The sequence below is a fragment of the Somniosus microcephalus genome, chromosome 23 (genome assembly GCF_052327205.1).
Source record: "Somniosus microcephalus isolate GS21.2 chromosome 23, FLI_Smic_1.0, whole genome shotgun sequence".
Classification (NCBI taxonomy): Eukaryota; Metazoa; Chordata; class Chondrichthyes; order Squaliformes; family Somniosidae; genus Somniosus; species Somniosus microcephalus.
This window is the reverse complement of record NC_141009.1, coordinates 63,524,261-63,594,942: the sequence shown is the minus strand read 5'-3', so window position 1 is coordinate 63,594,942 and position 70,682 is coordinate 63,524,261. Positions and strand designations below refer to the sequence as shown.

The 70,682-nt window shown below is 55.0% G+C and overlaps 1 protein-coding gene across 1 annotated transcript; it reads right to left on the bottom strand.

Annotated features, from left to right (window-relative positions):
• Positions 1–28,231: 28,231 nt before the first annotated feature.
• Positions 28,232–58,160, bottom strand: LOC147101907 (UDP-N-acetylhexosamine pyrophosphorylase-like protein 1). Its single transcript, XM_085965929.1, has 9 exons — positions 57,784–58,160; positions 54,131–54,335; positions 49,336–49,511; positions 40,148–40,320; positions 39,718–39,911; positions 33,710–33,850; positions 31,465–31,653; positions 30,326–30,392; positions 28,232–28,433 (listed from the first exon to the last, which is right to left on the bottom strand). The coding sequence occupies exons 1-9, from the start codon at positions 58,052–58,054 to the stop codon at positions 28,338–28,340; spliced, it is 1,512 nt and encodes a 503-aa protein (XP_085822055.1). The 5' UTR covers positions 58,055–58,160; the 3' UTR covers positions 28,232–28,337.
• Positions 58,161–70,682: the final 12,522 nt, after the last annotated feature.

Below are 70,682 nucleotides of genomic sequence, written 5' to 3'. Positions count from 1 at the left end.
CAGGGAAGGGAGATCCCAGGCCCAGGAGAGAGAGATCCCAGGCCCAGGGGAGGAGACCCCAGCCCCAGGGGAGGAGGTCCCAGGGCAGGGGAGGAGGTCCCAGGCCCTAGGGAGGGGGATCCCAGGCCCAGGGCAGGGGAGGAGGCCCCAGACCCAGGGGAGAGAGATGCCAGGCCCAGGGGAAGGGAGGAGATCCCAGGCCCAGGGGAGGGGAGGAGATCCCAGGCCCAGGGGGAGGAGGTCCCAGGCCCAGGGGGAGGATCCCAGCCCCAGGAGGAGGAGATCCCAGCCCCAGGGGAGGAGGTCCCAGCCCCAGGGGAGGAGATCCCAGCCCCAGGGGAGGAGATCCCAGCCCCAGGGCGGGGGAGGAGATCCCAGCTACAGGGGAGGAGATCCCAGCCCCAGGGCAGGGGAGGAGGTCCCAGGCCCAGGGGAGCAGAGGAGATCCCAGGCCCAGGGGAGGAGATCCCAGGCCCAGGGCAGGGGAGGAGGTCCCAGACCCAGGGGAGACAGATCCCAGGCCCAGGAGAAGTGAGGAGATCCCAGGCCCAGGGGAGGGGAGGAGATTCCAAGCCCAGGGGGAGGAGGTCCCAGGCCCAGGGAGAGGATCCCAGCCCCAGGGGGAGGAGATCCCAGCTCCAGTGGGAGGAGATCCCAGCTCCAGGGGATGAGGTCCCAGGCCCAGGGGAGGAGATCACAGGGGGAGGAGATCCCAGGCCCAGGAGAGGAGATGCCAGGGGGAGGAGATCCCAGCCCCAAGGCAGGGGAGGAGATTCCAGGTCTAGGGGGATGAGATCCCAGCCCCAGAGGGGGAGATCCCAGGCCCAGGGGAGGGAGATCCCAGGCCCAGGGGAGGAGGTCCCAGGCCCAGGGGAGGGAGATCCCAGGCCCAGGGGAGGGAGATCCCAGCCCCAGGGGAGGAGGTCCCAGGCCCAGGGGAGGGAGATCCCAGGCCCAGGGGAGGGAGATCCCAGGCCCAGGGGAGAGTGATCCCAGGCACAGGGGAGGAGGTCCCAGGGCAGGGGAGGAGGTCCCAGGCCCAGGGGAGGGAGATACCAGGCCCAGGGGAGGAGATACCAGCCCCAGGGTGTGGGAGGAGATCCCAGCTCCAGGGGAGGAGATCCCAGCCCCAGGGGAGGAGATCCCAGCTCCAGGGGAGGAGATTCCAGCCCCAGGGCAGGGGAGGAGATCCCAGGCCTAGGGGAGGACAGGAGATCCCAGGCCCAGGGGAGGAGATCCCAGGCCCAGGGCAGGGGAGGAGGTCCCAGACCCAGGGGAGAGAGATCCCAGGCCCAGGAGAAGGGAGGAGATCCCAGGCCCAGGGGAGGGGAGGAGATCCCAGGCTCAGGGGAGGGGAGGAGATCCCAGGCCCAGGGGAGGAGGTCCCAGGCCCAGGGGAGAGAGATCCCAGGCCCAGGGGAGGAGATCCCAGACCCAGGGGAGTAGATCCCAGCCCCAGGGGAGAGAGATCCCAGGCCCAGGGGAGGAGGTCCCAGGCCCAGGGGAGGGAGATTAAAGCCTAAGGTGAAGAGATCCCAGCCCCAGGGGAGTGTTGTGTCGGTACCTTTCTACCTAGACACAATTTAGGACTCAGAACTCAGAGATTCAAACATGAAGTGCTTTATTGGAAGGAAAGGAAGTTCTGGCAAGTTCCGAACAAAGAGAGCTAAACTTAACAGAGAACACCCAACCATTTATCTCCTGTGACAGTGCCACTACAGGTGGGAGGAGAACACACAATACATAACAGGGAGGAGGTCCCAGGCCCAGGGGAGGGAGATCCCAGCCCCAGGGGAGGAGGTCCCAGGCCCAGGGAAGGGAGATCCCAGGCCCAGGAGAGAGAGATCCCAGGCCCAGGGGAGGAGATCCCAGCCCCAGGGGAGGAGATCCCAGCCCCAGGGGAGGAGGTCCCAGGCCCTGGGGAGGGAGATCCCAGGCCCATGGGAGGAGATCCCAGCCCCAGGGCGTGGGAGGAGATCCCAGCTCCCGGGGAGGAGATCTCAGCCCCAGGGGAGGAGATCCCAGCCCCAGGGGAGGAGATCCCAGCCCCAGGGGAGGAGAGGAGATCCCAGGCCCAGGGGAGGAGATCCCAGGCCCAGGGCAGGGGAGGAGGTCCCAGACCCAGGGGAGAGAGATCCCAGGCCCAGGGGAAGGGAGGAGATCCCAGGCACAGAGGAGGGGAGGAGATCTCAGGCTCAGGGGAGGGGAGGAGATCCCAGGCCCAGGGGAAGGGAGGAGATCCCAGGCCCAGGGGAGGGGAGGAGATCCCAGGCTCAGGGGAGGGGAGGAGATCCCAGCCCCAGGGCAGGGGAGGAGGTCCCACGCCCAGGGGAGGAGAGGAGATCCCAGGCCCAGGGGAGGAGATCCCAGGCACAGGGGAGGGGAGGACATCCCAGGCCCAGGGGGAGGAGGTCCCAGGCCCAGGGGGAGGATCCCAGCCACAGGGGGAGGAGATCCCAGCCTCAGGGGAGGAGATCCCAGGCCCAGGAGAGAGAGATCCCAGTCCCAGGGGTGGAGATCCCAGGCCCAGGGGGAGGAGGTCCCAGGCCCAGGGGGAGGATCACAGCCCCGGGGGAGGAGATCCCAGGCCGAGGGGAGAGAGATCCCAGGCCCAGGGGAGAGAGATCCCAGGCCCAGGGGAGAGAGATCCCAGGCCCAGGGGAGAGAGATCCCAGGCCCAGGGGAGAGAGATCCCAGGCCCAGGGGAGAGAGATCCCAGGCCCAGGGGAGAGAGATCCCAGGCCCAGGGGAGGAGACCCCAGGCCCAGGGGAGTGGATCCCAGGCCCAGGGGAGGAGAGGAGATCCCAGACCCAGTTGAGAGAGATCCCAGGCCCAGGGGATGAGGTCCCAGGCCCAGGGGAGAGAGAGATCCCAAGCCCAGGGGGAGCGATCCCAGGCCGAGGGGAGAGAGATCCCAGGCCGAGGGGAGGAGATCCCAGACCCAGGGGAGGAGGTCCCAGGCCCAGGGGAGGGAGATCCCAGCCCCCGGGGAGGAGGTCCCAGCCTCAGGGGAGCAGGTCCCAAGCCCAGGGGAGGGAGATCCCAGCTCCAGGGGATGAGGTCCCAGGCCCAGGGGAGGAGATCACAGGGGGAGGAGATCCCAGGCCCAGGGGAGGAGATGCCAGGGGGAGGAGATCCCAGCCCCAAGGCAGGGGAGGAGATTCCAGGTCTAGGGGGACGAGATCCCAGCCCCAGAGGGGGAGATCCCAGGTCCAGGGGAGGGAGATCCAAGCCCCAGGGGGGGAGGTCCCAGGCCCAGGGGAGGAGATCCCAGCCCCAGGGGAGGAGGTCCCAGGCCCAGGTGAGGAGATCCCAGCCCCAGGGGAGGGAGATCCCAGCCCCAGGGGTGGGAGATCCCAGCCCCAGGGGAGGGAGATCCCAGCCGCAGGGGAGGGAGAACCCAGGCCCAGGGGAGGGAGATCCCAGGCCCAGGGAAGGGAGATCCCAGGCCCAGGAGAGAGAGATCCCAGGCCCAGGGGAGGAGATCCCAGCGCCAGGGGAGGAGGTCCCAGGGCAGGGGAGGAGGTCCCAGGCCCTAGGGAGGGAGATCCCAGGCCCAGGGCAGGGGAGGAGGCCCCAGACCCAGGGGAGAGAGATGCCAGGCCCAGGGGAAGGGAGGAGATCCCAGGCCCAGGGGAGGGGAGGAGATCCCAGGCTCAGGGGAGGGGAGGAGATCCCAGGCCCAGGGGGAGGAGGTCCCAGGCCCACGGGGAGGATCCCAGCCCCAGGAGGAGGAGATCCCAGCCCCAGGGGAGGAGGTCCCAGCCCCAGGGGAGGAGATCCCAGCCCCAGGGGAGGAGATCCCAGCCCCAGGGCGGGGGAGGAGATCCCAGCTCCAGGGGAGGAGTTCCCAGCCCCAGGGCAGAGGAGGAGGTCCCAGGCCCAGGGGAGCAGAGGAGATCCCAGGCCCAGGGGAGGAGATCCCAGGCCCAGGGCAGGGGAGGAGGTCCCAGACCCAGGGGAGACAGATCCCAGGCCCAGGAGAAGTGAGGAGATCCCAGGCCCAGGGGAGGGGAGGAGATTCCAAGCCCAGGGGGAGGAGGTCCCAGGCCCAGGGAGAGGATCCCAGCCCCAGGGGGAGGAGATCCCAGCTCCAGTGGGAGGAGATCCCAGCTCCAGGGGATGAGGTCCCAGGCCCGGGGAGGAGATCACAGGGGGAGGAGATCCCAGGCCCAGGGGAGGAGATGCCAGGGGGAGGAGATCCCAGCCCCAAGGCAGGGGAGGAGATTCCAGGTCTAGGGGAGGAGAGGAGATCCCAGACCCAGTTGAGAGAGATCCCAGGCCCAGGGGATGAGATCCCAGGCCCAGGGGAGAGAGAGATCCCAAGCCCAGTGGAGAGAGATCCCAGGCCGAGGGGAGAGAGATCCCAGGCCGAGGGGAGGAGATCCCAGACCCAGGGGAGGAGGTCCCAGGCCCAGGGGAGGGAGATCCCAGCCCCCGGGGAGGAGGTCCCAGCCCCAGGGGAGCAGGTCCCAAGCCCAGGGGAGGGAGATCCCAGCTCCAGGGGATGAGGTCCCAGGCCCAGGGGAGGAGATCACAGGGGGAGGAGATCCCAGGCCCAGGGGAGGAGATGCCAGGGGGAGGTGATCCCAGCCCCAAGGCAGGGGAGGAGATTCCAGGTCTAGGGGGACGAGATCCCAGCCCCAGAGGGGGAGATCCCAGGTCCAGGGGAGGGAGATCCCAGGCCCAGGGAAGGGAGATCCCAGGCCCAGGAGAGAGAGATCCCAGGCCCAGGGGAGGAGACCCCAGCCCCAGGGGAGGAGGTCCCAGGGCAGGGGAGGAGGTCCCAGGCCCTAGGGAGGGGGATCCCAGGCCCAGGGCAGGGGAGGAGGCCCCAGACCCAGGGGAGAGAGATGCCAGGCCCAGGGGAAGGGAGGAGATCCCAGGCCCAGGGGAGGGGAGGAGATCCCAGGCCCAGGGGGAGGAGGTCCCAGGCCCAGGGGGAGGATCCCAGCCCCAGGAGGAGGAGATCCCAGCCCCAGGGGAGGAGGTCCCAGCCCCAGGGGAGGAGATCCCAGCCCCAGGGGAGGAGATCCCAGCCCCAGGGCGGGGGAGGAGATCCCAGCTACAGGGGAGGAGATCCCAGCCCCAGGGCAGGGGAGGAGGTCCCAGGCCCAGGGGAGCAGAGGAGATCCCAGGCCCAGGGGAGGAGATCCCAGGCCCAGGGCAGGGGAGGAGGTCCCAGACCCAGGGGAGACAGATCCCAGGCCCAGGAGAAGTGAGGAGATCCCAGGCCCAGGGGAGGGGAGGAGATTCCAAGCCCAGGGGGAGGAGGTCCCAGGCCCAGGGAGAGGATCCCAGCCCCAGGGGGAGGAGATCCCAGCTCCAGTGGGAGGAGATCCCAGCTCCAGGGGATGAGGTCCCAGGCCCAGGGGAGGAGATCACAGGGGGAGGAGATCCCAGGCCCAGGGGAGGAGATGCCAGGGGGAGGAGATCCCAGCCCCAAGGCAGGGGAGGAGATTCCAGGTCTAGGGGGATGAGATCCCAGCCCCAGAGGGGGAGATCCCAGGCCCAGGGGAGGGAGATCCCAGGCCCAGGGGAGGAGGTCCCAGGCCCAGGGGAGGGAGATCCCAGGCCCAGGGGAGGGAGATCCCAGCCCCAGGGGAGGAGGTCCCAGGCCCAGGTGAGGAGATCCCAGCCCCAGGGGAGGGAGATCCCAGCCCCAGGGGAGGGAGATCCCAGGCCCAGGGGAGGGAGATCCCAGGCCCAGGGGAGGGAGATCCCAGGCCCAGGGGAGAGTGATCCCAGGCACAGGGGAGGAGGTCCCAGGGCAGGGGAGGAGGTCCCAGGCCCAGGGGAGGGAGATACCAGGCCCAGGGGAGGAGATACCAGCCCCAGGGTGTGGGAGGAGATCCCAGCTCCAGGGGAGGAGATCCCAGCCCCAGGGGAGGAGATCCCAGCTCCAGGGGAGGAGATTCCAGCCCCAGGGCAGGGGAGGAGATCCCAGGCCTAGGGGAGGACAGGAGATCCCAGGCCCAGGGGAGGAGATCCCAGGCCCAGGGCAGGGGAGGAGGTCCCAGACCCAGGGGAGTGAGATCCCAGGCCCAGGAGAAGGGAGGAGATCCCAGGCCCAGGGGAGGGGAGGAGATCCCAGGCTCAGGGGAGGGGAGGAGATCCCAGGCCCAGGGGAGGAGGTCCCAGGCCCAGGGGAGAGAGATCCCAGGCCCAGGGGAGGAGATCCCAGACCCAGGGGAGTAGATCCCAGCCCCAGGGGAGAGAGATCCCAGGCCCAGGGGAGGAGGTCCCAGGCCCAGGGGAGGGAGATTAAAGCCTAAGGTGAAGAGATCCCAGCCCCAGGGGAGTGTTGTGTCGGTACCTTTCTACCTAGACACAATTTAGGACTCAGAACTCAGAGATTCAAACATGAAGTGCTTTATTGGAAGGAAAGGAAGTTCTGGCAAGTTCCGAACAAAGAGAGCTAAACTTAACAGAGAACACCCAACCATTTATCTCCTGTGACAGTGCCACTACAGGTGGGAGGAGAACACACAATACATAACAGGGAGGAGGTCCCAGGCCCAGGGGAGGGAGATCCCAGCCCCAGGGGAGGAGGTCCCAGGCCCAGGGAAGGGAGATCCCAGGCCCAGGAGAGAGAGATCCCAGGCCCAGGGGAGGAGATCCCAGCCCCAGGGGAGGAGATCCCAGCCCCAGGGGAGGAGGTCCCAGGCCCTGGGGAGGGAGATCCCAGGCCCATGGGAGGAGATCCCAGCCCCAGGGCGTGGGAGGAGATCCCAGCTCCCGGGGAGGAGATCTCAGCCCCAGGGGAGGAGATCCCAGCCCCAGGGGAGGAGATCCCAGCCCCAGGGGAGGAGAGGAGATCCCAGGCCCAGGGGAGGAGATCCCAGGCCCAGGGCAGGGGAGGAGGTCCCAGACCCAGGGGAGAGAGATCCCAGGCCCAGGGGAAGGGAGGAGATCCCAGGCACAGAGGAGGGGAGGAGATCTCAGGCTCAGGGGAGGGGAGGAGATCCCAGGCCCAGGGGAAGGGAGGAGATCCCAGGCCCAGGGGAGGGGAGGAGATCCCAGGCTCAGGGGAGGGGAGGAGATCCCAGCCCCAGGGCAGGGGAGGAGGTCCCACGCCCAGGGGAGGAGAGGAGATCCCAGGCCCAGGGGAGGAGATCCCAGGCACAGGGGAGGGGAGGACATCCCAGGCCCAGGGGGAGGAGGTCCCAGGCCCAGGGGGAGGATCCCAGCCACAGGGGGAGGAGATCCCAGCCTCAGGGGAGGAGGTCCCAGCCCCAGGGGAGGAGATCCCAGCCCCAGGGCAGGGGAGGAGATCCCAGCTCCAGGGGAGGAGATCCCAGCCCCAGGGCAGGGGAGGGGAGGAGTGTGGTAAACCACTGTAGTTCACTGTGTTCACTGTTGTTGTTGTTGTTGTTGTCGTTCACTCTTGTTTCACTGTTGTGCCTGACTATGCCTCAGCTGACTCCGCCCCTGGGCTACCGAGTATAAGAGCGGCCGCATGGCAGCTCCTGGCATTCGGTCGTCCACTAGAGGCATAGTCCTGATCTGTCTGAAGTGCAATTCAGTAGTTAATAAAAGCCTGTTGTTCTGAACTCTGCCTAGCCTTTTATTAGAATTGATAGCGCATCAATTTTATTAACTACTGAGAAAAAAAAAACGATGCTGCAGATTCTTAAGATCAAGTGCCTGGAACTCGACCCGCAAGAACCGGACTCGACTGCTAAGTTCTCGCACTGGCTGCACTGTTTTGAGTCCTTTCTGACTGCATCCGGCGAGACCGTCGCCGCCGATGCCGACAAGCTCAGGGTGCTGAACTCTAAAGTAAACCACCGAGCTTTTGCCCTTATCCGGGACGCTACGAGCTACCAGGGGGCTATCGACATCTTGAAGGAGCAATACGCACGCCCGGTCAACTATGTTTACGCAAGACATCTCCTGGGGTCTCGCAAACAACAGCCCGGGGAACCCACAGAAGCATACATACGGGCGCTGAAGGAACTCGGCCGAGCCTGCGAATGCAAGCAAGTAACAGCCACGGAACATACGGAGGAGCTCATCCGGGACGCCCTCGTGGCGGGCCTCAGGTCCACTCACACACGGCAGCGACTGCTGGAAAGTAGCGAGCTCGACCTGAAGAAGGCGATTTCACTCACCCTCTCGTTGGACGTAGCCCACCGGAACATGGAGGCCTACTCCCCGGACCGCGCGGCCGCCTCATGGATGCCGCAGCCGCCGCCACCTTGGGACGCGGCGTCGCCACGGGCCCTGGCCTCAACTGCTGCAGCGATGTCCCGCCCGAGCCAGAAATGTTATTTCTGTGGCCAAACCAAACACCCCAGGGCGCGCTGCCCGGCGAAAAACGCGGTCTGCTCTGCCTGCGGTAAGAAGGGACACTACGCTGGCGTCTGCAGAAGCCAGAAGACCCCTACCTCCAGCAGCGCCGCGTGCGATTCGTGGGAGCGGCCATCTTGCCTCCCTCCAGCCTCGTGGGGATCGGGATCGTCATGGGCGCCGCCATTTTGTCCTTCCTCTCCGACGCCGCCATCTTGTCTGCCATTCTGCCAACGGGCCCCCGACTAACCCACCGCCGCCTCACCGGGGTTCTACAGCGACGCTACCGACTCCACAGCGGCCTCCATCACGCTGGATCAATCCAGACCCCATCAGCTAGCCAGGTCCACGATGGACATCCAGGTAAATGGCCGCGCCACAACTTGCCTTTTTGATTCCGGGAGCACGGAGAGCTTCATACACCCTGATACAGTACGGCGCTATTCTCTCTCGGTCCGGCCAACGCGCCATCGGATCTCCATGGCCTCGAAATCCCACTCAGCAGACGTCGGCGGCTACTGCGTAGTGACCCTCTCGGTGAAGGGCTCCGTATATAAAAATGTAAAGCTCTTCGTCCTGCCACATCTCTGCGCTGCCGTTCTACTGGGGTTGGACTTTCATTGTCACTTTAAGAGTGTCACCTTGACATACGGTGGACCTTTTCCCCCACTCACTGTCTGCAACCAGCAGTTTTTAAATTGCCCGCCACGCCCCACCTGTAGTCTCTCCACCCTCAAAATCACACCCCCCCCCCCTGTTCGCCAACCTCACCCGCGACTGCAAGCCTATCGCCACAAAGAGCAGGCGATACAGCACCGGGGACAGATCCTTCATAAGATCTGAGGTGACGCGGCTCCTGAAAGAGGGGATTATTGAGGATAGTACCAGCCCCTGGCGAGCCCAGGTGGTAGTCGTTAAGACTGGCAACAAGCAGCGCCTAGTCATCGACTACAGCCAGACTATCAACAAGTACACCCAGTTGGACGCATACCCCCTCCCCCGCATAGCCGACATGGTTAATAAGATAGCGCAATACCGCGTTTTCTCGACCATTGACCTCAAGGCAGCATACCACCAAATCCCTATCCGCCCTGAGGACCGCCAGTACACAGCTTTCGAGGCAAACGGCCGCCTTTTTCACTTCCTCAGGGTTCCTTTTGGCGTCACCAACGGTGTCTCCGTCTTCCAGAGGGAGATGGACCGGATGGTCGACGAGAATGCGTTACAGGCCACGTTTCCCTACCTAGACAACGTGACCATCTGCGGCCATGACCTGCAGGACCATGACGCCAATCTTGATAAGTTCCTCCACACGGCCCAACTCCTAAACCTCACGTACAACAAGGAAAAGTGCATATTCCGCACAGCCCGCCTCGCTATCCTTGGTTGCGTGGTGAAACACGGAGTCATCAGTCCTGACCCTGACCGGATGCGCCCGTTGATGGAACTTCCCCTGCCCCACTGTCTCAAGGCCCTCAAAAGGTGCCTGGGCTTCTTTTCCTATTACGCCCAGTGGGTCCCTCATTATGCGGACAAAGCCCGTCCACTTATCAAGTCCACTTCCTTCCCCCTGACGGCGGAGGCCCGCTCAGCCTTTCACCGTATAAAAGATGACATTGCCAAGGCCACCATGCACTCGGTAGACGAGTCCATCCCCTTCCAGGTGGAGAGCGATGCATCCGACTTCGCCCTGGCCGCTACCCTTAACCAGGCGGGAAGACCCGTGGCCTTCTTTTCACGAACCCTCCAGGGCTCCGAACTCAGACACTCCTCTGTGGAAAAAGAGGCCCAGGCCATTGTGGAGGCGGTGCGCCACTGGCGGCACTACCTGGCTGGAAAACGATTTACCCTGCTTACTGACCAGCGTTCAGTTGCTTTCATGTTCAACAACAAGCAGAGGGGTAAAATCAAAAATGACAAGATTTTGAGGTGGAGAATCGAACTTTCCACCTACAATTACGACATCTTGTACCGGCCAGGGAAACTCAACGAACCCTCAGACGCTCTATCGCGAGGCACATGCGCCACCACGCAGATCGATAGACTACGGGGCCTCCACAACGACCTCTGCCACCCGGGGGTCACCAGGTTCTTCCATTTCATTAAGGGCCGCAACCTGCCTTACTCCATCGAGGAGGTCAGGACCATGACCAGGAGCTGCCCAGTCTGTGCAGAGTGCAAGCCGCGCTTCTATAGGCCTGACGGAGCAAACCTGATCAAGGCCACCCGCCCTTTTGAGCGCCTGAGTATCGACTTTAAAGGGCCCCTCCCCTCCTCTGACCGCAATGTGTACTTCCTCAACATAGTTGATGAGTACTCCCGTTTCCCTTTTGCCATCCCCTGCCCGGACACGACCACCGCTACGGTCATTAAATGCCTGCACAACCTCTTTGCTCTGTTCGGTTTTCCCAGCTATATTCATAGCGACCGGGGCTCGTCCTTCATGAGCGACGAACTCCGTCAGTACCTGCTCATGAGAGGTATTGCCTCAAGCCGGACCACCAGCTACAACCCCCGGGGGAACGGACAGGTTGAAAGAGAGAACGCGACGGTCTGGAAGGCGGCCCTCCTAGCCTTAAAATCTAGGGGCCTTCCGACCTCCCGTTGGCAGGATGTCCTACCCGATGCGCTCCACTCCATCCGGTCACTGCTGTGTACAGCCACCAACGCAACCCCCCATGAGCGAATGTTTGTTTTTCCCCGGAGGTCCACATCCGGTAACTCACTACCACACTGGCTGACGTCCCCAGGGCCCGTCCTGCTGAGGAAGCATGTAAGGTCCCACAAAACGGCTCCCCTGGTAGAGAAGGTTCACCTCCTCCATGCCAACCCCCAGTACGCCTACGTGGCATACCCGGACGGGCGGGAGGACACAGTCTCCATTAGAGATCTGGCACCCTCGGGGTCCACTGACCCGCCACCATTGCCCCCCACCACGACCCCCTCCGACACGGCCCAAAATTCAGTAGACCCAATTCTCACCCCTGTCCATTCCACCCCAGTAGACGGCATGCCGCGCCCCCAGGACCAGCCGGAGCCCACTCGCCCACCCAACACCAAAGGGGACGATACGCCGGTGCTGGACCCCGCTCAAGACGCGTCGTGGGAAGCTGTACCATCGCAACCGTCGCCACGAAGATCTCGACGGCAAACGAGGCCGCCCGACAGACTCGCCTACTCGAACTTTTGATACACTTCACCCCGCCGGACTTAATTTTAAACGAGGGGTGAATGTGGTAAACCACTGTAGTTCACTGTGTTCACTGTTGTTGTTGTTGTCGTTCACTCTTGTTTCACTGTTGTGCCGGACTATGCCTCAGCTGACTCCGCCCCTGGGCTACCGAGTATAAGAGCGGCCGCACGGCAGCTCCTGGCATTCGGTCGTCCACTAGAGGCATAGTCCTGATCTGTCTGAAGTGCAATTCAGCAGTTAATAAAAGCCTGTTGTTCTGAACTCTGCCTAGCCTTTTATTAGAATTGATAGCGCATCAAGGAGGTCTCAGGCCCAGGGAAGCAGAGGAGATCCCAGGCCCAGGGGAGGAGATCCCAGGCCCAGGGCAGGGGAGGAGGTCCCAGACCCAGGGGAGACAGATCCCAGGCCCAGGAGAAGTGAGGAGATCCCAGGCCCAGGGGAGGAGAGGAGATTCCAGGCCCAGGGGGAGGAGGTCCCAGGCCCAGGGAGAGGATCCCAGCCCCAGGGGGAGGAGATCCCAGCTCCAGGGGAAGGAGATCCCAGCTCCAGGGGAGGAGGTCCCAGGCCTAGGGGAGGAGATCCCAGGGGGAGGAGATCCCAGGCCCAGGGGAGGAGATGCCAGGGGGAGGAGATCCCAGCCCCAAGACAGGGGAGGAGATTCCAAGTCTAGGGGGACGAGATCCCAGCCCCAGAGGGGGAGATCCCAGGCACAGGGGAGCAGATCGCAGGCCCAGGGGAGGAGATCCCAGGCCCAGGGGAGGAGAGGAGATTCCAGGCCCAGGGGGAGGAGGTCCCAGGCCCAGGGAGAGGATCCCAGCCCCAGGGGGAGGAGATCCCAGCTCCAGGGGAAGGAGATCCCAGCTCCAGGGGAGGAGGTCCCAGGCCTAGGGGAGGAGATCCCAGGCCCAGGGGAGGAGATGCCAGGGGGAGGAGATCCCAGCCCCAAGACAGGGGAGGAGATTCCAAGTCTAGGGGGACGAGATCCCAGCCCCAGAGGGGGAGATCCCAGGCACAGGGGAGCAGATCGCAGGCCCAGGGGAGGAGATCCCAGGCCCAGGGGAGGAGATCCCAGCTCCAGGGAAGGAGATCCCAGACCCAGGGCAGCAGATCCCAGGCCCAGGGCAGGAGATCCCAGGCCCAGGGGAGGAGATCCCGGCTCCAGGGGAGGAGATCCCAGGCCCAGGTGAGAACCCAGCCCCAGGGGAGGGAGGTCCCAGGCCAAGGGGAGGGAGATCCCAGGCCCAGGGGTGGGAGATCCCAGGCCCAGGGGTGGGAGATCCCAGGCCCAGGGGAGAGAGATCCCAGGCCCAGGGGAGGGGAGGAGATCCCAGGCTCAGGGGAGGGGAGGAGATCCCAGGCTCAGGGGAGGGGAGGAGATCCCAGGCTCAGGGGAGGGGAGGAGATCCCAGGCTCAGGGGAGGGGAGGAGATCCCAGGCTCAGGGGAGGGGAGGAGATCCCAGGCCCAGGGGAGGAGGTCTCAGGCCCTGGGGAGAGAGTGCCCAGACCCAGGGAAGGAGATCCCAGCCCCAGGGGAGGAGGTCCCAGGCCCAGGGGAGGGAGATTAAAGCCTAAGGGGAGGAGGTCCCAGCCACAGGGGAGGAGGTCCCAGGGCCAGGGAAGGGAGATCCCAGCCCCAGGGGAGGAGGTCCCAGGCCCAGGTGAGGAGATCGCAGCCCCAGGGGAGTGTTATGTCGGTACCTTTCTACCTAGACACAATTTAGGACTCAGAACTCAGAGATTCAAACATGAAGTGCTTTATTGGAAGGAAAGGAAGTTCTGGCAAGTTCCGAACAAAGAGAGCTAAACTTAACAGAGAACACCCAACCATTTATCTCCTCTGACAGCGCCACCACAGGTGGTAGGAAAAAACACAATACATAGCAGGGAGGAGGTCCCAGGCCCAGGGGAGGGAGATCCCAGCCCCAGGGGAGGAGGTCCCAGGCCCAGGGGAGGGAGATCCCAGGCCCAGGGGAGAGAGATCCCAGGCCCAGGGGAGGAGATCCCAGCCCCACGGGAGGAGGTCCCAGGGCAGGGGAGGAGGTCCCAGGCCCAGGGGAGGGAGATCCCAGGCCCAGGGGAGGAGATCCCAGCCCCAGGGCGTGGGAGGAGATCCCAACTCCAGGGGAGGAGATCCCATCCCCAGGGGAGGAGATCCCAGCCCCAGGGCGGGGGAGGAGATCCCAGCTCCAGGGGAGGAGATCCCAGCCCCAGGGCAGGGGAGGAGGTCCCAGGCCCAGGGGAGGAGAGGAGATCCCAGGCCCAGGGGAGGAGATCCCAGCCCCAGGGCAGGGGAGGAGGTCCCAGGCCCAGGGGAGGGGAGGAGATCCCAGGCCCAGGGGGAGGAGGTCCCAGGCCCAGGGGGAGGATCCCAGCCCCAGGGGGAGGAGATCCCAGCTCCAGGGGGAGGAGATCCCAGCTCCTGGAGAGGAGGTCCCAGGCCCAGGGGAGGAGATCCCAGGGGGAGGAGATCCCAGGCCCAGGGGAGGAGATGCCAGGGGGAGGAGATCCCAGCCCCAAGGCAGGGTAGGAGATTCCAGGTCTAGGGGGACGAGATCCCAGCCCCAGAGGGGGAGATCACAGGCCCAGGGGAGGAGATCCCAGCTCCAGGGCAGGAGATCCCAGGAGGAGGAGATCCCGGCTCCAGGGGAGGAGATCCCAGGCCCAGGCGAGATCCCAACCCCAGGGGAGTAGGTCCCAGGTGCAGGGGAGGGAGATCCCAGCCCCAGGAGAGGAGGTCCCAGGCCCAGGTGAGGAGATCCCAGCCCCAGGGGAGGAGGTCCCAGGCCCAGGGGAGGGAGATCCCAGGCCCAGGGGAGGGAGATCCCAGGCCCAGGGGAGAGAGATCCCAGCTCCAGGGGAGGAGGTCCCAGGGCAAGGGAGGAGGTCCCAGGCCCAGGGGAGGGAGATCCCAGCCCCAGGGGAGAGAGATCCCAGGCCCAGGGGAGGAGGTCCCAGGCCCAGGGGAGGGAGATTAAAGCCTAAGGGGAGGAGGTCCCAGCCCCAGAGGAGGAGGTCCCAGGGCCAGGGAAGGGAGAACCCAGATCCCAGGGGAGGAGGTTCCAGGCCCAGGTGACGAGATCCCAGCCCCAGGGGAGTGTTGTGTCGGTACCTTTCTACCTAGACACAATTTAGGACTCAGAACTCAGAGATTCAAACATGAAGTGCTTTATTGGAAGGAAAGGAAGTTCTGGCAAGTTCCGAACAAAGAGAGCTAAACTTAACAGAGAACACCCAACCATTTATCTCCTGTGACAGCGCCACCGCAGGTGGGAGGAGAACACACAATACATAACAGGGAGGAGGTCCCAGGCCCAGGGGAGGGAGATCCCAGCCCCAGGGGAGGAGGTCCCAGGCCCAGGGAAGGGAGATCCCAGGCCCAGGAGAGAGAGATCCCAGGCCCAGGGGAGGAGATCCCAGCCCCAGGGGAGGAGGTCCCAGGGCAGGGGAGGAGGTCCCAGGCCCTGGGGAGGGAGATCCCAGGCCCATGGGAGGAGATCCCAGCCCCAGGGTGTGGGAGGAGATCCCAGCTCCAGGGGAGGAGATCTCAGCCCCAGGGGAGGAGATCCCAGCCCCAGGGGAGGAGATCCCAGCTCCAGGGGAGGACAGGAGATCTCAGGCCCAGGGGAGGAGATCCCAGGCCCAGGGCAGGGGAGGAGGTCCCAGACCCAGGGGAGAGAGATCCCAGGCCCAGGGGAAGGGAGGAGATCCCAGGCACAGAGCAGGGGAGGAGATCTCAAGGTCAGGGGAGGGGAGGAGATCCCAGGCCCAGGGGAAGGGAGGAGATCCCAGGCCCAGGTGAGGAGAGGAGATCCCAGGCCCAGGGGAGGAGATCCCAGGCCCAGGGGAGGAGGTCCCAGACCCAGGGGAGAGAGATCCCAGGCTCAGGGGAATTGAGGTGATCCCAGGCACAGGGGAGGGGAGGACATCCCAGGCCCAGGGGGAGGAGGTCCCAGGCCCAGGGGGAGGATCCCAGCCACAGGGGGAGGAGATCCCAGCCCCAGTGGAGGAGATCCCAGCCCCAGGGGAGGAGATCCCAGCCCCAGGGCGGAGATCCCAGCTCCAGGGGAGGAGATCCCAGCCCCAGGGCAGGGGAGGAGGTCCCAGGCCCAGGGGAGCAGAGGAGATCCCAGGCCCAGGGGAGGAGATCCCAGGCCCAGGGCAGGGGAGGAGGTCACAGACCCAGGGGAGACAGATCCCAGGCCCAGGAGAAGTGAGGAGATCCCAGGCCCAGGGGAGGGGAGGAGATTCCAGGCCCAGGGGGAGGAGGTCCCAGGCCCAGGGGAAGGATCCCAGCCCCAGGGGGAGGAGATCCCAGCTCCAGGGGAAGGAGATCCCAGCTCCAGGGGAAGGAGATCCCAGCTCCAGGGGATGAGGTCCCAGGCCCAGGGGAGGAGATCCCAGGCCCAGGGGAGGAGATGCCAGGGGGAGGAGATCCCAGCCCCAAGACAGGGGAGGAGATTCCAGGTCTTGGGGGACAAGATCCCAGCCCCAGAGGGGGAGATCCCAGGCACAGGGGAGGAGATCGCAGGCCCAGGGGAGGAGATCCCAGGCCCAGGGGAGGAGATCCCAGCTCCAGGGGAAGAGATCCCAGCTCCGGGGGAGGAGACCCCAGGCCCAGGGCAGCAGATCCCAGGCCCAGGGCAGCAGATCCCAGGCCCAGGGCAGGAGATCCCAGGCCCAGGGCAGGAGATCCCGGCTCCAGGGGAGGAGATCCCAGGCCCAGGCGAGAACCCAGACCCAGGGGAGGAGGTCCCAGGTGCAGGGGAGGGAGATCCCAGCCCCAGGGGAGGAGGTCCCAGGCCCAGGGGAGGAGGTCCCAGGCCCAGGGGAGGGAGATCCCATGCCCACTGGAGGAGATCCAGGCCCAGGGGATGAGATCCTAGCCCCAGGGGGAGGAGATCCCAGGCCCAGGGGGAGGAGATCCCAGGCCCAGGGCAGGGGAGGAGGTCCCAGACCCAGGGGAGGAGATCCCAGCCCCAGGGCAGGGAGATCCCAGCCTCAGGGGGAGGAGGTCCCAGCTCCAGGGCAGGGGAGGAGATCCCAGGCCCAGGGAGGAGATCCCAGCACCAGGGCAGGGGAGGAGCTCCTAGGTCTAGGGGGACGAGATCCCAGCCCCAGGGCAGGAGAGGAGATCCCAGCCCCAGGGCAGGGGAGGAGATCCCAGGTCTAGGGGGATGAGATCCCAGCCCCAGGGCAGGGGAGGTGATCCCAGCCTCAGGGGGAGGAGGTCCCAGTCTCAGGGCAGGGGAGGAGATCCCAGCTTCAGGGGGTGGAGATCCGAGCCCCAGTGGGAGGAGATCCCAGCCTCAGGGGGAGGGAGATCCCAGCCTCAGGGGGAGGGAGATCCAGGCCTCAGTGGGAGGGAGATCCCCTTTCCAGAGAGAGATCAGATCACAACCCCGGGGTGGGGGTGGGGGGGGTGTGGAGATCACAGCCTCAGGGTTAGAGATTCCCTTTCCAGGGATAGAAGATCCTAGACTTAGGGTGAGGAATACCCCCTTTCTCAGAGCAGTAGATCCCATCCTCAGGGGGAGATCCCCTTTCCAAGGACATCAGATCCCAGTCTCAAGGTGAGGGAGATCCCCTTTCCAGGGACAGTAGGTCCCAACCTTAGGATAAGGGGGCTCCCCTTTCTAGGGGCAATAAATCCAAATCCAAGGTTCAGATAAATCCCATTTATAGTCAGCAGATCCCAGTCGAGATGTGGTAGATCCTATTTCTAGGGGTAGTAGATCCCATTGGGGTGAGGTAGATTCCACTCAGGTGAGGTAGCTCCCATTTCTAGGGGTAGTTGATCGCATTTCTGGGGAGTAGATTCCACTGGGGTAGATTGCATTGAGGGTAGTGGGTGCCACCCTGAAGGTGAAGTAGATCCTATTTCTGAAATAATGTAGATCCCATCCTGCAGGTGAGATAGATCCTGGCATCGATTCATTGTCATCAGCTGTACACTGGACATGATACAGAGGGCAGCTTGTGTTGCAGCAGTCACCTTGAAGTTCCAGATGTCCACGTTCGATGCGGCTTACCAGGTTTATTCATCACCAACATGGAAGGAACTTTGCTTGAGTAATGCCCGCAGGTGAGGCTGATTGCTCCTCCAGCTCTCACAAGCCAAGGCCAAGAGACCCTTAAAAGAGCATAAGAACTTCAGAGCTCATTGTCTAAATTTAATTTAAATGAATCTGCTTTACAAAGGATGAACAAGCAAATGACTAACAGTGATACGGTACATATAGTTAGGAGTAGAAATGTTTAAATGAAGCAATAGGTTACAATCCAAAGCAAAGCTATTCTTGAATACTGTTATCTGCAGTGTTTCTTTTCTAGTATTTCTTGCATCTGTGAGATCTTACGTAATCTATTCCACTCAATGATTCCAACATTTGAGCAGCTAGAGTTCCTTAAATAACCCCAAAAATAATCACCGGGACTTGCTGCATTTGAATAACCATCAGCTACATTCAAAAACAATTGGCTCTCGCACAAAAGTGAACAAACAATGTGTTTGTGACTATTCCTTCGAACTTTGCAGAGACAAAAAACTTGAAACATTTGTATTGCGTTAAGCTTGGTGCAAGATTCTATCTGCAGCTGGCTTTTAAACTCCTTGTATTGTGACTGGATTGAAAGGGACAGCCACCAAGCCAAAACTAAACAAACGAATATTTCACTTTTGTCACAGGGTAATAATGACACCTGAGGTGAAGGTCATTCTATTCCATTCTGTAGGACAAAGTCATGTGTATTTCTGGGAAAGGAAGAGTCTCAGCTGGGGTTTCTCATTACCCAAGGAGTTGATATTCCAGGAATCCTTTCACCTGTGTGCTGGAGTGATTGCTGAGGCAGTTTGAGGATGGTGCCCACAGAAAGGTATGTACCACCAACGTCCAGGACCACCTGCCTTAAAGAGGATTGGGCACACAAATTTTCCTCCTCCTCCAACCCAGCTCTCAAAACAAAGACCGGTGCTCGATCATGTCGTTGAATAATGGAGGTTCTCATCAAAGTGCCTCTCCGGGAGATCTATGGTTGGGTCCCTCACCCACGAACCATGTCCCCACTCTGGAGGGGCCAATCAAACCAGCCTTCCATTGAGAGCTCGCCCCTCCGGAATAGTTCTCAATATGCAGCCCATGTATCCCTTTCCCTTGGAAGCCAGGGTTTCATTACCACACTTAGACAGAAGCTTTGCTGCTTGCCAGCCCGTGTCATCACTGGCAGGTGGACCCTACCCATCAACCAGCTCATTTCCCCCAGGGGTAGGCCCTTGTTAGGAATGGATGGTTGGGTATTAGGGGCCCGATTTAATTTTCATTCTTGGGATGTGGCAGTCATTGGCAAGGCCGGCATTTATTGCCCATCCCAAGTTGTCCTTGAGACGGTGGTGGTGAGCTGCCTTCTTGAACCGCTGCAGTCCGTGAGGTGAGGTACTCCCACGGTGCTGGTAGGTAAGGGGTTCAAGGATTCTGACCCAATGATGATGAAGAAATGGCGATATATTTCCAAGTGTGGCTTGGAGGGGAATTTGGAGCTGATGGTGTTCCCATGTACGCTGTCCCTGTGACTGTAAAATTTAATTGAGAACAGCAACAATACCTATTGAGTCACACTCTGTCTGGTGTGTTTAAGCAGAGCAGAGTTTGAGTTAGGGCATTCAGTTTCCTGGTTAAAGGCCCTGCAAATTTAGACTCCCAGCTCAACACACCCTACACAATGATGGTTTCCTATATAGAAAAACACACCAGTGTTGGAGAGAGTAGGAGATACCTGGCCGTGACTTCTACCACCAGTTGTGGGCTACATGTGATAACAGTGCACCTCCCACAGTTTCTAAAGGTCCTTTAGACACGACCATTACCTGCCAGTGAATCAAAGTCTGGCCTTGGTGCTGGGTCAGGTCATCTCTGTCAGAGAAGCTGTTAAGGTGCTAACTGACCCCAGTGCCCCTGGACAGAAAAAGCAATGTGGAGGTAAAATCGGCTTGTCCTCATCAATGACCAGTGGCCCCCGATGGCCAATAGCTCCCGGCTCTCACTGGCCAGGGTCGAACAGCAAGAATGGTCACGGGGTCAGGTACCAAAGGGCAGTCACAGGACTGTACCCCAGCCAGGAGAGCTCAGTGCAAGCACACAATCAACAATTCACACTGCAATTAATGCAGGTTGTCATTCAGTCCTAGAAATAGTCGACCTGCCCTGTCACTTGGAACCAAAGCTTCACTGTGGCTACTCTATAAAACTAGACTCAGACAAGCTAAAACTCAGTAACTGTTCGCTATTACTCAGCACTTCACTGGAGCGTTAGTGTTTATGGGGCTGTATTTTAGTGCTCCGTGACATGAACTCCGAGCTTGCAAAAAACCTTATACTCAGGTGAGGGCACAGCCATATGTAGCGTTAACCTCCCCCAACACTGCCCCCCTACACTGTCCCATCAAACACTCCCAGGGCAGGTACAGCACGGGTTAGATACAGAGTAAAGCTCCCTCTACACTGTCCCATCAAACACTCCCAGGGCAGGTACAACACGGGTTAGATACAGAGTAAAGCTCCCTCTACACTGTCCCATCAAACACTCCCAGGGCAGATAAAGCACGGGTTAGATACAGCGTAAAGCTCCCTCTACACTGTCCCATCAAACACTCCCAGGGCAGGTACAGCACGGGTTAGATACAGAGTAAAGCTCCCTCTACACTGTCCCCATCAAACACTCCCAGGGCAGGTACAGCACGGGTTAGATACAGAGTAAAGCTCCCTCTGCACTGTCCCATCAAACACTCCCAGGGCAGGTACAGCACGGGTTAGATACAGAGTAAAGCTCCCTCTACACTGTCCCATCAAACACTCCCAGGGCAGGTACAGCACGGGGTTAGATACAGAGTAAAGCTCCCTCTACACTGTCCCATCAAACACTCGCAGGGCAAGTACAGCACGGGTTAGATACAGAGTAAAGCTCCCTCTACACTGTCTCATCAAACATTCCCAGGGCAGGTACAGCACGGGTTAGATACAGAGTAAAGCTCCCTCTACACTGTCCCATCAAACACTCCCAGGGCAGGTACAGCATGGGTTAGATACAGAGTAAAGCTCCCTCTACACTGTCCCATCAAACACTCGCAGGGCAGGTACAGCACGGGTTAGATACAGAGTAAAGCTCCCTCTACACTGTCTCATCAAACATTCCCAGGGCAGGTACAGCATGGGTTAGATACAGAGTAAAGCTCCCTCTACACTGTCCCATCAAACACTCCCAGGGCAGGTACAACATGGGTTAGATACAGAGTAAAGCTCCCTCTACACTGTCCCATCAAACACTCCCAGAGCAGGTACAGCATGGGTTAGATACAGAGTAAAGCTCCCTCTACACTGTCCCATCAAACACTCCCAGGGCAGGTACAGCACGAGTTAGAGACAGAGTAAAGCTCCCTCTACACTGTCCCATCAAACACTCCCAGGGCAGGTACAGCATGGGTTAGATACAGAGTAAAGCTCCCTCTACACTGTCCCATTAAACACTCCCAGAGCAGGTACAGCATGGGTTAGATACAGAGTAAAGCTCCCTCTACACTGTCCCATTAAACACTCCCAGAGCAGGTACAGCACGGGTTAGATACAGAGTAAAGCTCCCTCTACACTGTCCCATCAAACACTCCCAGGGCAGGTACAGCACGGGTTTAGATACAGTGTAAAGCTCCCTCTACACTGTCCCATCACAGTGCTACACCCCTCAGTTCCTCACTGTTTAGCCCCAATTCCTCTCTCTGGTGACAGGAGATAGTTAAGGTTAGAAAACTACTTCATAATGTCAGAGAAAGGAGTTTCCAAAGGTGCGAGAGGTAAGAGGAGACTGTCCCTGAAATGAGCAGTTGTGTAAATGGCAGGTCTGAGATGGCTGGCCGCGCCCAAAAGGCACTTTTTATTCAATAATTGAGGTTATGTGATTTATAAAGTACACAGGTCTCACTGCTGGGATTAGGCACATGTACAACAAAAGGCTGGATCGCCCCACCCTCAGATCACCCATCACCGGAGTCACGGAATACTGACCATTCCAATTATTGCAACGACCAGGGCCAGAGCAGGAAGAAGGCGCGTGGTCTGAAATCTTAAACAATATTTAAAATTCAGAGAAAAAAAAATAGTACTGGAGAAATTAATGGGACTGAAAGCTGATAAATTCCCTGGACCTGATGGCCTACATCCTAGGGTTTTGAAAGAGGTGGCTATAGAGATAGTGGATGCATTGGTTGTCATCTTCCAAAATTCCATAGATTGTAGAGCAGTTCCCGCAGATTGGAAGGTAGCAAATGTAACCCCACTATTTAAGAAAGGAGAGAGAAAACAGGGAACTACAGACCAGTTAGCCTGATATCAGTAGTAGGGAAAATGCTAGAATCTATTATTAAGGACGTGGTAACAGAGCTTTACAAAATAATAATAGGATTGGACAGCGTCAACACGGATTTATGAAAGGGAAATCGTATTTGACGAATTTGTTAAGAGTTTTTTGAGGTTGTAACTAGCAGGATAAGGGGGAACCAGTGGATGTGGGGTATTTGGATTTTCAGAAGGCATTCGATAAGGTGCCACACAAGAGGTTATTAAACAAAATTAGGGCTCATGGGATTGGGGGTAATTACTAGCATGGATTGAGGATTGTTTAACGGACAGAAAACAGAGAGTAGGAATAAACAGGTCATTTTCGGGTTGGCAGGCTGTAACTAGTGGGGTACCGCAAGGATCAGTGCTTGGGCCTCAGCTATTCACAATCTATATCAATGATTTGGATGAGGCGACCACATGTAATATATCCAAGTTTGCTGATGATACAAAGCTGGGTGAGAATGTAAGTTGTGAGGAGGATGCAAGGCGGCTTCAAGGGGATATAGACAAGCTAAGTGAGTGGGCAAGACATGGCAAATGGAATATAATGTGGAGAAATGTGAAGTTATCCACTTTGGAAGGAAAAATAGAAAAGCAGAGTATTTTTTAAATGGTGAGATTGGGAAATGTTGGTGTTCAGAGGGACCTGGGTGTCCTTGTACACGAATCACTGAAAGTTAAGATGCAAGTACAGCAAGCAATTAGGAAAGCAAATGGTATGTTGGCCTTTATTACAAGAGGATTTGGGTATAAGAGTAAAGACATCTTACTGCAATTATATAGGGCCCTGGTGAGACCACACCTGGAGTATTGTGTACAGTTTTGGTCTCCTTACCTAAGGAATGATATACTTGCCATAGAGGGAGTGCAACGAAGGTTCACCAGACTGGTTCCTGGGATGGGGGGATTGTCCTATGAGGAGAGATTGAGTAGACTAGGCCTATATTCTCTAGAGTTTAGAAGAATGAAAGGTGACCTCATTGAAACATATACAATTCTTACAGGGCTTGACAGGGTAGATGCAGGGAGGATGTTTCCCCTGGCTGGGGAGTCTAGAACCAGGGGTCACAGTCTCAGGATAAGGGGTCGGCCATTTAGGACTGAGATGAGGAGAAATTTCTTCACTCAGAGGGTGGTGAATCTTTGGAATTCTCTACCCCAGAGGGCTGTGGAGGCTCAGTCGTTGAGTATATTCAAGACAGAGATCGATAGATTTTTGGTTATTAAGGGAATCGAGGGATATGGGGATAGTGCAGGAAAGTGGAGTTGAGGTCGATGATCAGCCATGATCTTATTGAATGGCGGAGCAGGCTCGAGGGGCCAAATGGCCTACTCCTGCTCCTATTTCTTATGTTCTTAGGTCGTGTCTACAGGCACACTCAGTATCTCAGTGATGTAATTACATAGAATTTTCAGCACAGAAACAGGCCATTCGGCCCAACTGGTCCGTGCTGATGCTTATGCTTCACACGAGCCTCCTCCCATCCCTCTTCATCTAACCCCATCAGCATAACCTTCTATTTTCTCCCTCATGTGTTTATCTGAGCTATTAAAAATATGGGCTCGGGGCAAAAAAGAGAGAAAAATAGCTCTCTGCGCTCTGGCATGATTCCCGAAGACTGGAAGCAGGCTAATGTAGTCCCCATCTTTAAAAAAGGTGACAAGACGGACCCGGGTAACTATAGGCCAATTAGTTTGACATCAGTATGCTTGAGGGAATCATTAGGGACACAATATATGAATGCTTGGATAGCAAGGGGCATATTGGGGACACCCAACATGGCTTCATAAAAAGGTCATGTCTTACAAATCTAATTGTATTTTTTGAGGAAGTTAGTAAGATGGTGGATGAGGGAAGCCCAGTAGACACTGTCTACTTAGACTTTCAAAAAGCTTTTCATAAGGTACCACACAGGAGGCTTCTTTACAAGATCGCAGCACCTGGTATTAGTGGTAATAGATTGAGCTGGATTGAGAACTGTCTGGCAGAATGTAGGCAAAAAGTAGTTCTGGTTGGATTTGGATCTGTTTGGAGACCGGTCACTGGTGGTGTCCCACAGGGATCGGTGTTGGGACCGTTGCTCTTCACTTTTTATTAATGATCTGGATGTGAGAGTTGGGGGGCACGATCTGCAAATCTGCAGATGATACTAAGATCTGTGTGAGTTTTAGGACTGTAGACGATGCTCGTCTGTTTCAGGCGGATCTTAATGTGTTGGGAGATTGAGGCTCATGACTGGCAAATGATGTATAACTTGGATAAGTGCAGTGTTATGCATGTAGGCAGGGCAAATGCTCAACATTCATACACCCCTCAGGGAAAGGCATGAAAGGTGGAGATAGAAAGAGATTTGAGCATTCTAGTGAGTAGTTTGCTAAAGGTACATGAGCAATGCTGTGAAGCGATAGCTGGAGCAAATAGGGTGTTGGATGCATTCACAGGACAACTAAGTACAAGACCGGGCATACTATTATGTCCTTGTACAAGACCTTGGTTAGGCTGCACTTGGAATACTGTGTCCAGTTCTGGTCTCCTCACATGGTGGGTGATATTGAGGCTTTGGAGAGGGTGCAGAGGAGGGCCACTAGACTAATTCCCAGTCTAAAGCATCTTAGTTATCAAGATAGGCTAAAAGGGTTGGGACTCTATACTTTAGAGAGGCAACGACTTAGGGGTGATCTGACTGAGGTTTATAAGATGATGACGGGAATAGACTGTTCCAGTTGAGTTTCCAGGAGGACCAGGAGTCGCAATGTTAAGGTGTAAAAGGCCAGATCGAGGTTAGCTGTCAGGAGGTGATTCTTTTCCCAGAGAATGGCGGACCTCTGGGACAGGCTGCCAGCTCGTGCGGTGAACGCTGATTCACTCAATTCCTTTAAAAGGAGAGCTGGACCTGTTTCTGGCTGGGGCAGAGATCAGCTCCTACAGGAGGTGGGTACTGCAGGGAATTCAGAGCCAGAGTGGTCTCCTGGACTAGTTTCGATTGCACGGATGGGTCAGAGAGGAATTTCCCAGATTTCCTACCCCCCCCCTTCCAAATTGGCCTGGGTTTTTAGCCTCTCCCAGGAGATCACATGGCTTGGGGTGGGGTGGAAAGTGTATATATTGTGATACACAAGGCTCGATGGACCAGAGGGGCTTTACCTGCCCGCCATTGTTCATATGTTCCTCATAATGCTATTCACCTCAACCACTCCTATGGTAGTGAGTTCCACATTCTCACCACTCGGTGGCATAGTGGTTAGCACTGTTGCCTCACAGCGCCAGGGACCCGGGTTCGAATCCGGCCTCGGGTGACTGTGTGTGTGGAGTTTGCACATTCTCCCCGTGTTTGCGTGGGTTTCCTCCGGGTGCTCCGGTTTCCTCCCACAGTCCAAAGATGTGCGGGTTAGGTTGATTGGCTATGATAAATTGACCCTTAGTGTTAGGGGGATTAAATACATGGGGTTATGGGGAGAGGGTGGGATAGAGGCCGAAATGGCCTCTATCTGCACTGTGGGGTTTCTGTGATTCTGTGACTCTCTGGGCAAAGTAGTTTCTCCCAAATTCCCTATTGGATTCATTGGTGACTGTCTTGTATTGATGGCCCCGAGTTTTGGTCACACTCCACAAGTTGAAAGATCTTTACGTCTACGCCTTCAAACCTGTTCATAATCTTAAAGACCTTTATCAGGTCAGCCCTCAGCCTTCTCTTTGCTAAAGAGACCCAGCAAATTCCAAATGAGTTATGACTGGTTTCAAATGGACAGTTGCCAAAATAATCAAAACACCTAATTCCTGTCCAATGTTCCCTTTAAGCTGCACGGTCACACAGCGGTCTGGAGGTCCCGTGCAACCGGTGAGCCGGCTTTCAAATAGTAAAACTGCGCATGCACGGAATTTTGAATGGCCGACGTAGCCCGTTAAAGGGGCCCCGCGAGCCAAAAAAAAAATTACAGGGAACATTATTCCTGTCACAACCTCCGAGGAGGTTTAAAAATGAGCATGTCCAGCAGCAAGTGCTCTTCACCGGGTACATGGGTGATTCAGGGGTCGAGGGGCAGTGACCCCCATTGCCCCGCGTGCTGGGGGTTACCCGGGGTCAAGGGACAGTGACCCCATTGCCCTGTGTATGGGGGGGTTAACCAGGGGCAGTTACCTCCATTGCCCTGTGTGCTGGGGGTTACCTGGGGGTCGAGGGGCAGTGACCTTCATTGCCCTGTGTGCTGGGGGTTACTTGGGGGTCGAGGGGCAGTGACCCCCATTGCTGTGTGTGCTGGGGGTTACCTGGGGGTCGAGTGGCAGTGAACCCCCATTGCCCCATGTGCTGGGGGTCGAGGGGCAGTGACCCCATTGCCCTGTGTATGGGGGGGTTACCCGGGGGTCGAGGGGCAGTGACCCCATTGCCTTGTGTGCTGGGGGTTACCCGGGGGTCGAGGGGCAGTGACCCCATTGCCCTGTGTACGGGAGGTTACCCGGGGGTCGAGGGGCAGTGACCCCATTGTCCTGTGTATGGGGGGTTACCCGGGGGTCGAGGGGCAGTGACCCCATTGCCCTGTGTACGGGGGGGGTTACCTGGGGGTCGAGGTGCAGTGACCCCCATTGCCCCGTGTGCTGGGGGGTTACCCGGGGGTCGAGGGGCAGTGACCCCATTGCCCTGTGTATGGGGGGTTACCCGGAGGTCGAGGGGCAGTGACCCCATTGCCCTGTGTATGGGGGGTTACCCGGGGGTCGAGGGGCAGTGACCCCATTGCCCCATTTTCTGGGGGGTTACCCAGGGGTCGAGGGGCAGTGACCCCATTGCCCTGTGTGCTGGGTGTCACCCGGGGGTCGAGGGGCAGTGACCCCATTGCCCCACGTTCTGGGGGGTTACCCGGGGGTCGAGGGGCAGTGACCCCATTGCCCCGTGTGCTGGGGGGTTACCCGGGGGTCGAGGGGCAGTGAACCCATTGCCCTGTGTATGGGGGGGGCGGGGGGTTACCTGGGGGTGGAGGGGCAGTGACCCCATTGCCCTGTGTACGGGGGGGGGGGGTTACCCGGGGGTCGAGGGGCAGTGACCCCATTGCCCTGTGTATGGGGGGTTTCCCAGGGTCGAGGGGCAGTGACCCCATTGCCCCGTGTGCTGGGGGGTTACCCGGGGTTCGAGGGGCAGTGACCCCATTGCTCTGTGTATGGGGGGTTACCCGGGGGTCGAGGGGCAGTGACCCCATTGCCCCGTGTGCTGGGGGGTTACCCGGGGTTCGAGGGTCAGTGACCCCATTGCCCAGTGTATGGGGGGTTACCCGGGGGTCGAGGGGCAGTGACCCCATTGCCCTGTGTATGGGGGGGTTACCCGGGGGTCGAGGGGCAGTGACCCCATTGCCCTGTGTACGGGGGGGGGGGGGGGGGGGTTACCCGGGGGTCGAGGGGCAGTGACCCCACTGCCCTGTGTATGGGGGGTTTCCCAGGGGTCGAGGGGCAGTGACCCCATTGCCCTGTGTATGGGGAGTTACCTGGGGGTCGAGGGGCAGTGACCCCATTGCCCCGTGTGCTCGGGGGTTTCCCGGGGGTCGAGGGGCAGTGACCCCATTGCCCTGTGTATGGGGGGTTACCCGGGGGTCGAGGGGCAGTGACCCCATTGCCCCGTGTTCTGGGGGTTTCCCGGGGGTCGAGGGGCAGTGACCCCATTGCCCCATGTTCTGGGGGTTACGCGGGGGTCGAGGGGCAGTGACCCCATTGCCCCGTGTGCTGTGGGGTTACCCGGGGGTCGAGGGGCAGTGACCCCATTGCCCTGTGTATGGGGGGGTTACCTGGGGGTCGAGGGGCAGTGACCCCATTGCCCTTTGTACGGGGGGGGGGGGGGGTTTCCCAGGGGTCGAGGGGCAGTGACCCCATTGCCCTGTGTATGGGGGGGTTACCTGGGGGTCGAGGGGCAGTGACCCCATTGCCCTTTGTACGGGGGGGGGGGGGGGGTTTCCCAGGGGTCGAGGGGCAGTGACCCCATTGCCCTGTGTATGGGGGGTTACCCGGGGGTTGAGGGGCAGTGACCCCATTGCCCCGTGTGCTGGGGGGTTACCCGGGGGTCGAGGGGCAGTGACCCCATTGCCCTGTGTATCGGGGGTTACCCGGGGGTCGAGGGGCAGTGACCCCATTGCCCTGTGTATGGGGGGTTATCCGGGGGTCGAGGGGCAGTGACCCCATTGCCCCGTGTTCTGGGGTTTACCCGGGTGATGCGTCCCATTGACCAGCAGCGACCCCGAGAGCACAGGATGGGTGCGTTCTGAGTGAGCTCGTGGCTGAGCAGCGATGGCCCTCTCCTGGGCCAGCACCTGGGTTTTGTGCAGATACGGGGCAGACCTAGCCTCATGGAATGGATAAAACCCCAGCCGCACATTCAAAGTCTGAGTAAAAATCAAGAATCATTTTTATAAATTGGCAGTATCAAAATAAAGGCACTTTAAAATCTCTTCACTGGCAGAAGAGGCTCCTCCCCTCACACCCAGCCATCACTGGCCCTGGCCCTGGCCTAGGGCAGCAGCTGCTTTCTCGGTTAGAAGCAGTGGTGGATGGAACTCCCGACCCTTCAGGTACGCCTCCAGGCCCTGAAAAACAATGAATAACAGTTACCAGATCAGCACATTCTTCCACGAGAGGATCTGGACTCCCAGCGGGTCGAACCCAGCCACTACTCTCTTGCCTTAGTTCAGCCTGAACCATCCCTGGGTGAGATAGACTCTCACACAGTTAATACCATTTAATAGGGAGAATGAACCGTCAGCAATCCTCCTCAGCGGTATAAATGTGGAGAGCAGGCGTCGCTGGTGGGAACAGTTGCAGAAGGTGCAGAACACAAGCCACACACACTGACCTGTACCCACCAGTACGGTGGAATCATAGAATGATCCAGCACAGGAGGCCATTCGTCCCACCGTGCCTGTGCCGACCCTTTGGCAGAGCTCTCCAATTAGTCCCATTGCCCTGCTCTTTCCCCATATCCCTGTAAAGGTTTTCCCTTCAAGTATTTATCCATTTCCCCTTTTGAAAGTTACTATTGGATCTGCTTCCACCGCCCTTTCAGGCAGCGCATTCCCGATCACAACAACTCGCTGCGTAAAACACGTTTCCTCAGGTCCCCTCTGGCTCTTTTGCCAATCATCGTAAATCTGTGTCCTCTGGTTACCGACCCACCTGCCAGTGGAATGATTCTCCTTATTTACTCTATCAAAACCATTCATCATTTTGAACATCGCTATTAAATCTCCCCTAAACCTTCTCTGCTCTAAGGAGAACAATCCCAGCTTCTCCAGTCTCTCCACGCAACTGAAGTCCCTCATCCCTGGGACCGTTCTAGTAAATCTCCTCTGCACCCTCTCCAAGGTCTTCCTAAAGTGTGGTGCCCAGAATTGAACACGATACTCCAGCTGGGGTCTAACCAGTGTTTTATAAAGGTTTAGCAAAACCTCCTTGTTTTTGTACTCCATTCCTCTATTAATAAAGCCCAGGATCCCAGGGTTTTTTTTAACAGCCTTCTCAAATTTGTGTACATACACCCTCAGGCCTCTCTGGTCCTGCACCCGCTTTAAAATGGCACCATTCAGTTTATATTGCCTCTCCGCGTTCTTCCTACCAAAATGTATCACTTCACACTTATCTGTGTTAATTTCATCCGCCACGTGTCTGCCCATTTCACCAGTCTGTCTTTGTCCTCCTGAAGTCGGTCACTATCCTCCTCACTGTTTACTACATTTCAGAGTTCGGTGTCATCTGCAACCTTTGAAATTATGCTCCCTATACCCAAGTCCAGGTCATTAATATATATCAAAAAGAGCAGAGGTCCCAATAATGTCCCCTGGGGATCACCACTGTATACTTCCCTCCAGTCTGAAAAACAACTTCACTGCTCTCTGCTTTCTGTCACTTGGCCAATTTTGTATCCACGCTCTCACTGTCCCTTTCATCCCATGGGCTTCAATTTTGCTAACATGTCTATTATGCGGTACTTTATCAAACGCCGTTTGAAAGTCCATACACACAACATCCACCACACTACCCTCACCAACTCTCTCCATTACTTCATCAAAGAACTTGATCAAGTCACTCAAACACGATTTGACTTTAACAAACCCGTGCTGACTTTCATTTATTAGTCCATATTTTCCAAGTGCCAATTAATTTTGTCCCGGATTATTGTCTCAAAGTTTCCCCACCACCGGCGTCAGGCTGACTGGCCTGTAATTGCCAGGTTTATCTCTCTCCCCTTTTTTGAACAGGGGTGTAACATTTGCAATCCCCCAGTCCTCTGGCACCGCCCCTGTATCCAAGGAGGATTGGAAGATTGTGCCAGAGCCTCTGCAATTTCCACCCTTACTTCCCTCAGTAACCTAGGATATATCCCATCCAGAATGGGTGACTTTTTAACTTTGAGGACTGCCAACCTTTTAAGTACCTCCTCTATCTAACTTTGCCTATCCAATATCGCAACCCAGTAACCTACCTCTCCTTCACAAGATACGAGCGGCGAGATCTCGCACACTGCCGGGGGTTCCTCGGCCTCCTGCAACCTGCAGCAACACACAAACATTTCAGGAACAGCGTCGTTAGATACGTGAGCACGTGTGTCTAGTCTCCAGACTCTTGCCTTAATCACTTCTCCATTCTCGATCCATTGACAGTCAATCCGACTCTGAACCTTCACTTCAGGTTTCTTCCAGCCCACTTTTCCTGCTCCAACATCCTCCCCGTGTCAAAATCAAGACTTGCTCCCAGAGCACCCCCCCCCGGGGTTACTGGGCCCCCTCCCCCCCGGGGTTACTGGGCCCCCCCCCCCCCGGGGTTACTGGGACCCCCCCCCCCCCGGGGTTACTGGGACCCCCCCCCCCCCGGGGTTACTGGGCTCCCCCCCCCCCGGGGTTACTGGGCCCTTCCCCCCCGCGGTTACTGGGCCCTTCCCCCCCCCCCCCCCCCGGGGTTACTGGGCCTCCCACCCCCCTGGTCAGGGGACAACAGTCGGGAAAGGAAGCAGCCTGAAAATCCCCCTCTCTGATGCGGGGAGCCGAGGACAGTGTTGACGCCCAACCAGCACAGACCAAGAGATGGAGCCTGGTACCCTGAGTGGGCACTTCCTGCTGCCACATCGGGCAGTGCCCAGTGATGGGGATCGGCAGGGGATACAATCCCACTCCAGAGACATGAGCCCATAATCTAGGCTGACACTCCAGTGCAGTACTGAGGGAGTGCAGCATGGTCGGAGGTGCCGTCTTTCAGAGGAGATGTTAACCCGAGGCCCCATCTTCTCTCAAGTGGATGTTAAAGATCCCGTGACTTTATTCAAAGAAGAGCCCGGGAGTTCTCCCCGGCGACCTGGTCCATATTTATCCCTCAACCAACATCACTAAAACAGGTGATCTGGTCATTATCACATTGCTGTTTGTGGGAGCTTGCTGTGCACAAATTGGCTGCCGCGTTTCCCACATTACAACAGTGACTCCACTTCAAAAGTAATTCCTTGGCTGTGAAGTGTATGGGACGTCCCGAGGTCAAGAAAAGTGCTACATTAATGCAAGTTCTTTCATTGCCGTGTTCAACGCACCACCTGTTAACCAGACAGAGACATGATTCGTTTCAGTAACTTACTGGCTGAGAGGGGGGATCCGGTTGTTCTTGTGATCCAGGAAGTGGGCGCCGGCTCGCACTGCCCAGCGATAGTGCTGCCACAGCAGGGCGCGGCGGGCGGTGGAGGGGGTGTCTTTGCTCCCAACTCTGTCCGCATTCTTCAGAGGAGAAAACTCATCCTCCCTCAACACTTCAAACACAACAAACTTGCTGCACACAAACACATCAACACCATCAGGGAACAGGGCACGGCGCTAACCTGTGGGCAGAGCGCAGGGCACGGCGCTAACCTGTGGGCACAGAGCGCAAGGCACGGCGCTAACCTGTGGACAGAGCGCAGGGCACGGCGCTAACCTGTGGGCACAGAGCGCAAGGCACGGCGCTAACCTGTGGGCACAGAGCGCAAGGCACGGCGCTAACCTGTGGGCACAGAGCGCAAGGCACGGCGCTAACCTGTGGGCACAGAGCGCAAGGCACGGCGCTAACCTGTGGGCACAGAGCGCAAGGCACGGCGCTAACCTGTGGGCACAGAGCGCAAGGCACGGCGCTAACCTGTGGGCACAGAGCGCAAGGCACGGCGCTAACCTGTGGGCACAGAGCGCAAGGCACGGCGCTAACCTGTGGGCACAGAGCGCAAGGCACGGCGCTAACCTGTGGGCACAGAGCGCAAGGCACGGCGCTAACCTGTGGGCACAGAGCGCAAGGCACGGCGCTAACCTGTGGGCACAGAGCGCAAGGCACGGCGCTAACCTGTGGGCACAGAGCGCAAGGCACGGCGCTAACCTGTGGGCACAGAGCGCAAGGCACGGCGCTAACCTGTGGGCACAGAGCGCAAGGCACGGCGCTAACCTGTGGGCACAGAGCGCAAGGCACGGCGCTAACCTGTGGGCACAGAGCGCAAGGCACGGCGCTAACCTGTGGGCACAGAGCGCAAGGCACGGCGCTAACCTGTGGGCACAGAGCGCAAGGCACGGCGCTAACCTGTGGGCACAGAGCGCAAGGCACGGCGCTAACCTGTGGGCACAGAGCGCAAGGCACGGCGCTAACCTGTGGGCACAGAGCGCAAGGCACGGCGCTAACCTGTGGGCACAGAGCGCAAGGCACGGCGCTAACCTGTGGGCACAGAGCGCAAGGCACGGCGCTAACCTGTGGGCACAGAGCGCAAGGCACGGTGTTAGAGTGGGCAGAGCGCAGGGCATGGTGTTAGAGTGGGCAGAGCACGGTGTTAACGAGCGGACACAGAGTCCAACTTTTGGGCATCTGTTCAAAATCAACAGCTTTCAAAAATACGAACATCGGCCTGGTCAGCTGACACTGGAAGAGCTGGTCTGGGGCCCACAGCGACCCCCACACACCCAGCCGTAACTCCGACACACCGATCCAAGGGACCAGGCAGCATCCGCCAATGTCGAGTGCTGCCCGTCACCTTCAGCAAAGAGCCTACCCATCTCCAGCCTCCAATTTCAAACCCAACACTGAGCTGAGCGGGATGCGGTGCCAGCACCGGCTCCGACTGCAGGAGCAGCAGCCCGTGTGCACAGGGGTTTCCATCGACAGCTCCACTGTGCTGGTCTCACTGGGTGCTGCCTGCGGGGTTACTGGAGGCGGGTGCGAGGTATCTGTGGCGGTAGCCTTTGCAGCTGGGCATCGGGCCACGTGTCAGTGAGTTTCCAAGGCCATGGGAGCCTTCTCCTCCTTGCCACAATTCTATGCTTCCCTCACACCCTGCTATTCTGCTGTTACCATTTGCACCTCCTCGAGACCCATCTTTTGTTTCTTTACTTGTCCCGTTACCATTACCTTTTGCTTTGCATCATCCCTTTTATCATTTACTCTCTCCTGCCTTCCACCCTATCACAGACCTTCCCCTTTGTTCTTTCCTCTCCTCCCCACTTTCCCTGCCTCTGCACTTGCTTAAAACCTGCTACATCTCGAACCGTTTCCAATTCTGATGAAAGGTCGTCGACCTGAAACGTTAACTCGGTTTCTCCAGATTTCCAGCATCCGCAGTACTTTGCTTCTGTTTTTGAGAGTTTCTAACGAGTTCTCTCTTGCCTGTATCAGGTTATGGGATGGTGCAGCAGGGAGCTGTTCCAGTACCCGCACATTCTGCTACCAGGAGCAGATGGAGGTGAGTGAAGGGGAGGAGAGGACTGCCGACAGCCCTGACTCCGCTGGAGTTCCATCATCGGGGGAAAGCCTCTTAACGAAACGGAACTGCAGATAAACCGAGGTTCGACCAGACCCTCCCGCTCAACTTACTCACTTGGAAAACTGAAAAACATCAAAAACAAACTTCTCCATCTTGATGCCATTAGGTGTCTCGGGTCTCACAATGTTTCCTTTCTCATCGACATAGGGAATCTTCTTCTCAGCCACGTGAGACTTCAGTTTAGGTTCAAACTCTCTACAGGGAATAAAGCGAGAATATCATTGAGTCACACAGCACAGGAGGAGGCCATTCAGCTCATTTTGCCTGTGCCGGCTCTTTGAAGAGCGATCCAGTTAGTCCCACACCCCCTGCGCTTTACCCGTAGCCCTGCAAATCTTTCCCCTCCTAGTAATTCTCCAATTCCCTTTTGAAAGTTATTACTGAATCTGCTTCCACCGCCCTTTCAGATCACAGCAACTCGCTGCGTAAAAAAAAAATTCTCTTCATCTCCCCTCTGGTCCTTTTGCCAATTCCCTTCATTCTGTGTCCTCTGGTTAGCGACCCTCCTGCCACTGGAAACAGTTTCTCCTTATTTACTCTGTCAAAACCCCTCATAATTTTGGACACTTCTATTAAATTTCCTCTTAACCTTCTCTGATCCAAGGAGAACAATCCCACCTTCTCTAATCTCTCCATATAACTGAAGTCCCTCAGGTTAACCTATCTCACCGACCCCGAGGTGCCTTGTCCAGCCAGCGATGAGTCAGGGCACTGGATCAGGAACAGCTCCTGAGGGACAGGTACCTGGGCCAGGCAGGCACCAACTGGACTGCACCCAGTGGGGAAGCTCGGTTTTATTATCAGGTAGTAACAGGTAAAAGGCAGATGTCCACCTCACCCTGAGGGGCACAGCCAACAGGGAACGATTGATGGGCCAGTGTAGAGAGAGCATCACTGCAGCAAAACTCCCTCTACACTGTCCCATCAAACACTCACAGGGCTATTGGCTGGGATGGAGACTGGTATATCAGACATCTGGTTCCTAGCATGGCCGTCATAACCAGATTGCAAAGGTCCCGTTTCCAACCGGTGCTTCAAAAGACATTGCGGGCACTCGCATGGGAAGTTTTGTAAATGCTCCGCACTCAGCCCTTGGCCTGGGTTTTTGGGCTGGACAAACAGTGTCGCCCCTTATCTGGCTCCCCCTTCTAAAAGCCTTTCGTGTGACTGTTTTGTACCTTTCTATTGGCCAATCCTTTGGAGAAATGCGTTTTAATAAAACCCTCTTAAAAATATAGCTGTAAGCTACGATGCTCATTAGGAGGAGGACTGCCCTCCGGTGGCGATGTTGTGGATCCAAATCACAGCGTCAGTCTGTGTTTCCCAGTGCGGCAGCCTCTACTCATGCCACTTTACAAGGAGGTGTGACCAGAGTGAGCTGCAGCCACCCACCCGTTAACCTGCAGCCACCCACCCGTTAACCTGCAGCCACCCACCCGTTAACCTGCAGCCACCCACCCGTTAACCTGCAGGCTGATTAACAGAGCCCCAAGCAGGGAATTTCGTCATGGAGACAGCTGAAGCCATCGTCTTACTTTGGGTTACCACAGTATCCAATCCACAACATAAACCACCCGATGCACTTTGCTTAGGTGGCAGTGAAACCCCTCCCCCCCACCTCCGCACAAGGGGGTTCGCTCTTCGCGCCGACCCACATTACCAACTGCAGCAAACAAACTGCGTGCTGAGACTTGGTCTGAGTTCGGATACGGGCAGCAGTTTGCAGAGTGTAGAGGCTGGGAGCCCAGCCAGGAGAGCACTGGAATAGTCAAGTCTGAAGGTAACGAAAGCACAGAGGTATGCTTCAGCAGCAGATAGGTTGAGGCTGGAGGTTGAGGGTGGAGTCAGGCGATGTTACGGAGATGGAAGTGCTGGAGGATAATCGGTTCGGAAGCTCAGCTCAGGGTGAAGGATGCAAACAGTCTGGTTCAGCCTGAGACACTGACCAGGAAGGGGGGTGGAATCAGTGGAAAGGGCACTGAGTTTGTGATGGGGGCTGAAGACAATGGTTTCAGTTTTCCCAATGTTTACTATGACTAAACTCCCACCCCTCAGCTCAGCAGCGACAATGTGGCCGAATGAATTTACTCCACTGTTGTGGGTTTTGAACTAGCCTGTCGCTTCAGTGCTCTGTATCCCTTTCTGTGACTCCTGACATTGTCTACCCGGCGCTTCCTTGGTCTTCCTCGGCTTCTTGCTCCATCTACTCAGGCCCATGAAAGGTATTCCAGCTGATTCCATTCTTCAAACATGCCCAACCATCATAGTCGTCTTTCTTGGATCATCTGTGTAAGCGCTGTTTCCTGCCCAAGCCGTGTTCTTAATATATCATTCTTGATTCTTTGCATCCCGGATACTCCCAGTATTCCTCTCAATCAACTCATCTCTGCTATTACTGTCTTTCGTCAATGTTAGTCTTGTACTAACACTCGGATCTGTTTAACAATATGGGAATAACCATTGCTTCATAAACTCTTACCCTTGTTTTTACTAAACTATCGTTGGCCTTCATAGCCCGCTTAATCTTCCAAAGTCCAATCCTTTTGATGTCTTCTTCACAACTCCCATTTCCTGACACTAACCCACCACTAGGACAAACTTTTCCACCGGTTCATCCCCTCCAATTGTAATGTGTAATAATAAACTGAATACAACAGCTTTATGAGGAATGAAGCTAGAAGCAAAGACAGAGATAAGAACAACTACATAAACAACAAGTGCAAAGAAGCAAAAGGCTAGGCCCCAAAAAAGGCAGGGCTGCATCGGAAGAGGAGAACAAACTTAAAATGGCTACAGTGAAAGCCCAAAATGGTCAGATAATTGACAAACAGGCGGGCAGCAAGCAGTGGAAGGAATATTTTGAAGATCTATACAATGTACAGAGCACAGTGGGTGAAACAATTCTGGAGAAACTGTCCTGAACAAATGTAGGGGAGATGGTGTTGGATTTCTTCAAAGACAAAGTAAAGATTTCTACTGATAATTTGAAAAAGACAGACTTGCATTTCTATAGCGCCTTTCATGACCTTGGGGCGTCCCAAAGTGCTTCACAGCCAATGAAGTACTTTTTGAAGTGAAATCACTGTTGTAATGTGGGAAACGCGGCAGCCAATTTGCGCATAGCAAGGTCCCACAAACAGCAATGTGATAATGACCAGAGAATCTGTTTTAGTGATGTTGATTGAGGGATAAATATTGGCCCCAGGACACCGGGGAGAACTCTCCTGCTCTTTTTCGAAAGTGTGCCCTGGGATCTTTTATGTCCACCTGAGAGAGCAGGTTTAACATCTCATCCGAAAGACGGCACCTCGGACAGTGCGGCACTCCCTCAGCACGGCACTGGGACAGTGCGGCACCCTCTCTACTGCCCCTCGGACAGTGCGGCACTCCCTCAGCACTGCACTGGGACAGTGCGGCACCCTCTCTACTGCCCCTCGGACAGTGCGGCACTCCCTCAGCACTGCACTGGGACAGTGCGGCACCCTCTCAGTACTGCACCTCGGACAGTGCGGCACTCCCTCAGTGCTGCACCTCGGACAGTGCGGCACTCCCTCAGTACTGCACCTCGGACAGTGCGGCACTCCCTCAGTACTGCCCCTCGGACAGTGCGGCACTCCCTCAGTACTGCCCCTCCGACAGTGCGGCACTCCCTCAGTACTGCACCTCCGACAGTGCGGCACTCCCTCAGTACTGCTCCTCGGACAGTGCGGCACTCCCTCAGCACTGCACTGGGACAGTGCGGCACCCTCTCGGCACTGCACTGGGACAGTGCGGCACTCCCTCAGTACTGCACCTCGGACAGTGCGGCACTCCCTCAGTACTGCACCTCGGACAGTGCGGCACCCTCTCAGTACTGCACCTCGGACAGTGCGGCACTCCCTCAGTACTGCACCTCGGACAGTGCGGCACCCTCTCGGCACTGCACTGGGAGTGCCAGCCTGGATTTTTGTGCTCCAATCTCTGGAGGGGGACTCGAACCCACAACCCACTGAGCTACGGCTGACACAGAAAGAACAAGGCTCCTGGTATGGATAATGTAACTACAGAATGTTGCAGGCGGGTGAGGAGCATACCGTGAAAGTGATGCAAAGGCTGTTTAACAACATTCGTGAAGAACAAGTACCTGAACCTGGGAAAAGCGATAATACCAATCTTCAACAAAGGAGACCAGAGCAAAGGCAGCAATTAGAGGAATCAGCTCACTGCCCCAGAAAAGTCTTTACTGAGACACTGCAGAGGAGAATGAAAAGATACGTAGAGGTGATACTTAATGAAAAACAAGCTGGTTTTAGACTAGGGCCAAGTACAATAGATTAACTGTTTGTAATCAGACAGACTGTGGAGACATTTATCAAACAAACACCCATTTTAAGCAGGCCTTTGGCACTGCAAGGCGAGAAGGGATATGGCATCTCTTGAGGATGTATGGTATTCCGGAGAAACTTGTCAAATGGACAGACAACATCTATAGCAAGTCTCCGAGTGCTGTTTTGAGTGGATAGAGAACTGAGGGAATGGTTTCGATCAACAGTTGGGGTAAGACATGGATACAAACTGGCCTGATTTATTTAATCTCATACTGGAAGCAGCAATGAACCTTGCACTAAATGATTATATTGGATTAATCTTCTTATGTGGCAAGATTTTAAACTTATTTTAATCTTATCTGCGGGTGACATTGACCTTACAGCAATGTGTAAAACAGATTGGCAGAAACTCACTGATAAGGTGTACGTGGAGAGTAGCAAATTTTGATTACAGATTAACACGAGAACACAAAGGTCATTTCCCAATAATTAATTGGAGGAGATTATGACTCATCAATACTGGATGTCGGACAAGCAGCGTGACAACACAGTGGAGGGGTTGAGTGAGGTGGTCGTGAGGTAGAGCTGGGTGTGGTCAGCGTACATGTGCAACCTGACGTTGCGTTTCCAGATGATGTTGCTGAGGGGCATCATGCAGATGAGAAATAGGAGGGGGCCAAGGGGGGTGCTCCAGCAGCAATGGTGTGGGAGCGGGAAGAGAAGCCATTGCAGGTGATTCTCTGGCTAAGACTGGCTAGGCAAGTGTGGAACCACGGGAGGGCAGTCCACTGAAATGAACAAGAGGAGTGGGGTTGGAGGAGGATGACGTGGTCAATCGTGTCAAAGGCTGCAGACAGGTGGGGAAGGATGAGGAGGGACAGTTTACCATTGTCACAGACACACAGGATGTTGTTTATGACTTTGATAAGGGCCTTTTGAGTGCTGTGGCAGGGCGGAAACCTGATTGGAGGATTCAAACATGGAGTTCCGGGAAAGATAGGCACGGATTTGGGAGGCGACAACACTTTCAAGCACTTGAGGGGAAGGGGAGGTTGGCGATGGGGGTAGTTTGCAAAGACAGAGGGGGCAAGGGCGGGTGGGGGTAGTTTGCAAAGACAGAGGGGGCAAGGGTGGGTGGGGGTAGTTTGCAAAGACAGAGGGGGCAAGGGCGGGTGGGGGTAGTTTGCAAAGACAGAGGGGGCAAGGGCGGGTGGGGGCAATGTTCCTGTTAATTTTTTGGGGTAAGCGGCCCATTCAAAATACCAAGCATGCGCGGTTTTTTGCTTTGAAAAGCCGGCAATCCGGCTGCGCAAGAGGTCCAGAGAGCCGTGCAGCTTAAAGGGAGCATTGGTGGGGGTTGGGGGCAGGGGTGGTTTGAGGAGGGTGGTGATGGCAGAAGATTTGAAGGGGAGGGGGGCAGTACCCGAGGAGAAGGAACCATTAATAATATCAGCTAACATGGGGCCAGGAAGGGAAGCTGGGTGGTCAGCAGTTGAGTGGGAATAGAGTCGAGAGAGGAGGAGAGTGAGACCATGGACAGGATGAGCTGAGAGAGGATCCTGGAGGAGATAGGAGAGAAACTAGAGAGAGAGACGCGGGTTCAGGGCTAGGGGAAGGAGGAGCCTGGGTGGGTGAGGGGAAGGGGAGGGGGAGAGGCATCAGAAGGGATGGTTTCAATGTTGGTGATGAAGCAGGCCCAGAGCTCCTCTCACACACAGACACACACATACTGATAACACAGAGACCAGGGCTTACTCCGTCACGGATTTGAGGAACTCCACAGTGAAGAAGTGGTTGCAGATATTGCCAGCGTTGAAGGTGAGTCGGCCATCAGCAGTCCTCTGCTCCACCGTCTCCCGGCTCACCTCGCTGTACTCCACAACCTGGTAGATGCCGTCCACTCGACACACCACACCGACCGGCTCGGTGGGGTAGGCCTTCCCGACCACCTGTGGACACAACAGAGCGACGGTTAAGGGCAGGGTGGGCACTCTGTCGGGCAACAGTCCTTCACCTTTGGTGATGATGGGGGGAGCGCGGGGGAGAGTGAGCTATACCCTGTGAATCTCAGCTGCCAATGCTCGACTCACTGGGCAGATATTTAAAGCGGCTGTAACAGGAACATGAATCTTTGCCATTTGTGCTGGTGCTTGCAGTGGTGGAGTGTTGAATCTGACCAGCTCACCTTGGCCCCACAGTCCGCTCCCTTCTCTACACAGAAGCCGATGAAGACCGGGTCTGCCATCTTCACCAGGATGTTGTCCACACAGTACACGTGAACGAACCGTACCCCTCGCCGGTCCATGTCCTCCAGAATCTTGTTGTTAGTCAGAGCTCGGTACAGTCCGCCATTTCCGTCTGTAGCACAACAAGCATAGGACACAGTCGGTGACGGCACACAGCAATTTTCTCATCTACAGTTCCTAGTCTCTCGCCATTGAGAAAATGCTTGGGTCCAAAGTGGATGATCTCACACTTCCCCATATTGAACTTCATTTGCCACAGTTTGGCCCACTCCTTTAACTTGTCTATGTCCCTTAGTGACATCCTGCCCCCCATCTGCACTACTTACTGTGCCTCCAAACTGTATCATCTGATAACTTGGATATATAACTCATCCAAGTCATTGACAGGCTAGAAAATAGACAACAAAGGGGTGTGGCAGTGCTTAATGGTATATACTTCAATGCAAGGAGTCAAGTGAATAAGGCTAATGAGCTGAAGGCACAGATAGACACATGGGAGTATGATATTATAGCTATTACTGAAACATGGCTTAAAGAAGGGCAGGAATGGCAGCTCAACATTCCTGGTTACAGGGTCTTCAGACAAGATAAGAGAGGGGGATAAAAAAGGAGGGGGGGTCGCAATATAGGTTGAAGAAAGTTACAGCTGTGAAGAGGGATGATATTTTAGAAGGATCATCAAACGAGGCCATATGGGTTGAACTGAAAAACAAAAAGGGGCAATCACACTGCTGGGAGTGTACTATAGACCCCCAAATAGTCAGAGGGAGATAGAAGAGCAAATATGGAGGCAAATTTCTGAGCTCTGCAAAAACAAAAGGAGATTTCAACAACCCGAATATTAACTGGGGTAGAATCAGTGTCAAAGGTATAGCGGGAGCAGAATTCTTAAAATGCATTCAGGAGAACTTTTGTAGCCAGTACGTAGCAAGCCCAACAAGAGAGGGGGCGGTTCTGGACCTAGTTTTAGGGAATGAAGCTGGGCAGATGGAAGGGGTATCAGTGGGAGAGCAGTTTGGTGGTAGTGAACAAATACTTTGGGTGCCTTGCCTGCCAGCCAGCCAGGCTATGAGAAGCTCTTTGATCACAGTTCAAAGGATAGGCCACAGTTAGAGTAGGACTACTGGAAGACACCGCGGGACACACTCACTAGGAGACACACTATAAAGAAGTCGGGACCAAGGAGCGAGGGTGGGGCCCAGGGGCGAGGGCGGGGGCGGGGACCCAGGGGCGAGGGCGGGGACCCAGGGGCGAGGGCCCAGTTCGGGGGCCATGGGGCGAGGGCCCAGTTCGGGGGCCATGGGGCGAGGGCCCAGGGGCGAGGGCGGGGCCCAGGAGTGGCGCAGCGTGGACCAGCAGCGGGGTCGGGAGGACCACACTGCAGCCTATGAAACCCAGGCAGAGAGGAGCTGTGGGAAGGAGGGAGGAGGACAGTAGGAGTATGTCTGTGTGTGTGTGTGTGCTAGGCCGTTGTAGCAGAGCCTGGTCTCCAATCGTCTTGGATCCCCTTGCCATTGGACCAGGACCTTGCTCTGTCAAGCCCGTGTGGTAGCTGGTGTGCAACCGCGACCCCATGCACAGGCATCTTCCACCCTTTAAAATGAAGTTCGGGACCTGGAACGTCAGGACCCTCATGGACAACTCCAACAGCGACAGACCGGAACGCCGAACTGCTATCGTTGCCCGGGAGCTCAGACGTTTCGACATGGACATCGCCGCCCTAAGTGAGACCCGGCGGGCAGGGGAAGGCCAGCTCAAGGAGCAAGGCGCTGGTTACACCTTCTGCTGGAAAGGTAAACCTGAAGAAGAACGCCACCTCCATGGGGTCGGCTTCGCCATAAACAATGAGCCAGTTGAACATCTCAGAGACTCCCCGTGCGGAACAAACCAACGCCTCCTGACGCTACGGCTCAAGCAGAAGCCAAGCGCAGGCAGCGCCCATCAACCCAGCACCCCACCCACCCGCCCCTTCAACCACCGTCTGCCCCACCTGTGACAGAGACTGTAGGTCCCACATTGGACTCATCAGTCACCTGAGAACTCATTTTTATTGTGGAAGCAAGTCATCCTCGGTTCCGAGGGACTGCCTAAGAAGATATATCAGTGATTTAGACTTCAAAGAAGGGGGCATGATCAAGAAGTTTGCAGATGATACAAAAATTGGCTGTGTGGTTGATAGTGAGGAAGAAAGCTGTAGACTGCAGGAAGATATCGATGGACTGGTCAGGTGGGCAGAACAGTGGCAAATGAAATTCAATCCAGAGAAGTGTGAGGTAATGCATTTGGGGAGGGCTAACAAGGAAAGGGAATACACATTAAATGGTAGGACACTGAGTAGTGTAGAGGAACAAAGGGACCTTGGAGTGCATGTCCACAGATCCCTGAAAGTAGCAGGAAAGGTGGTTATTAGCCTAGGCATAGAATACAAGAGCAGGGGGGTTACGCTTGAACTGTATAAAACACTAGTTAGGCCTCAGCTAGAGTACTGCGTGCAGTTCTGGTCACCACATCACAGGAAGGATGTGATTGCACTAGAGAGGGTACAGAGGAGATTTATGAGGATGTTGCTGGGACTGGAGAATTTCAGCTGTGAGGAGAGATTGGAGAGGCTGGGGTTGTTTTCTTTGGAACAGGAGGCGGCTGAGGGGAGACTTGATTGAGGTGTATAGTATTACGAGGGGCCTCGATAGAGTGGATAGGAAGGGCCTATTTCCCTTAGCAGAGAGGTCAGTAGCCAGGGGGCACAGATTTAAAGTAATTAGTAGACAGATTAGATGGAGTTAAGGAGAAATGTTTTCACCCAGAGGGTGGTGGGGGTCTGGAACTCTCTGCCTGAAAGAGTGGTAGAGGCAGAAACCCTCATCACATTTATAAAGTACTTGTATATGCACTTCACAGAATCACAGAATCCCCACAATGCAGATCGAGGCCATTTCGGCCCATCGAGCCTGCACCGACACATATCCCACCCGATCCCCGTAACCCCTACACCAACACATATCCCACCCTATCCCCGTAACCCCACGTATTTAATCCCCCTAACACTAAGGGTCAATTTATCATAGCCAATCAACCTAACCCGCACATCTTTGGACTGTGGGAGGAAACCGGAGCACCCGGAGGAAACCCACGCAAACACGGGGAGAATGTGCAAACTCCACACAGACAGTCGCCCGAGGCTGGATTCGAACCCGGGTCCCTGGCGCTGTGAGGCAACAGTGCTAACCACTATGCCACCACTTGAAGTGCCGTAACCTACAGAGCTACGGACCAAGTGCTGGAAAGTGGGATTAGGCTGGATAGCTCTTTGTCGGCTGGCACAGACACGATGGGAGGAATTTTCCAGGCCGGGAGTCAACGGGCGGGATCGGTGGCAGGTCGGATGGGAAATTTGATTTTTTTGACAACGGGTCAGGACCCTGCCATCAACCTGCCGCAATGCGCCTTTCTCACAGGCGTGTGTGTGATCTCCAATCCGACCCAACCCGCAGAGGCGGGCCACTCAATTAAACCAATTATTGGGTTGTTGACAGATCCTTAATAATGCTTTTAACCTTACCGTTTCACTTTAACCGCTCGCCCACGGGGTCCACAGCTGTCAATATGAGGCGGGAGTTGAATGGCCATTGCTCCAGCTATTACTTGACAGCTTCAAATGTACAGTAAAAGCTCCCACCTGACAGATCATCACTTGCCTCAGCCACAAGTTGTTTCTCAGTCCATTTCCAGCACAGATTCTGCAGGCTTTCCACTCTCACCTCATTGGAAGAACTCTCTCACCATTGACTGAATGCTTCTGTCATCTCAACTTCACCTACCATCTATTCCATCAACATGGGTGCCCTTTATACTCTCTCACCTTGGTCCTCAGAATCCAACCACAATCAGTCCCAACACCAGCAGCACCAGGCAGACCAGCAGCACCAACATCATCAACCTTCTCCACAATCACCTGATGCTGCACAGGACAGAGGGCATCAGCACCCAACCACATTGTTGCCCTGGAGGCCAGGGATGGCTTCACCATGGCCAGATTCACTTCACTTGACGCTGTACACCCTGGCTGCCACATGATGCGCCAGGTTGGCACCACCCCACACCGACACCATAAAGCATCCCAACAATGTCCAAGCCATTCCTTTCACACATCACCATTGCGGGGGGTGCCGTTATGTCTCACCATTCACTGCAACTGACTGAGCCTCTTCCAAAGGTCCACACAAATCTGTCCAAGACTGGAAAGTGTTGAAATTAAAAGGTTTCAATGTTTGACAACACATTAACAGAAACTTTACATGAACATTGGATAAAACACCCAAGTGGCTACCCTTGTCTGTTGTTAGTTGATATGATTGCACTAGGATGAGGGCAAGTGTGAGGGGTGGCTAGTGAGATGGGGATGTGATAATGTAGATAGAGAGGGATGGGTGGAGGTGCAGGGTAAGTTGGTGTGAGTAAGAATGTGCAGGAGTAGGGTAGGGAAGGCAGAGTGATGGGGATGTGATGAGAGGCACAGCAGGATGAGGTTAGCTGTGGCTTCGAACTAATGTTTTGTGATCTAATGAGATCATTGAAAGGTTTGCGCCACTGCACCCAGGTCCTCCTGACCACATCCCTGCTCCTGCCCTCCTCTGCAATGTGCAACCAGGCTGCGTTGGTCTCCTGGGGCTGTCTCTTCCGCCCATGGGAAGGGAAGAGGACCTCCCTGTGTGCTGCGAATCCCTCCATAGGCATATGGAGGGAGTCATGGGAGAACCTGGGTGCAGCCCTGTGCCTTTGTGCAGTGATTGTCAGTGTTTGCAGCACCTCAATGCTCTAGAACACTGACAGCACAAATGTCAAAACAAAGTTGGCCACGGTCCCTTTAAGGAAACTGGCTGATGACGTATCATGAATGACGTCACCAGACCCGCTTCCTCTAATTGGACCGGGAAACACGCTGGGCGGGCTTAACAAGCCCCAGCAATGCAAGTTCCTTTGAGGCAGCGGGATGGAGCCTGCAGCAGGGCCATGACCCGCCACTGGCATTGCCTACCCCGGACCGGCCGAGGTAAGGAAAATCAAGGCCGATGGGCCGAATGGCTTCCTTCTGTGCCATAAATTTCTATGATTCTATGACATACACGGTGAAAAGCCGAGGCCCCAGTCCAGATCCCTGGGGAATACCACTCATCACATCCCGCTGATCAGAGTTCCTACACTTTACCCCACTCCCGTCTCCCACCTCCCAGCCAGTCACAAATCATGTCATGGGGTACCTCCAATTCACTGTGCTTTCAGGTTTTTAAACTCGTGTGGCAGCTTATCACCTAACAGTAATAGCAACTGTCACAATGCTGGAATAAGGACATGCCGGGGTTGTGACTATGGCGGGGGGCGGGGGGGGGGGGTTTAAGAGGGGGAAGCTACTCTGTATCTAACCCATGCTGTACCTGCCCCGGGAGTGTTTGATGGGACAGTGTAGAGGGACCTTTACTCTGTATCTAACCTGTGCTGTACCTGCCCTGGGAGTGTTTGATGAGACAGTGTAGAGGGAGCTTTACTCTGTATCTAACCCGTGCTGTACCTGCCCTGGGAATGTTTGATGGCGACAATGCAGAGGGAGCTTTACTCTGTATCTAACCCGTGCTGTACCTGCCCTGGGAGTGTTTGATGGGACAGTGTAGAGGAAGCTTTACTCTGTATCTAACCCGTGCTGTACCTGCCCTGGGAGTGTTTGATGGGACAGTGTAGAGGGAGCTTTACTCTGTATCTAACCCGTGCTGTACCTGCCCTGGGAGTGTTTGATGGGGACAGTGTAGAGGGAGCTTTACTCTGTATCTAACCCATGCTGTACCTGCCCTGGGAGTGTTTGATGGGACAGTGTAGAGGGAGCTTTACTCTGTATCTAACCCGTGCTGTACCTGCTCTGGGAGTGTTTGATGGGGACAGTGTAGAGGGAGCTTTACTCTGTATCTAACACGTGCTGTACCTGCCCTGGGAGTGTTTGATGGGACAGTGCAGAGGGAGCTTTACTCTGTATCTAACCCGTGCTGTACCTGCCCTGGGAGTGTTTGATGGGACAGTGTAGAGGGAGCTTTACTCTGTATCTAACCCGTGCTGTACCTGCCCTGGGAGTGTTTGATGGGACAGTGCAGAGGGAGCTTTACTCTGTATCTAACCCGTGCTGTACCTGCCCTGGGAGTGTTTGATGGGACAGTGTAGAGGGAGCTTTACTCTGTATCTAACCCGTGCTGTACCTGCCCTGGGAGTGTTTGATGGGACAGTGTAGAGGGAGCTTTACTCTGTATCTAACCCCGTGCTGTACCTGCCCTGGGAGTGTTTGATGGGACAGTGCAGAGGGAGCTTTACTCTGTATCTAACCCGTGCTGTACCTGCTCTGGGAGTGTTTGATGGGACAGTGTAGAGGGAGCTTTACTCTGTATCTAACCCGTGCTGTACCTGCCCTGGGAGTGTTTGATGGGACAGTGTAGAGGGAGCTTTACTCTGTATCTAACCCCGTGCTGTACCTGCCCTGGGAGTGTTTGATGGGACAGTGTAGAGGGAGCTTTACTCTGTATCTAACCCGTGCTGTACCTGCCCTGGGAGTGTTTGATGGGACAGTGTAGAGGGAGCTTTACTCTGTATCTAACCCTGTGCTGTACCTGCCCTGGGAGTGTTTGATGGGACAGTGTAGAGGGAGCTTTACTCTGTATCTAACCCGTGCTGTACCTGCACTGGGAGTGTTTGATGGGACAGTGTAGAGGGAGCTTTACTCTGTATCTAATCCGTGCTGTACCTGCCCTGGGAGTGTTTGATGGGACAGTGTAGAGGGAGCTTTACTCTGTATCTAACCTGTGCTGTACCTGCACTGGGAGTGTTTGATGGGACAGTGTAGAGGGAGCTTTACTCTGTATCTAACCCGTGCTGTACCTGCCCTGGGAGTGTTTGATGGGACAGTGTAGAGGGAGCTTTACTCTGTATCTAACCCGTGCTGTACCTGCCCTGGGAGTGTGTGATGGGACAGTGTAGAGGGAGCTTTACTCTGTATCTAACCCGTGCTGTAGCTGCCCTGGGAGTGTTTGATGGGACAGTGTAGAGGGAGCTTTACTCTGTATCTAACCCGTGCTGTACCTGCCCTGGGAGTGTTTGATGGGACAGTGCAGAGGGAGCTTTACTCTGTATCTAACCCGTGCTGTACCTGCCCCGGGAGTGTTTGATGGGACAGTGTAGAGGGAGCTTTACTCTGTATCTAACTCGTGCTGTACCTGCCCCGGGAGTGTTTGATGGGACAGTGTAGAGGGAGCTTTACTCTGTATCTAACCCGTGCTGTACCTGCTCTGGGAGTGTTTGATGGGACAGTGTAGAGGGAGCTTTACTCTGTATCTAACCCGTGCTGTACCTGCTCTGGGAGTGTTTGATGGGACAGTGTAGAGGGAGCTTTACTCTGTATCTAACCCATGCTGTACCTGCCCTGGGAGTGTTTGATGGGACAGTGCAGAGGGAGCTTTACTCTGTATCTAACCCATGCTGTACCTGCCCTGGGAGTGTTTGATGGGACAGTGTAGAGGGAGCTTTACTCTGTATCTAACCCGTGCTGTACCTGCCCTGGGAGTGTTTGATGGGACAGTGTAGAGGGAGCTTTACTCTGTATCTAACTCGTGCTGTACCTGCCCCGGGAGTGTTTGATGGGACAGTGTAGAGGGAGCTTTACTCTGTATCTAACCCGTGCTGTACCTGCTCTGGGAGTGTTTGATGGGACAGTGTAGAGGGAGCTTTACTCTGTATCTAACCCGTGCTGTACCTGCTCTGGGAGTGTTTGATGGGACAGTGTAGAGGGAGCTTTACTCTGTATCTAACCCATGCTGTACCTGCCCTGGGAGTGTTTGATGGGACAGTGCAGAGGGAGCTTTACTCTGTATCTAACCCATGCTGTACCTGCCCTGGGAGTGTTTGATGGGACAGTGTAGAGGGAGCTTTACTCTGTATCTAACCCATGCTGTACCTGCCCTGGGAGTGTTTGATGGGACAGTGCAGAGGGAGCTTTACTCTGTATCTAACCCGTGCTGTACCTGCCCTGGGAGTGTTTGATGGGACAGTGTAGAGGGAGCTTTACTCTGTATCTAACCCATGCTGTACCTGCCCTGGGAGTGTTTGATGGGACAGTGTAGAGGGAGCTTTACTCTGTATCTAACCCGTGCTGTACCTGCCCTGGGAGTGTTTGATGGGACAGTGCAGAGGGAGCTTTACTCTGTATCTAACCCATGCTGTACCTGCCCTGGGAGTGTTTGATGGGACAGTGTAGAGGGAGCTTTACTCTGTATCTAACCCATGCTGTACCTGCCCTGGGAGTGTTTGATGGGGACAGTGTAGAGGGAGCTTTACTCTGTATCTAACCCATGCTGTACCTGCCCTGGGAGTGTTTGATGGGGACAGTGTAGAGGGAGCTTTACTCTGTATCTAACCCGTGCTGTACCTGCCCTGGGAGTGTTTGATGGGACAGTGTAGAGGGAGCTTTACTCTGTATCTAACCCGAGCTGTACCTGCCCTGGGAGTGTTTGATGGGACAGTGTAGAGGGAGCTTTACTCTGTATCTAACCCGAGCTGTACCTGCCCTGGGAGTGTTTGATGGGACAGTGTAGAGGGAGCTTTACTCTGTGTCTAACCCGTGCTGTACCTGCTCTGGGACTGCTGGGTTCTAAGTGGAAACTGTCCAATTCTCCAGCAGTGAAATCATGAGCAGGGCTGCTGTTCAGTAGTAACTGAAGGAGTTAAATTCCAGTTTTGCTCTTTAAGGCTCTCGCCTGCACGGCGTTCCACGATTCCGTTCATTTTTCAGGGAACGCCACGGCTGAGCATTCCTGCTAATGCCACAGGGTTGGAAGCGGAGGAGCTGATCTGAAATGTCAGCAGTAAAGGCACCACAATCACACCAGTGCTATGGGGATTGGTGGGGAAAGGGAGTCAGTGAAGGCTCGCGCTGCCGATCACTCGACTAAACTGCACCGAATCCCAGGTGAGAAATGGATCAGGCTCTGCTGGGATCCAGTCACCTGCACACACATGAATGGCCACTGGGGCAAGGTGCGGGAGGTGGGCCAGGGGAGAGAAAACTGAAACGATTTTAAAACAAAACAAGTGCACCAACCTGGAGCCATGGCAATCTTTCCCTTCTGTTCCAGAATGATCTTCCCATCGAAGCCAACAGCCGGCAGCATCCGCTGTTCAAACAGGACGACATTGGACTTGGCCAGACTGAAGTAGTTGTGCTGGGCAAAGAATTTCTCTGTGGGTTCCAACGTGAATTCACTTGTCATGATGTACCTAGAGGGGACAGACAGCAGTCAGTGACAGTGCAGCCAACACCCACCCCCCAACCCCCTCTCACAGTAACCGTCCTGTACTGGGATCCAGAATCTCACAGTAACCGTCCTGTACTGGGATCCAGAATCACACACAGTAACCGTCCTGTACTGGGATCCAGAATCTCACAGTAACCGTCCTGTACTGGGATCCAGAATCACACACAGTAACCGTCCTGTACTGGGATCCAGAATCTCACAGTAACCGTCCTGTACTGGGATCCAGAATCTCACAGTAACCGTCCTGTACTGGGGTCCAGAATCTCACAGTAACCCGTCCTGTAGTGGGATCCAGAATCTCACAGTAACCGTCCTGTAGTGGGATCCAGAATCTCACAGTAACCGTCCTGTACTGGGATCCAGAATCACACAGTAACCGTCCTGTACTGGGATCCAGAATCTCACAGTAACCGTCCTGTACTGGGATCCAGAATCTCACAGTAACCGTCCTGTACTGGGATCCAGAATCACACACAGTAACCATCCTGTACTGGGATCCAGAATCACACAGTAACCGTCCTGTACTGGGATCCAGAATCTCACAGTAACCGTCCTGTACTGGGATCCAGAATCTCACAGTAACCGTCCTGTACTGGGATCCAGAATCACACAGTAACCGTCCTGTACTGGGATCCAGAATCTCACACAGTAACCGTCCTGTACTGGGATCCAGAATCTCACACAGTAACCGTCCTGTACTGGGATCCAGAATCTCACACAGTAACCGTCCTATACTGGGATCCAGAATCTCACACAGTAACCGTCCTGTACTGGGATCCAGAATCTCACAGTAACCGTCCTGTACTGGGATCCAGAATCTCACAGTAACCATCCTGTACTGGGATCCAGAATCACACAGTAACGTTCCTGTACTGGGATCCAGAATCTCACAGTAACCGTCCTGTACTGGGATCCAGAATCTCACACAGTAACCATCCTCTACTGGGATCCAGAATCTCACAGTAACCGTCCTGTACTGGGATCCAGAATCTCACAGTAACCGTCCTGTACTGGGATCCAGAGTCTCACACAGTAACCATCCTGCACTGGGATCCAGAATCTCACAGTAACCGTCCTGTACTGGGATCCAGAATCTCACAGTAACCGTCCTGTACTGGGATCCAGAGTCTCACACAGTAACCATCCTGCACTGGGATCCAGAATCTCACACAGTAACCATCCTGTACTGGGATCCAGAATCTCACAGTAACCGTCCTGTACTGGGATCCAGAATCACACAGTAACCGTCCTGTACTGGGATCCAGAATCACACAGTAACCGTCCTGTACTGGGATCCAGAATCTCACAGTAACCGTCCTGTACTGGGATCCAGAATCACACAGTAACCGTCCTGTACTGGGATCCAGAATCACACAGTAACCGTCCTGTACTGGGATCCAGAATCTCACAGTAACCGTCCTGTACTGGGATCCAGAATCTCACACAGTAACCGTCCTGTACTGGGATCCAGAATCTCACAGTAACCGTCCTGTACTGGGATCCAGAATCTCACACAGTAACCATCCTGTACTGGGATCCAGAATCTCACGCAGTATTCAAGAAAGGAGGGAGAGAAAACAGGGAACTACAGGCCAGTTAGCCCGACATCAGTCGTTGGGAAAATGCTGGAATCTATTGTTAAGGAAGTGGTATCAAGTCACTTAGAAAAGCATAATATGATTAGGCAGTCAAAATGGTTTTATGAAGGGGAAATCATGTTTGACAAATTTATTAGAGTTTTTTGAGGATGTAATTCGCAGAGTAGATAAAGAGGAACCAGTGGATGTGGTATTGGATTTCCAAAAGGCATTCGATAAGATGCCACATAAAAAATGATTACACAAGATTAGAGCTCATGGGTTTGGGGGTAATATAGTAGCATGGATAGAGGATTGGTTAACGGACAGAAAACAGAGAGTGGGGATAAACGGATCATTTTCAGTTTGGCAGGCAGTAACTAGTGGGGTGCCGCAAAGATCAGTGTTGGGGCCTCAGCGATTTACAATCTATATTAATGACCTAGATGAAGGGACTGTGGTAAACCACTGTAGTTCACTGTGTTCACTTGTTGTTGTTGTTGTCGTTCACTCTTGTTTAACTGTTATGTCTGACTATGCCTCAGCTGACTCCGCCCTCGGCTACCGAGTATAAGGACGGCCGCATGGCAGCCCCAGGCATTCGGTCATCCACTAGAGGCATAGTCCTGATCTGTCTGAAGTGCAATTCAGTAGTTAATAAAATCCTGTCGTTCTGAACTCTGCTCAGCCTCTTATTAGAATTGATAGCGCATCAGGGACCGAGTGTAATGTATCCAAGTTTGTTGATGATACAAAGCTAGGTGGGACAGTAAGCTGTGAGGAGAACACAGAGTCTGCAAAGGGATATAGATAGACTGAGTGAGTGGGCAGTAAGGTGGTAGATGGAGTATAATGTAGGGAAATGTTCACTTTGGTAGGAAGAATAGAAAAACAGAATATTTTTAAATGGTGAGAAACTTACAAATGTTGGTGTTCAGAGAGATTTGGGTGTCCTCGTGCAAGAAACACAGAAAGCTAGCATGCAGGTACAGCAAGCAATAAGGAAGGCAAATGGCATGTTGGCCTTTATTGCAAGGGGGTTGGAGTATAAGAGTAAGGAAGTCTTGCTACAATTGTACAGGGCCTTGGTGAGACCACACCGGGAGTACTGGGCACAGTTTTGGTCTCCTTATCTCAGGAAGGATATACTTGCCTTGGAGGCGGTGCAACAAAGGTTCACTAGATTGATTCCTGGGATGAGAGGGCTGTCCTATGATGAGAGATTGTGTAGAATGGGCCGATACTCTCTGGAGTTTAGAAGAATGAGAGGTGATCTCATTGAAACATATAAGGTTCTGAGGGGGATTGACAGGGTAGATGCTGAGAGGTTGTTTCCCCCTGGCTGGGGAGTCTAGAACCAGGGGGCATATTCTCAGGATAAGGGGTCGGCCATTTAAGACTCAGATGAGGAGGAATTTCTTCACTCAGAGGGTTGTGAATCTTTGGAATTCTCTGCCCCAGAGGGCTGTGGATGCTCAGTTGTTGAGTATATTCAAGGCTGAGATCGATAGATTTTTGGACTCTCGGGGAATCGAGGGATATGGAGAGCGGGCGGGAACGTGGAGTTGAGATCGATGATCAGCCATGATCTTACTGAATGGTGGAGCAGGCTCGAGGGGCCGTATGGCCTACTACTGCTCTTATTTCTTATGTTCTTAGTAACCGTCCTGTACTGGGAACCAGAATCTCACACGGTGACTGTCCTGTACTGGGATCCAGAATCTCACACAGTAACCGTCCTGTACTGGGATCCAGAATCTCACACAGTAACCATCCTGTACTGGGATCCAGAATCTCACAGTAACGTTCCTGTACTGGGATCCAGAATCTCACGCAGTAACCATCCTGTACTGGGATCCAGAATCTCACAGTAACCGTCCTGTACTGGGATCCAGAATCTCACGCAGTAACCATCCTGTACTGGGATCCAGAATCTCACAGTAACCGTCCTGTACTGGGATCCAGAATCTCACAGTAACCGTCCTGTACTGGGATCCAGAATCTCACAGTAACCGTCCTGTACTGGGATCCAGAATCTCACGCAGTAACCATCCTGTACTGGGATCCAGAATCTCACACAGTAACCATCCTGTACTGGGATCCAGAATCTCACACAGTAACCATCCTGTACTGGGATCCAGAATCTCACAGTAACCGTCCTGTACTGGTATCCAGAATCTCACACAGTAACCGTCCTGTACTGGGATCCAGAATCTCACACAGTAACCATCCTGTACTGGGATCCAGAATCTCACACAGTAACCATCCTGTACTGGGATCCAGAATCTCACACAGTAACCATCCTGTACTGGGATCCAGAATCTCACACAGTAACCATCCTGTACTGGGATCCAGAATCTCACAGTAACCGTCCTGTACTGGGATCCAGAATCTCACACAGTAACCGTCCTGTACTGGGATCCAGAATCTCACAGTAACCGTCCTGTACTGGGATCCAGAATCTCACACAGTAACCATCCTGTACTGGGATCCAGAATCTCACAGTAACCGTCCTGTACTGGGATCCAGAATCTCACACAGTAACCGTCCTGTACTGGGATCCAGAATCTCACACAGTAACCATCCTGTACTGGGATCCAGAATCTCACAGTAACCGTCCTGTACTGGGATCCAGAATCTCACGCAGTAACCATCCTGTACTGGGATCCAGAATCTCACACAGTAACCATCCTGTACTGGGATCCAGAATCTCACAGTAACCGTCCTGTACTGGGATCCAGAATCTCACACAGTAACCGTCCTGTACTGGGATCCAGAATCTCACACAGTAACCATCCTGTACTGGGATCCAGAATCTCACACAGTAACCGTCCTGTACTGGGATCCAGAATCTCACACAGTAACCGTCCTGTACTGGGATCCAGAATCACACAGTAACGTTCCTGTACTGGGATCCAGAATCTCACAGTAGCCGTCCTGTACTGGGATCCAGAATATCGCAGTGGCCATCCAGCGTGAGACCAATTAGACGATGGAACCTCACCAAGGAACAGTGCATTTCTTGCCCAGTCGTTCCTCAACCAGCTGCTGTACTTTGCGAATCCGCTCAGCCTGGATTTGGTAAAGGGTTTTCCCACTCGGCAGGCCCACGTCGTACATGCCCTTTGGGTAAGCCACTCCCAGCCGGGTACCCTGTCCTCCCGCCAGCAGGAGCACGGCAACGTGGTTTTCGGAGACCGCGTGGAAACCTGGAACAGAAGAAAAACCTGAACCAACAGCTAAAGCAGACACATGAGCAGGCTAGATTCACAGAGTGAGCATCCCCTGCCCGTGCTGGGTATCCCCCATGTTATACAGTGACAGACCTGTCCCCACCAGTACTGTACCCCAGTGTTATACAGTGACAGACCTGTCCCCACCAGTACTGTACCCCAGTGTTATACAGTGACAGACCTGTGCCCCCCAGTACTGTACCCCAGTGTTATACAGAGACAGACCTGTGCCCCCCAGTACTGTACCCCAGTGTTATACAGTGACAGACCTGTACCCCCCCAGTACTGTACCCCAGTGTTATACAGTGACAGACCTGTGCCCCCCAGTACTGTACCCCAGTGTTATACAGTGACAGACCTGTACTCACCAGTACTGTACCCGTGTTATACAGTGACAGACCAGTGCCCCCAGTACTGTACCCCAGTGTTATACAGTGACAGACCTGTACCCACCAGTACTGTACCCCAGTGTTATACAGTGACAGACCTGTACCCACCAGTACTGTCCCCGTGTTATACAGTGACAGACCTGTACCCACCAGTACTGTACCAGTGTTATACAGTGACAGACCTGTACCCAACAGTACTGTACCCCAGTGTTATACAGTGACAGACCTGTACCCACCAGTACTGTGCCCCAGTGTTATACAGTGACAGACCTGTGCCCCCCAGTACTGTACCCCAGTGTTACAGTGACAGACCTGTACCCACCAGTACTGTACCCGTGTTATACAGTGACAGACCTGTACCCACCAGTATTGTACCCCAGTGTTATACAGTGACAGACCTGTACCCACCAGTACTGTACCCCAGTGTTATAGTGACAGACCTGTACCCCCCAGTACTGTACCCCAGTGTTATAGTGACAGACCTGTACCCACCAGTACTGTACCCCAGTGTTATACAGTGACAGACCTGTGCCCCCCAGTACTGTACCCGTGTTATACAGTGACAGACCAGTGCCCCCCAGTACTGTACCCCAGTGTTATACAATGACAGACCTGTACCCACCAGTACTGTACCCCAGTGTTATACAGTGACAGACCTGTAACCCCCAGTACTGTACCCGTTATACAGTGACAGACCTGTCCCCACCAGTACTGTACCCCAGTGTTATACAGTGACAGACCTGTCCCCACCAGTACTGTACCCCAGTGTTATACAGTGACAGACCTGTGCCCCCCAGTACTGTACCCCAGTGTTATACAGTGACAGACCTGTACTCACCAGTACTGTACCCCAGTGTTATACAGTGACAGACCTGTACCCACCAGTACTGTACCCCAGTGTTATAGTGACAGACCTGTCCCCACCAGTACTGTACCCCAGTGTTATACAGTGACAGACCTGTGCCCCCCAGTACTGTACCCCAGTGTTATACAGAGACAGACCTGTGCCCCCCAGTACTGTACCCCAGTGTTATACAGTGACAGACCTGTACCCCCCCAGTACTGTACCCCAGTGTTATACAGTGACAGACCTGTGCCCCCCAGTACTGTACCCCAGTGTTATACAGTGACAGACCTGTACTCACCAGTACTGTACCCGTGTTATAGTGACAGACCAGTGCCCCCAGTACTGTACCCCAGTGTTATACAGTGACAGACCTGTACCCACCAGTACTGTACCCCAGTGTTATACAGTGACAGACCTGTACCCACCAGTACTGTCCCCGTGTTATACAGTGACAGACCTGTACCCACCAGTACTGTACCAGTGTTATACAGTGACAGACCTGTACCCAACAGTACTGTACCCCAGTGTTATACAGTGACAGACCTGTACCCACCAGTACTGTGCCCCAGTGTTATACAGTGACAGACCTGTGCCCCCCAGTACTGTACCCCAGTGTTACAGTGACAGACCTGTACCCACCAGTACTGTACCCGTGTTATACAGTGACAGACCTGTACCCACCAGTATTGTACCCCAGTGTTATACAGTGACAGACCTGTACCCACCAGTACTGTACCCCAGTGTTATAGTGACAGACCTGTACCCCCCAGTACTGTACCCCAGTGTTATAGTGACAGACCTGTACCCACCAGTACTGTACCCCAGTGTTATACAGTGACAGACCTGTGCCCCCCAGTACTGTACCCGTGTTATACAGTGACAGACCAGTGCCCCCCAGTACTGTACCCCAGTGTTATACAATGACAGACCTGTACCCACCAGTACTGTACCCCAGTGTTATACAGTGACAGACCTGTAACCCCCAGTACTGTACCCGTTATACAGTGACAGACCTGTACCCACCAGTACTGTACCCCAGTGTTATAGTGACAGACCTGTACCCACCAGTACTGTACCCCAGTGTTATACAGTGACAGACCTGTACCCCCCAGTACTGTACCCCAGTGTTATACAGTGACAGACCTGTGCCCCCAGTACTGTACCCCAGTGTTATACAGTGACAGACCTGTACCCACCAGTACTGTACCCCAGTGTTATACAGTGACAGACCAGTACCCCCCAGTACTGTACCCCAGTGTTATACAGTGACAGACCTGTACCCACCAGTACTGTACCCCAGTGCTATAGTGACAGACCTGTACCCACCAGTACGGTACCCCAGTGTTATAGTGACAGACCTGTACCCACCAGTACTGTACCCCAGTGTTATACAGTGACAGACCTGTCCCCACCTGTACTGTACCCCAGTGTTATACAGTGACAGACCTGTCCCCACCAGTACTGTACCCCAGTGTTATACAGTGACAGACCTGTCCCCACCAGTACTGTACCCTAGTGTTAGACAATCCGACAGTACCCGGGCCGGGGTCAATCCGACAGTACCTGGGCTGGGGTCAATCTGACAGTGTCGGGGGTAAGTGACGGGGGGGGCGATGGTTGTGCTGAATGCCCAGCTCTGAGGGAGCCAGTACCAGCAAGGTTGTGGTGATCATTCCTGGGTCGGGCAACCAGCCACACCAGACCCGAGAGTGGATCCGTGTAATGTGCTGGAATGGTGCCGCTTCCTGTTGACTGTCCCAGTCACGAGAGAATCACACGGTGATCAGCAAGTCCTGCTTCAACCACATCAAACAGCTGAGTGTGCAGGCATTGCAGAGGCCCAGTTACCAGGGGCACTTTATAAATGGACGATACACACTACACCCGCCCACCGATCCCCTCCCACTCCCTCCCTCCCGACATCCGACCCTTTCCCCGCCACCCCTCTCCCCAACCGCCCCCACCCCCCGACCCTCTCCCCAACCGGACCCTTTCCCCGCCACCCCCCGACCCTCTCCCCTGCCGCCCCCACCCCCCTCCTCCCCCCGACCCACCCCCGACCCTCTCGCCGACCCTCTCCCCTCCCCGACACTCTCCCCTCCCCCCGGCCCACCCCCCACCCCTCTCCCCGACCCCCTCCCCACCCGACCCTCCCCCCGACCCTCCCCCCGACCCTCTCCCTCCTTACCGCGCTCCTGCCACCGCCGCAGGGTCTCGGCCTCTGTCCGTAACGCGCTGCCGATCACCTCCTCGGGCAGCGGCTCCATGAGGCGGGGAAGTGCCTGGCTGGGGGCCCGGGCCCGGATCGCCGCCTCGCAGTGAGCCCGCAGCTCGGCCGGCTCCAGCAGCTCCAGGGTGGCCGCCAGTGCCCGCCGCTCCTCGGCCGTCAGCTGCCCCCAGAACCGCAACACCTCCGGCTGCCCGGCCTCCGCCAGCCGCCGCGCCACAGGCTCAGACATCGCAGCTCCGGACAACCGACCCCGGAGCCCTGCATAAACACCGCCTCCGGCAGCGCGGTCCCACTGCGGCCCCGGGCTGGAGGGCCGGCCGCAACCCTAGCAACCGAGGGGCGCGGCCTCGGAGAGGGCGTGGCCTGGTGTTGGAGGGTTCCAGTGGGCGGGGCCTGGTGTTGGAGTGTTCCAGTGGGCGGGGCCTGGTGTTGGAGTGTTCCAGTGGGCGGGGCCTGGTGTTGCAGTGTTCCAGTGGGCGGGGCCTGGTGTCGGCGTGTTCCAGTGGGCGGGGCCTGGTGTCGCAGTGTTCCAGTGGGCGGGGCCTGGTGTTGCAGTGTTCCAGTGGGCGGGGCCTGGTGTTGCAGTGTTGCAGTGGGCGGGGCCTGGTGTTGCAGGGTTCCAGTGGGCGGGGCCTGGTGTTGCAGTGGGCGGGGCCTGGTGTTGCAGGGTTCCAGTGGGCGGGGCCTGGTGTTGGAGTGTTCCAGTGGGCGGGGCCTGGTGTTGGAGTGTTCCAGTGGGCGGGGCCTGGTGTTGGAGTGTTCCAGTGGGCGGGGCCTGGTGTTGCAGTGTTCCAGTGGGCGGGGCCTGGTGTTGCAGTGTTCCAGTGGGCGGGGCCTGGTGTTGCAGTGTTCCAGTGGGCGGGGCCTGGTGTCGCAGTGTTCCAGTGGGCGGGGCCTGGTGTTGCAGTGTTCCAGTGGGCGGGGCCTGGTGTTGCAGTGTTCCAGTGGGCGGGGCCTGGTGTTGCAGTGTTCCAGTGGGCGGGGCCTGGTGTTGCAGTGTTCCAGTGGGCGGGGCCTGGTGTCGCAGTGTTCCAGTGGGCGGGGCCTGGTGTTGCAGTGTTCCAGTGGGCGGGGCCTGGTACATAGATACATAGAAGATAGGAGCAGGAGTAGGCCATTCGGCCCTTCGTGCCTGCTCCGCCATTCGATGAGATCATGGCTGATCCTTTAATTCAGTATCCCGTCCCCGCCTTCTCTCCGTAACCCTTAACCCCTTTTGCCCGTAGAAATATATCTAATTCCCTCTTAAATATATTTAATGAGCTGGCGTACACTGCCCTCTGTGGCAATGAGTTCCACAGGTTCACCACTCTCTGAGTGAAGAAATTCCCCCTCATCTCTGTCCTAAATGGTTTAGCCCTTATCCTTAAATTATGTCCTCTAGTTCTGTTCTCACCCGCCAAGGGAAACATTCCTTCTGCATCCAGTCTGTCTAGACCTGTCAGAATTTTATACACTTCTATGAGGTCCCCTCTCAATCTTCTAAACTCCAGTGTGTACATCCCTAAACTACATAGTCTCTCCTCATAGGTCATTCCCGCCATTCCTGGTATCAGCCTGGTGAATCGCCGCTGCACCCCCTCCATGGCAAGAACATCCTTCCTCAGATGAGGCGACCAAAACTGTACACAGTACTCGAGGTGTGGTCTCACCAGTGCCCTGTACAGCTGCAGCAAGGTATCCCTGTTCCTGTATTCTAACCCTTTTGCTATGAAGGCCAGCATACCGTTTGCCTTCTTGACCGCCTGTTGCACCTGCAGTGTTGCAGTGGGCGGGGCCTGGTGTCGCAGTGTTCCAGTGGGCGGGGCCTGGTGTTGCAGTGTTCCAGTGGGCGGGGCCTGGTGTTGCAGTGTTCCAGTGGGCGGGGCCTGGTGTTGCAGGGTTCCAGTGGGCGGGGCCTGGTGTTGGAGTGTTCCAGTGGGCGGGGCCTGGTGTTGCAGGGTTCCAGTGGGCGGGGCCTGGTGTTGGAGTGTTCCAGTGGGCGGGGCCTGGTGTTGGAGTGTTCCAGTGGGCGGGGCCTGGTGTTGCAGTGTTCCAGTGGGCGGGGCCTGGTGTTGGAGTGTTCCAGTGGGCGGGGCCTGGTGTTGGAGTGTTCCAGTGGGCGGGGCCTGGTGTTGGAGTGTTCCAGTGGGCGGGGCCTGGTGTTGGAGTGTTCCAGTGGGCGGGGACTGGTGTTGGGGGTTTTAGTGGGCGGGGCCTGGTGTTGGGGGTTTTAGTGGGCGGGGCCTGGTGTTGGAGTGTTCCAGTGGGCGGGGCCTGGTGTTGCAGGGTTCCAGTGGGCGGGGCCTGGTGTTGGAGTGTTCCAGTGGGCGGGGCCTGGTGTTGGAGTGTTCCAGTGGGCGGGGCCTGGTGTTGGAGTGTTCCAGTGGGCGGGGCCTGGTGTTGGAGTGTTCCAGTGGGCGGGGACTGGTGTTGGAGTGTTCCAGTGGGCGGGGCCTGGTGTTGGAGTGTTCCAGTGGGCGGGGCCTGGTGTTGGAGTGTTCCAGTGGGCGGGGACTGGTGTTGGAGTGTTCCAGTGGGCGGGGCCTGGTGTTGGAGTGTTCCAGTGGGCGGGGCCTGGTGTTGGAGTGTTCCAGTGGGCGGGGCCTGGTGTTGGAGTGTTCCAGTGGGCGGGGCCTGGTGTTGCAGTGTTCCAGTGGGCGGGGCCTGGTGTTGGAGTGTTCCAGTGGGCGGGGACTGGTGTTGGAGTGTTCCAGTGGGCGGGGCCTGGTGTTGGAGTGTTCCAGTGGGCGGGGCCTGGTGTTGGAGTGTTCCAGTGGGCGGGGCCTGGTGTTGGAGTGTTCCAGTGGGCGGGGCCTGGTGTTGGGGGTTTTAGTGGGCGGGGTATTGTGAGAGGGCAGGGCCATTACTGAGATAACCCAGTGTCGATGTGTGTCCAATGTCCAGGCTCTTCCCGGAAGGGCCAACCTTTGCTCAGTCCCACTCCTGTGTCCGGAATTGAGCACCCATGTATATATTTAGTGTGAGTTGGTGCAGCACCTGGATAGTTACCTGAAATGGTGGCTCCTCAACTTTTGTTGACACTTTAGCCCCCGCTCCTAATCCTTGGTCCCCTGGGGTGAAGGTGGATGGTTAGGTGGGAGGATCTTCTCGTGGACTTGCTCTTGGGCCTGGCGAAAACAACAATCTGTGGGTTCAGGATGCGCGGTTCCCATGGGGGTGGGGCATCAAGAGCTCTGGCTGCCTCTCTTCTGCTGATTTGTTCGGGCCCTGGTGTGGGAGCATGTGTTGTCCACCGGTACGCTTGATATCTTTCACAACCAGTGGGTACCACAAGGTATAGAGCGTCTCATGTACACCGATAACAACATTCTGGTTTAGTTGGGAAGGCTCCCTTTGCTACTGTTGGGACTTTGTTGCTTATTTTGGCTTCTTTTAGTTTGATTGGACCAGATGCTTCTTTCCTATATTTGCAATGCCCTAAGAGGGGCATTTGTGATGATTCTTGTTTGGTGGCCTGGGATATTGGTCCAACAAAGAAGGCCCAAATGTCAGTGGGCTGTTCAATCATTGCAGTCATCACAGCAGAGCCCCACCCTGTCCTCCCAGAGAGTTGATGGGTCCCATCCCACCCTTGTTCTGTGCCGAAGTCTCTGCTTGCACCAGGAGGCACAGTAGGGACTTCAACTGGCCTCTGTCCCGGTGTAAGAGAGGGCCAAATCAATCAGGACACTCCTGATCAATATCCAGCAACCCCTGCCAGAAAATGCGGGTGTTGGCATCAGACTCAGTTGTGATTCCCCCCATAGTAAAGGAAAGACTTGCATTTATATAGCGCCTTTCACGACCTCAGGCTGTCCCAAAATGCTTCAAAGCCAATGAAGTACTTTTGAAGTGTAGTCACTGTTGTAATATAGGGAAGGCGGCAAATATTTGTGCACAGCAAGATCCCACAGCAGCAATGGGATAAATAAACAGCTAATTGTTTTAGTGAGCTTGGTTGATTGATAAATTTTGCGCAGTCAATGTTGAGGTTTGCACATGAAGAATGGGTGCCTTGGGAAGTGCCCGAGGTGTCAGAAGCCCCTAGAAATACATCCCTTCCAGATAGGAGATAGAAAACAATTTCAACTCCCCAAGTTTCTGCCTCTTAGGCTGCCACTAGGAGGCATGTGTCACTGGGCCAACTTTCCTTCACTCAGTCGGAGGTGTTTGGCCATTGTTAACCTCAGCATTAAGCTCAAAGCTGTGGGGAATTGGGGTAAATTTGGGTATTGATAAGAAATTGGCAGTAGCGTAGAAAGCAATGGGTACTGGCTAGATGGGTTGTGTCAGGTTGGGTGGAAACATAGAAACATAGAAGATAGGAGCAGGAATAGGCCATTCGGCCCCTCGAGCCTGTTCCGCCATTTAATGAGATCATGGCTGATCATCCAAATTCAGTACCCTGTCCCTGCCTTCTCCCCATATCCCTTGATCCCTTTAGCCTTAAGAAATATATCTAACTCCTTCTTGCATATATTTAATAAGTTGGCCTCAACTACCTTCTGTGGTAGAGAATTCCACAGGTTCACCACTCTCTGGGTGAAGAAATTCCTCCTCATCACTGTCCTAAATGGCTTACCCCTTATCCTTAGACTGTGACCCCTGGTTCTGGACTCCCCGGCCATCAGGAACATCCTTCCAGCATCTAGTCTGTCTAGTCCTGTTAGAATTTTATAAGTTTCAATGAGATCCCCTCTCATTCTTCTAAACTCTAGTGAAAACCTGTATAAGCCTAATTGACCCAATCTCTCTTCATACCTCATTCCTGCCATCCCAGGTATCAGTCTGGTGAATCTTCGCTGCACTCCCTCCATGGCAAGAACATTCTTCCTCAGATAAGGCAACCAAAACTGCACACAATACTCAAGGTGTGGTCTCACCAAGGCCCTGTACAACTGCAGCAAGACATCCTTGCTCCTGTACTCGAATCCTCTCACTATGAAGGCCAACATACCATTTGCCTTCTTAACCGCCTGCTGCACCTGCATGCTTACCTTCAGCGACTGGTGCACGAGGACACCCAGGTCTCGTTGCACTTCCCCTTCTCCCAATCTATTGCCGTTCAGATAATAATCTGTCTTCCTGTTTTTGCCACCAAAGTGGATAACCTCGCATTTATCCACATTATACTGCATCTGCCCAATCGCCCGACCTGTCCAAATCATACTGGAGTTTCTCTGCATCCTCCTCACAGCACACACGCCCACCCAGCTTTGTGTCATATGCAAACTTGGAGATATTGCATCTAGTTCCCTCATCTAGATCATTAATATATATTGTGAATAGCTGGGGTCCTAGCACTGATCCCTGCGGTACCCCACTAGTCACTGCCTGCCACTCGGAAAAAGACCCGTTTATTCCAACTCTTTGCTTCCTGTCTGCCAACCAGTTCTCTATCCGAGTCAGTACCTTACCCCCAATCCCATGTGCTTTAACTTTGCACGCTTACCTCTTATGCGGGACCTTATCGAAAGTCTTTTGAAAGTCCAAATACACCACATCCACTGGTTCTCCCTTATTTATTCTATCAGTTACATCCTCAAAAAATTCCAGTAGATTAGTCAAGCACGATTTACCTTTTGTAAATCCATGTTGACTTTGTCCGATCCCGTCACTGTTTTCCAAGTGCTCTGCTGCTTTGCTCGAAGTCCTGAGTTGGGTGCCCTCGACTTCGGTGCTGGCACCACTACTGTTTACATTTACATAAATGACCTGGTCTCTGATACCCAACGTAAAGTGGTCAAATTTGCAGACAATATCAAACTGGGAGAGGCAAGGTGATCAAACGAGGCAGCTCAGAGATAACAGAACGTGTTGGATAAAATAAGTAAGTGGGTTGAACAATGAGAGATCAAATTTAATAATGAATAGTGTAAAGTGTTACAAATAGGTGGGAAATAGACTACACGTTCTCTATGGATGGGGTTGAAATAACTCAGGATGAAGTTGAGAGAGCTGTGAGTCTTTGTTGACTAAATAATCAACATGTCCAACTAATACAGAGCAAAAACCAATAAAACCAATCGGATGTTGAACTAAAGTCAGAACAAATCAGAGCGAATTGTGATCAAACTGTACAGGGCTCTGGTCAGACCCCACCTTGAGCACTGTGTCCAGTTCTGGTCAGACCCACCTTGAGCACTGTGTCCAGTTCTGGTCAGACCCACCTTGAGCACTGTGTCCAGTTCTGGTCAGACCCACCTTGAGCACTGTGTCCAGTCTGGTCAGACCCACCTTGAGCACTGTGTCCAGTTCTGGTCAGACCCACATTGAGCACTGTGTCCAGTTCTGGTCAGACCCACCTTGAGCACTGTGTCCAGTTCTGGTCAGACCCACCTTGAACACAGTGTCCAGTTCTGGCCAGACCACACCTTCAGTGCAGCACTCAAATACCTTAGATGCAGCTGAGAGCAACAGATGAGTGGGTGGTGGAGTGGGTTAGATGGCAGCCTACCACTGCAGCGTTTGAATCCACCCCACTTGGAGGGGACAAAAGTCTGTAAATCAGCTGGCTGTAAGCCACCGACCCTTTGACAGTCTCAATCCAGGCCCTAAAGGCCCAAAACTAAACCATTCCTAATTTGGCCCAAAAACCCATGCAAATTCAGGGATGCCAGGGTGTTCCACATTGTCTCAAAAGGACTCAGACTTCTGAGGCTGAGTGCATTGAGGCACTGTACTGGGACAGTGTAGAGGAAGCTTTACTCTGTATCTAACCCGTGCTGTACCTGCCCTGGGAGTGTTTGATGGGACAGTGTAGAGGGAGCTTTACTCTGTATCTAACCCGTGCTGTACCTGCCCTGGGAGTGTTTGATGGGACAGTGTAGAGGGAGCTTTACTCTGTATCTAACCCGTGCGGTAGCTGCCCTGGGGGTGTTTGATGGGACAGTGTAGAGGGAGCTTTACTCTGTATCTAACCCGTGCGGTACCTGCCCTGGGGGTGTTTGATGGGACAGTGTCAAGGGAGCTTTACTCTGTATCTAAACCCTGCTGTTCCTGCCCTGGGAGTGTTTGTTGGGACAGTGTAGAGGGAGCTTTACTCTGTATCTAACCCGTGTTGCACCTGCCCTGGGAGTGTTTGATGGGACAGTGGAGAGGGAGCTTTACTCTGTATCTAACCCGTGCTGTACCTGCCCTGGGAGTGTTTGATGGGACAGTGTAGAGGGAGCTTTACTCTGTATCTAACCCCTGCTGTTCCTGCCCTGGGAGTGTTTGATGGGACAGTGTAGTGGGAGCCTTACTCTGTATCTAACCCGTGCTCTTCCTGCTCTGGGAGTGATTGATGGTATAGTGTAGAGGGAGCTTTACCCTGCATCTGATCCGTGCTGTACCTGCTCTGGGAGTGTTTGATGGGTCAGTGTAGAGGGAGCTTTACTCTGTATCTAACGCATGCTGTACCTGCCCTGGGAGTGTTTGATGGGACAGTGTAGTGGGAGCTTTACTCTGTATCTAGCCCATGCTCTTCCTGCTCTGGGAGTGTTTGATGGGACAGTGTAGAGGGAGCTTTACTCTGTATCTGATCCGTGCTGTTCCTGCCCTGGGAGTGTTTGTTGGGACAGTGTAGAGGGAGCTTTACTCGGTATCTAACCCGTGCTGCACCTGCCCTGGGAGTGTTTGATGGGACCGTGTAGAGGGAGCTTTACTCTGTATCTAACCCGTGCTGTATCTGCCCTGGGAGTGTTTGATGGGACAGTGTAGAGGAAGCTTTACTCTGTATCTAACCCGTGCTGTACCTGCCCTGGGAGTGTTTGATGGGCAGTGTAGAGGCAGCTTTACTCTGTATCTAACCCGTGCTGTACCTGCCCTGGGAGTGTTTGATGGGGCAGTGTAGAGGGAGCTTTACCCTGTATCTAACCCGTGCTGTACCTGCCCTGGGAGTGTTTGATGGGTCAGTGTAGAGGGAGCTTTACTCTGTATCTAACCCGTGCTGTACCTGCCCTGGGAGTGTTTGATGGGTCAGTGTAGAGGGAGCTTTACTCTGTATCTAACCCGTGCTGTACCTGCCCTGGGAGTGTTTGATGGGACAGTGTAGAGGGAGCTTTACTCTGTATCTAACCCGTGCTGTACCTGCCCTGGGAGTGTTTGATGGGACAGTGTAGAGGGAGCTTTACTCTGTATCTAACCCGTGCTGTACCTGCCCTGGGAGTGGTTGATGGGACAGGGTAGAGGGAGCTTTACTCTGTATCTAACCCGTGCTGTACCTGCCCTGGGAGTGTTTGATGGGACAGGGTAGAGGGAGCTTTACTCTGTATCTAACCCGTGCTGTACCTGCCCTGGGAGTGTTTGATGGGACAGTGCAGAGGGAGATTTACTCTGTATCTAACCCCGTGCTGTACCTGCACTGGGAGTGTTTGATGGGACAGTGTAGAGGAAGCTTTACTCTGTATCTAACCCGTGCTGTACCTGCCCTGGAAGTGTTTGATGGGACAGTGTAGAGGGAGCTTTACTCTGTATCTAACCCGTGCTGTACCTGCCCTGGGAGGGTTTGATGGGACAGTGTAGAGGAAGCTTTACTCTGTATCTAACTCGTGCTGTACCTGCCCTGGGAGTGTTTGATGGGACAGTGCAGAGGGAGCTTTACTGTGTATCTAACCCGTGCTGTACCTGCCCTGGGAGTGTTTGATGGGACAGTGTAGAGGGAGCTTTACTCTGTATCTAACCCGTGCTGTACCTGCCCTGGGAGTGTTTGATGGGACAGTGTAGAGGGAGCTTTACTCTGTATCTAACCCGTGCTGCACCTGCCCTGGGAGTGTTTGATGGGACAGTGTAGAGGAAGCTTTACTCTGTATCTAACCCGTGCTGTACCTGCCCTGGGAGTGCTGATGGGACAGTGTAGAGGGAGCTTTACTCTGTATCTAACCCGTGCTGTACCTGCCCTGGGAGTGTTTGATGGGACAGTGTAGAGGAAGCTTTACTCTGTATCTAACCCGTGCTGTATCTGCCCTGGGAGTGTTTGATGGGACGGTGTAGAGCGAGCTTTACTCTGCATCTAACCCGTGCTGTACCTGCCCTGGGAGTGTTTGATGGGACAGTGTAGAGGAAGCTTTACTCTGTATCTAACCCGTGCTGCACCTGCCCTGGGAGTGTTTGATGGGACAGTGTAGAGGGAGCTTTACTCTGTATCTAACCCGTGCTGTACCTGCCCTGGGAGTGTTTGATGGGACAGTGTAGAGGGAGCTTTACTCTGTATATAACCCGTGCTGTACCTGCCCTGGGAATGTTTGATGGGGACAGTGTAGAGGGAGCTTTACTCTGTATCTAACCCGTGCTGTACCTGCCGTGGGAGTGTTTGATGGGACAGTGTAGAGGAAGCTTTACTCTGTATCTAACCCGTGCTGTACCTGCCCTGGGAGTGTTTGATGGGACAGTGCAGAGGGAGATTTACTCTGTATCTAACCCCGTGCTGTACCTGCCCTGGGAGTGTTTGATGGGACAGTGTAGAGGAAGCTTTACTCTGTATCTAACCCGTGCTGTACCTGCCCTGGGAGTGTTTGATGGGACAGTGTAGAGGGAGCTTTACTCTGTATCTAACCCGTGCTGTAACTGCCCTGGGAGTGTTTGATGGGACAGTGTAGAGGAAGCTTTACTCTGTATCTAACTCGTGCTGTACCTGCCCTGGGAGTGTTTGATGGGACAGTGTAGAGGGAGCTTTACTCTGTATCTAACCCGTGCTGTACCTGCCCTGGGAGTGTTTGATGGGGACAGTGTAGAGGGAGCTTTACTCTGTATCTAACCCGTGCTGTACCTGCCCTGGGAGTGTTTGATGGGACAGGGTAGAGGGAGCTTTACTCTGTATCTAACCCGTGCTGTACCTGCCCTGGGAGTGTTTGATGGGACAGTGCAGAGGGAGATTTACTCTGTATCTAACCCCGTGCTGTACCTGCCCTGGGAGTGTTTGATGGGACAGTGTAGAGGAAGCTTTACTCTGTATCTATCCCGTGCTGTACCTGCCCTGCGAGTGTTTGATGGGACAGTGTAGAGGGAGCTTTACTCTGTATCTAACCCGTGCTGTACCTGCCCTGGGAGGGTTTGATGGGACAGTGTAGAGGGAGATTTACTCTGTATCTAACCCCGTGCTGTACCTGCCCTGGGAGTGTTTGATGGGACAGTGTAGAGGAAGCTTTACTCTGTATCTAACCCGTGCTGTACCTGCCCTGCGAGTGTTTGATGGGACAGTGTAGAGGGAGCTTTACTCTGTATCTAACCCGTGCTGTACCTGCCCTGGGAGGGTTTGATGGGACAGTGTAGAGGAAGCTTTACTCTGTATCAAACTCGTGCTGTACCTGCCCTGGGAGTGTTTGATGGGACAGTGTAGAGGGAGCTTTACTCTGTATCTAACCCGTGCTGTACCTGCCCTGGGAGTGTTTGATGGGACAGTGTCGAGGGAGCTTTACTCTGTATCTAACCCGTGCTGTACCTGCCCTGGGAGTGTTTGATGGGACAGTGTAGAGGGAGCTTTACTCTGTATCTAACCCGTGCTGTACCTGCCCTGGGAGTGTTTGATGGGACAGTGTAGAGGGAGCTTTACTCTGTATCTAACCCGTGCTGTACCTGCCCTGGGAGTGTTTGATGGGACAGTGTAGAGGAAGCTTTACTCTGTATCTAACCGGTGCTGTACCTGCCCTGGGAGTGTTTGATGGGACAGTGTAGAGGGAGCTTTACTCTGTATCTAACCCGTGCTGTACCTGCCCTGGGAGTGTTTGATGGGACAGTGTAGAGGAAGCTTTACTCTGTATCTAACCCGTGCTGCACCTGCCCTGAGAGTGTTTGATGGGACAGTGTAGAGGGAGCTTTACTCTGTATCTAACCCGTGCTGTACCTGCCCTGGGAGTGTTTGATGGGACAGTGTAGAGGGAGCTTTACTCTGTATCTAACCCGTGCTGTACCTGCCCTGGGAGTGTTTGATGGGACAGTGTAGAGGGAGCTTTACTCTGTATCTAACCCGTGCTGTACCTGCCCTGGGAGTGTTTGATGGGACAGTGTAGAGGAAGCTTTACTCTGTATCTAACCCGTGCTGCACCTGCCCTGGGAGTGTTTGATGGGACAGTGTAGAGGGAGCTTTACTCTGTATCTAACCCGTGCTGTACCTGCCCTGGGAGTGTTTGATGGGACAGTGCAGAGGGAGCTTTACTCTGTATATAACCCGTGCTGTACCTGCCCTGGGAGTGTTTGATGGGGACAGTGTAGAGGGAGCTTTACTCTGTATCTAACCCGTGCTGTACCTGCCGTGGGAGTGTTTGATGGGACAGTGTAGAGGAAGCTTTACTCTGAATCTAACCCGTGCTGTACCTGCCCTGGGAGTGTTTGATGGGACAGTGCAGAGGGAGATTTACTCTGTATCTAACCCCGTGCTGTACCTGCCCTGGGAGTGTTTGATGGGACAGTGTAGAGGAAGCTTTACTCTGTATCTAACCCGTGCTGTACCTGCTGTTAAATCTGTGAGTTGTTCAAGTAATTAATACTCAGACTTAATCAGTAACAATAAAACAGGTCTTTACTGTTTGGAGGTAGGGACTATACGTAGGTCTTTACTTCATGCCCACAGGCGGGAACTGAGGGGGATCAGTACCCACAGTACTATTTATACCCCTATGGCCAGGAGTGGTACTGCGTATCACTACACCCAACAAGTAGTGCAGTCCTGTCCATAGGTTCAAAGTAGCACACATATTACATACACAACATTCCTCCCTTCCTAGCTTTACAGTCATCTCCCCATTTAACATAACGTAATAACATATGTACATATATAACTTCAGGTTTACATAACAGAATAACATAGATACATAGATAACTTCATGTCAAAACAGATCACAGATTCAGTCTCTGCGGAAAACAGTTCACAGATTCAATCTCTGTGGTGGAGTCGGTTCACGTTGCTGGAGTGACTCATTCAATAGTCCTTCCATGGATTTAACAGTTTGAACTTCCGAACTGAATTGGCTCCGTTCGGAGGGACCACGTGTGTGATCTGGTAGAGGTAATAATGGTTCAGATGGGTCATCTTCTGTTTCGACTTTTCCTTTTCTGCTTCTTGGAGACTCTCTGGGCTCCACTGTCAGCTGCCAGCTGCATGCGCAGTTCCTCCTTCTCTCCCTCCTTTTTCCGTAGTAGAGCCACCTTCTCCCGATGTTCCGTAGACTTTCGGTGCTCCTCCATGATTTCTGTATGGTGGGAGTCGAAGTTACAAGTTGGGCAGGACAGGACATAGTAATATTCGGTGTCGTCCTGATCTAGGCCAGCGAGAGGGTCTTCTATTTCCTCCATACCCAGCTGGGCGTTAGCCAGCTTTTGTTCCAAGTCCAGACATCTTTCCTGAAGAGACTTCTTCATGCGTACCTCTTCATCCAGCTTTTTCTGGGCTTTCAGCAAGTCGTTTACTAATGACCTCATTTGAGATTTTACTACTTCAACTTCTTTTGGAGATTGATTGATCGGACTATTCAATCCCTCTACCGGAGCAGCTGTTTCAGCGGTCTGTTGTTCTACGTTGACGTGAGTCAGCGTACTTTTGGCATCCAAGGGCTGCTCTGTTGCAGTCATCTCAGTCTGTGTTGCCACCTCAGCTCTTCCAATAACCTTTGAGAGCTCCGAACCCCTTTCGTTTGAATATTGAAGTTCGTGTTCAAGTTTTTCCCATTTCAGAGTCCTGTCCTTCAGCATATGCAGGAGTTGGCTGACCGTTAACTCCTCTGACATCAGACGTTTTGTGTGCTCCTGCTCCATTTTCTCCATCAGCTGCTTCTGTTGTCTTTCCAGATTCTCCAACTCTATATCAAAGAACTCTTTCGTTGCATTCAACTCTTGCTCACAACGGCGAAGCATTTGTTCTAATTGCTGTTGTAGTTTGAAATGGAGTTGAGTTCGAGCCC

Excerpts from the sequence above, each read along its gene's own strand:
- LOC147101907 (XM_085965929.1), bottom strand. The coding sequence starts at position 58,054 with ATGTCTGAGCCTGTGGCGCGGCGGCTGGCGGAGGCCGGGCAGCCGGAG. Across the intron at positions 54,336-57,783 it reads GCGGCGGTGGCAGGAGCGCG|GTTTCCACGCGGTCTCCGAA; the intron begins GTAAGGAGGGAG and ends CTTCTGTTCCAG. Across the intron at positions 31,654-33,709 it reads GATGTTTTTCAGTTTTCCAA|CAAGTTTGTTGTGTTTGAAG; the intron begins GTGAGTAAGTTG and ends GTTTGTGTGCAG.